This window comes from Ochotona curzoniae, unplaced genomic scaffold, assembly GCF_017591425.1.
Source record: "Ochotona curzoniae isolate NIBS_2020 unplaced genomic scaffold, NIBS_Ocur_1.0 contig_1274, whole genome shotgun sequence".
NCBI lineage: Eukaryota > Metazoa > Chordata > Mammalia > Lagomorpha > Ochotonidae > Ochotona > Ochotona curzoniae.
Genome location: NW_024465023.1, coordinates 9,443,227 through 9,502,586, shown reverse-complemented (window position 1 = coordinate 9,502,586; position 59,360 = coordinate 9,443,227). Strand labels below are relative to the sequence as shown.

Genomic DNA, 59,360 nt, shown 5'->3' with positions numbered 1-59,360 from the left:
TGCCACCCATGTGGGAGACTATGCCCGGGTCCGGGGATGGCATCCTCAGCATTTCCATAAAGAAAACAAGTATTCAGGTGCCAGTCATTCCAAGGACAGGCTGATGACTGGAAGGGGAGAGAGGAAAGGACCAGCTGCAAACCCCAGGTCCCAGGAATATGCCCCCCGGGGTCGGTTGGGGGATCATTTCCATCACTTCACATGCCCATCACCCACAGAGATTGCCACAATCCCATGCCACATCCTCTGCTCTGCAGGCTGTGATTCCCCAAGCAAGTGTTGTTCTGGCTGCCCTTTTCCAGAACTCAGTGGGCTGGCCTGTGAGATGGGACCAGGAACCCACATATCCATGCTTATAGGATGAGGGTTAGGAGCATCCACCCCACCCTGTTAATTATATGTTGTGACATGACCTTGCGACAGTTGTGGGAAGTGGAGTTAAGCTGGGGAGTCCTAGAGTGGGATGGTGCTGATCTGTGTGGGAGTGTTGCCCAGTGAAGAGAAACGAGAGGAAATAGACAACAAAAGAGACAACCTGCAAGACACTGCCCCACATGCCACTCCCATAATCTTACAACAAGGAGCCTTCGGAACCTTCATATCTTACTGATGGTAGTAGAAAATGGTACCACCCCTGAAAAACTGTCTGTTTCCTATGGAGTTCAACACACACACACACACACACACACACACCCATGACCCAGAAATTCTACTCCTAAACATTTAGCCCAAAATAAATGAAAAGGTGTCTTTCAACAGTTGTAGGACTCGGGCCCGGCGCAGTGGTTAAGGTCCTCGCCTTGTACGCCCTGGATCCCATATGGGCGCCGGTTCTAATCCTGGCGGCCCCACTTCCCTTCCAGCTCCCTGCCTGTGGCCCGGGAAAGCAGTCGAGGACGGCCCAAAGCTTTGGGACCCTGCACCCGCGTGGGAGACCCGGAAGAGGTTCCTGGCTTTGGATCGGCATAGCATTGGCCGTTGCGGTCACTTGGGGAGTGAATCATTGGACGGAAGATCTTCCTCTCTATCTCTCTTCTCTGTATATCCGCCTTTCTAATAAAAATAATAAAATAAATCTTAAAAAAAGAAACAGCTGTGGGACTGGTAGGTGCTGTGGTGTAGGAATATCTGTCTCCCTTCCATCCACCATCACTCTGCCTTTCAAATAAATTTTTAGAGTAAAATACAGTGGAGGATGTGCTTACGTTCTGTGCAAATACTCCCCATTTTAGATAGGGGACTTGAACATATGCGAATTTTGGTATTCATGGGGAGCTATGGAACTAACACCATTTGGATATGAGAGATGACCATTTCTTCTTGAAAATTGTTTTGGTGGTCTTTCCCCAACATGTGATAAAAGACAGTTTTTTGAGTATAAAAATGTATTTCTTATTTTTATTTGAGAAATAACAGATAAGAGAGTGATCTCCCATCGATAGTTCACTCCACAAATGGCCGCAATGCCCACAACTGAACTGGTCTGAAGCCAGGAGCTTCTGGGTCTCCCATGTGAGGGCAGGGTCCCAAGGACTTGAGCCATCCTTTGCTGCTTTCCCAGGCCATTACCAGAGAGCTGAATGGGCACTGAAGTAGCCAGGACACGAACTAGTACCCGTATGGGATGGTGGTGATTACAGAAGGAGGATTAGCCAGTTGAGCCATTGTGCTGGGCCCTAGAAAGGTAGATTTTTTAAAAATATATTTGTTTATTTTTATTGGAAAGGCAGATATACAGAGAGGAGGAGAGACAGAGGGGAAGATCTTCCATTCATGGATTCACTCCCCAAGCAGCCACAACGGCTGAAGCTGGGCCTATCTGAAGCAAGGAACTCTTCCGGGTCTCCCACGCGGGTGCAGGGTCCCAAAGCTTTGGGCCGTCCTTGACTGCTTTCCCAGGCCACAAGCAGGGAGCTAGATCAAAGATAAGACACAAGGACATGAACCAGAGCCCATATCGGATGCTGGCGCCATTGACAGAAACTTACCTGCTATACCTAGGTGCCAGCGCCACAGGATAAGTTTTAGTTATATATACAGCTTGTTGGATTCTCCGATCCCCTCTCCTTTTTCACCTTAAAACCTTTTTGACCAGCACTCAATCAAGAATCCTGTCTTTGGGCTCAGTACGGTAGCCTAGAGACTAAAGTCCTTATGTTCTAATCCCAGCAGCTCCACTTCCCTTCCAGCTCCCTGCTTGTGGCCCGGGAAAGCAGTGGAGGACGGCCCAGAGCCTTGGGACCCTGCACCCGCGTGGGAGACCCGGAAGAGGATCTGGGCTCCAGGCTTTGGATTGGGGCAGCTCCAGCCCTTGTGGCCACTTGGGGAGTGAATGAATGAACAGAAGATCTTCCTCTCTGTTTCTCCTCCTCTCTGCATATCTGACTTTTCAATAAAAATTAAAAATAAATCTTTAAAACAATCCTTTCATCATTCCAGAAAACTACCTTGCAACCCTTTCCAGTGGATAACACCCTCCTAACTTAAACTTGCTCTGTCACATCAGTGTGTTCTGTCTGATGTGCAACTTGATACGCATGCCATCGTACAGTAGCTGGACGTGTAGGTTCCATGCAAACACCACCATTTTTTTATTTTTGTGCTGGTTTCTCTTATTCACCGTGTTTGTAAGATTCGTGTCATCCATGTTGATCTTTCGTTTTTTAAAGACACTTGTCTGAAACAGAGAGACCGAGAGAATGAGAGAGCTTCCATCTGCTGGTCCACACCCTAAATGGCCAAAATGGACAGGATTGGGCCAGATAGGAGCCCCGAGCCAGTAGCTTCTTTTGGGTCTCTGTATATTGGTGCCGGAGACCCAAGGATTTGATTCAATTTCCACTGCTTTTCCTGATCCATTATCAGAAGCTGGATCAGAAGAGGAGCAGCTGGGACAAAAAACCACAGCTGATATGGGAGGTCCATATCATGGCTGGCAGCATTGCCTGGTATATCACAATGCCACTTTCCCATGTTGATCTTTGTGTCGGTTATTACTCCTCATGCCTGAATTGTATTTTATTTTATGAATGTACCATAATTTATTCATGCCCTTGGACATTTGGATTGGTACCAGATTTTGGCTATTATGAATACAGCTGCTATGACTATACATGCACAAGTCCTTTTTAAAATATTTATTTTGGGCCCAGTGCAGTGGCCTAGTGGCTGAAGTCCTCAAGCTGAACATGCCGGGATCCCATATGGGCGCCAGTTCTAAACCAGGCAGCTCCACTTCCCATCCAGCTCCCTTCTCGTGGCCTGAGAAAGCAGTAGAAGATGGCTTAAGGTCTTGGGACCCTGCACTGGCGTGGGAGACCTGGAAGAAGTTCCTGGCTCCTGGCGCTAGACTGGTTCAGCTCTGCCCGTTGCAACCTTTTGAGGGAGTGAACTTTCTGTCTTTCTGTCTTTCCTCTCTCTAAATCTGATCTGCCTTTCCAGTAAGAATCAATGATTTTTATTGTAAAGGCAGATTTTACAGAGAGGAGAGAGAGAGAGAGAGAGAGAGCTCTTCCGTCTACTGGTTCACACCCCACGGCCAGAGCTGAACCTATCTGAAGCCAGGAGCCTCTTCCAAGTCTCCCATGCAGGTGCAGGGTCCCAAGGCTTTGGGCTGTCCCCGACTGCTTTCCCAGGCCACAAGCAGGGAGCTGGATGGGAAGTGGGGCTGCCAGAGTACAAACTGACACCCATATGGGATCCTGGCAAGTACAAGGTTTAGGACTTTAGCCACTACACTACAGCGCTGCGTCCCAAAGAAAATAATTTTTAAAAATCTTTTATTTTGTTTTGAGAGGTGGAAATACAGACACCAATGCCCCCGTCCGCTGACTCATTCTTTAGATGCCTGAAATGCTTTGGGTTCGGCTGGAGTGGCGGACCTGGCTGGAACAGCCCAAGGCCAGGTTTTCAGAACTCAGCCCAGGTCTTCCACATGTGTGCCAGGAATACAGGTTACTTGAACTGTCATGCTGTCTCCCAGGGTCTATGGTAGCTTAACCTGGAATCAGAAGCTGTAGTGCTGTGTATTGAACCCAGGTACTTTACTGTGGGCTTTTAAAAATATGTTTTTAAAGATTCACTTTTTTTTTTATTGGAAACTCAGATATACAGAGAGGAGGAGGCAGAGAGGAATATCTTCTGTCTGATGATTCACTCCCCAAGCAGCCACAACAGCCGGAGCTGTGCCGATCTGAATCCAGGAGCCAGGAACTTTTTCCAAGTCTCCCACGTGGGTGCAGGGTCCCAGAGCTTTGAGCCATCCTCAACTGCTTTCCCAAGCTACCAGCAGAGAACTGGATGGAAAGCAGGACCAACAGGACACAAACCAGTGTCCATACGGGATCCTGGCACATGCAAGGCGAGGACTTTCAGCTGCTAGGCTACTGTGCTGGGCCCTTAATGTGTGCTTTTTAAGATAGCAAGAGAGACAGAGAAAAGAGAGAGGTCCTGTCCACTGGTTCCTTCTCCAAATTGCCTAAAATGGCTGGGGCCGATCTGGGGCAGGAGACGGAGGAAGAGCTGGGATGCAATTCAGGTGTTGCAAGTGTGTGTGGCAGGAACCCGATCACTTTGGCTGTCTCCTGCTGCCTGCCAGAGCCTGCATTAGCAGGAATCTGGAATTTCGAGCAGAGCCAAGATTGATATCCAAGCACTACGATATGGGATGCAGGCATCCCAAGTGACATTTGACCACTGAGCCAAATGCCTACCCAGCAACAGAGCTTTTGAAAATAAAAGGCCAGTGTTGTGGCACAGCAAGTTAAGCCACTGCTTCCAATGCTGGCCTCCCCCTATGAGCACCAGGTTGAATACCAGCTATTCCACTTCTGATCCAGCTTCCTGTTAACGCAACTGGAAAAACAGTGGAAGATGGTTCAAGTGTTTGGGCCCCTGCCACCCAGGATTTCCTGGCTTTTGGCTTCAGCCTGGTCCAAGCCCAACCATTGAGGCTATTTGGGGAGTGGGGGTCTTTCTTTCTGTCTCTCCTCCTCTCTGTATATCTGACTTTGTAAGGAAAATAAATCTTTTTTAAAAAATTACTTGAAAAAAAACAGAAAGAAAAAAGGGCCCAGAGTGGTAGCCTGGCAGCTAGGGACCATGCTTTGCACGCGCCAGGATCCCACATGTGTGCCGGTTCTAATCCTGGCAGCCCTGCTTTCCATCAAGCTCCCTGCTTGGGGCCTGGGAAAGCAGTTGAGTACGGCCCAAAGTCTTGAGACCCTGCACCCACATGGGAGACCTGGAAGGGGCTCCTGGCTTCAGATAGGCTCAGCTCCAGCCGTTGTGGCTGCTTGGGGAGTGAATCAATGGATGAAAGATCTTCCTTTCTGTCTCTCCTCCTCTCTGTATGTCTGACTTTCCAATATGAATACAATAAATCTTTATAAAAAAAGAATAAAATATTTTTTATTGGAAAGGCAGGTCTTCCATCTGTTGGCTCACTCCCCAAATGTCCACAACAGTCAGAGCAGAGCTGATCCAAAGCCAAGGAGCCAGGAACCTCTTCTGGGTCTCCTACATAGGTGCAGAGTCCTAAGGCTTTGGGCCGTCCTCTGCTGCTTTCCTAGGCCAAGAGCAGAAAACCAGACGGGAAGTGGAGCATCCAGGACCAGAACCGGCGCCCGTAAGGGACCCCGGCGTATACAAGGTGAGCATTTAACCACTAGGCTATATACACACTTCCTTGTCAACCCAAATGCCCTTCGCCTTCCCTGTGAGAGTCCAGATCCTGCCTCAGTTACTCTCAATTGAAGACAATCAGGTTGTCCCAAAAGAACTCAGCCCCAGCCATGGCTTTGGTTATCACCTCTCAAGCAACCCCAAACCCGCTCTCCAAGGCTGACCTCCCTAGCGCCTCTAAATGTCAGACCCAGCCATCCACTATTTCCTCTCTGATTGGAATTCTCCGACAAGCATCTCACCTGTAACAGCATTAAAACCCGACTCCTGCGCTTGACCCCCACCTGCTCTTAATGTTGTCCATAGGTAGGGAAGCCATCCTTGCAACTGCTCAGGCTGGAAGCCCCAGGGATCAGTCGTGACTCCCCAGTGCTTCCCATGCCCCCGGCCTGATCTCTCATCTTCAAAATCAATCTGGAATTGAATCCCTCTAACGGCTTTCATCACCTTGGTCAGAATTCCCATCATCACTCGGACTGGGCAAGCCTCTCTGCTGGGTTGTCTGTCTTCACCCTTTTCCTCTGAACTCACCAGAATCTTCAGTATTAAAGGTAAGCTTCTCAACCTCCTGGCTACTCCACAAGGCTCATCCATATTTAGACTACCACGGTGTTAACAATTTTCAAAGTGTATTTATTGGGCAGGGTAAAAGAATTACTTTTATTGGAAAGGCAGATTTACAGAGAAGGAGAGATCTTCCACTCACTGGCTCACTCCCCAAATGGCCAGAGCTGAGCCAATCCGAAGCCAACAGTCTGGAACCTCTTCTGAGTTTTCCATGTATACGCAGAGTCCGAAGAGTTTGGGTCATCCTCCAATGCCTTCTTAGGCAATAAGTAGGGAGCTGGAATTGAAGCAAAACAGCCAGGACTTGAACCAGCTCCCATACAGGATGTGGGCACTTGAAGGAGCCGTGGTACCAGCTCCTACAATTGTTTACTATGGCGTGAAGATTTAGGACATGTCCTATAGATTTATAGACATTATTATGATATTATGTAGTGACAATCCATATTTCAGTGTCTTGGCTTCTGAGCCAGTTCCCTCCCTACTGACGCACGTGGGAGGGCAGCGGATAATGACTCAAGTGTTTGGGTCTCCACCACTCACGTGGGAGACCAGAATGAGTTCCAGGTGCAGGCATTTATTTCTTTTTAAAGATTTATTTATTTTTATTGGAAAGTCACATACACAGAGAGGAGGAGAGACAGAGAGGAAGATCTTCCATCCGATGATTCACTTCCCAAGTGGCTGCAACAGCCAGTGCTGAGCCAATCTGAAGCCAGGAGCCAGGAACTTCCTCCAGGTCTCCCATGCAGGTGCAGGGTCCCAAGGCTTTGGGCTGTCCTCCCAAGGCCACAAGCAGGAAGCTGGATGGAAAGTGGAGCTGCCTAGATTAGAACCGGTGACCATATGGGATCCTGGCACATTCAAGGCAAGGACTTTAGCCACTAGGTCACCGTGCCAGGCCCCGGCTGCAGCCATTTAAAAGAGTGAAGCAGCAGCAGGTACAAGATCTTTTTCTGTTTTTCCTTGTCTCAGTTACTATGCATTTCAGATATGTACATAAATACATGCCTACATATATTTTTGAAAAGTTTATTTTTATTTGAAAAGTAGATTTTACAGAGAGAAGGAGAGACAGAAGGTCTTCCATTCGCTAGTTCATTTCTTCAAATGGCTGTTACCGCTACAGCTCAGAGCTAGGAGTTACCTCCAGGTATTCCACATGTGTGCAGAGTCCCAAGGGCTTGGGCCATCCTCTGCTGCATCAGAATTCGAGCTGCTGAGACAAGAACTGACACCCATATGGGATACTGGCACTGCGAGCTACAGGATTAGCTTGCTATACCACCGCACCACTCCCCAATGCATTCATACATATTTTTAAAGATTTACTTATTTGTATTGCGAAGTCAGATACACAGAGAGAAGAGACAGAGGAAGATCATCTGTCTGATGATTCACTCCCCAAGCGGCTGCAACTGCTGGAGCTGAGCCAATCCGAAGCCAGAGCCAGGAACTTCTTCCACGTCTCCCACGTGGGTGCAGGGTCCCAAAGCGTTGGGCTGCCCTCTACTGTTTTCCCAGGTTACAAGCAGGGAGCTGGATGGGAAGTGGGGCTTCCGGGATTAGAACCGGCGCCCGTGTGGGATCCTGGGCGTGCAAGGCAAGGACTTTAACCACTACGCTATCGCGCCGGGCCCAATGTATCCATATTTTTATTTATTTTTTTAAAGATTTATTTTTATTACAAAGTCATATATACAGAGAGGAGGAGAGACAGAGAGGAAGATCTTCCATCCGATGATTCACTCCCCAAGTGGCCGCAACGGCATGTGCTGCTCCAATCCAAAGCCGGGAACCAGGAACCTCTTCCGGGTCTCCCACGCGGGTGCAGGGTCCCAAAGCTTTGGGCCGTCCTTGACTGCTTTCCCAGGCCACAAGCAGGGAGCTGGATGGGAATTGGAGCTGCCGGGATTAGAGCCGGCGCCCATATAGGATCCTGGCGCATTCAAGGCGAGGACCTTAGCCACTAGGCCACGCCGCTGGGCCCTCAATGCATCCATATTTTTAAAAGTAAAGAAAAAAAAAGCAAGGATTCCCATCCTTAAGTCATGTACAACTAAACACCTTCCCTATCCTTAATTACACAATATAAATATGCACCTATGAGCATATCGATATTTATTGACATCATGCACACATTTGTTATCACATAGGAGTTGTAGTCTTTATTTCATATGCTTGTTTATATGATTTATATATATAGTCGCAGATATCTATTGTAACACATGTGTAAATGTGAGACGCTAATTTTTACTTATTTACTACGTTTACAGTCTACGGCTGACGCTGGAATGTCAGCAGCCTAGCTGGCTCCTGGGTCACATTTAAAATGTTAAATGGCCAAGCTTCCTTGGTTACCTGAGCCTCAATGTTGCCATCTGTAGGATGGATGTGTCTGACCAACCGGGGCACGTCAACGTTCCATTCTGTCTTCCCATCTCCTCAGAGCAGGGCTCTAGGACGTCCCCTATCCTGGGCTACATTTTTTTCATTCGCCGGGCGCTGATGCCCACCACGTGCACCAAGAACTAGTCAGGGAGGACTACCAACCCCAGCATGCCTCGCGCATCGGGGACGTACCACAGTCTGTGGGGGTATTTGGAAGCGAAAGCAGTGCCAGCCAGGCGGGAGTAGCGGCGCTCTCCCCTCTTGCAAGGCACGTGTGGTATGTCCCAGGCCCCGGGGCCCTCTAAGGCCCCGCGCTTCCGAGCTCCGCGCAAACTCTGGCTTCTCTAGTACAACCGGAGGTGGTTTTTTCTTCCGTTGCCCCGTGGCTTCAGCTCATCTCCAACAGGAAAAAGGAGGCTTCCGCCCGGCACAGGGGGTGAGCTGGAGCCCCGTGCCCCCAAGTTCCTGGACAGCATTTGAAGGCGGGTGCTCCCCTAACCCTCAACTTCGGGGCTCTCCTAAGGGGTGTCTGTGGAGCCTGTGGGCCCGGGGTGGCATTTCAAGGTGTCTGCTTTTGAGGGGACGTTTCTGAAATAGCGTTCGGGAAAGTCCCGGGTGGGAGTGGGAGCGAGTCTGCGTGCGGTCGGTGCTTTATGCAGGTAGTTGGGGGAGGGCGGCGGTTGGGGAGCCCCTCGGGGTCCGCGGCTGGCTCCCTCGGTCCGCGCAGCCTTGGGACCGTCGCCCAAGGGCAGACGGCAGGCTCGAGGTTCCTAGAGTTCGAGGTGGGATGTGGGCCGGGTTTGCTGGCTTTTCGGGACGGGCTGTGGTGACAGCGAGAGATGGACGGGACTAAGGCGGCGTTGTGGTGCCGAGGGTGGGCGCCTCAGGGCTTTGTGACTCTCTGGAGGAGTCCTCGTGCCGGGCCACTCGAGATTGGGAGTCTGGACACGCCGGGGCTCACGGCCCGGGAGGAGGACCCCTCCCGTTGGCGCTGCGAAACGAACAGCCTGTCAGGCTCTCGGTGAGGGGACGTCACAGCGGCGGGCCTCCTCCGGCCGCGGCTGGCTCTGTTATTCATGAGGAGGCGGAGCTGCGCTCGGAAAGCCAGGGCTTCCCTCGAGACTGATGCCCCGGACGCCGGGGCTGGAAATCATTGAAAAGGGGCTGGGTCCGCGTGCTTGAAGGGGTGTTTTGATTTTGCACGGGAAGCTGTCGTGTACTGATTGTTCGTGAGGTGAGCAGCGCCTCAAGTTCCCTATGGATTGGTGCATAATTCATGAGGGGAGTGGCTCCGTGCTCCCCCTCCCGCCCCGGCTCCATCCCTGCTCCGTCGGTGCGTAGCTTGCAGGCTGCAGGGTTTCAGTGGTGCATCTGGAGGCTGCACGACGCCGTGTGCATTGAACAGTCTAGAAGGCTCTGTCATACCAGGTTGCTGACGGAGGCTAGGAACTCAAATCCGTCCTCGCCCGTGGTGTGATGTTTGGTAAATCTGTGAGCCTTAAAAAAAAAAGGCCTCAGAATAATGACTAGCTTACACTCGTGGAGCCACTTTATTAGCCTAGTTAATCTCCACAACAAGCCTCGCAGCTAGGTTATTATTATCCCACTTCACAGATGAGAAAACTAGGGCACGGGAAGACACATTTGTCTAATGTTTTTTTTTTTTTAAAGATGTATTTATTTTTATTGGAAAGTCAGATATACAGAGAGGCGAGACAGAGAGAAAGATCTTCTGTCCGATGATTCACTCCCCAAGTAACCGCAACGGCCGGTGCTGCGCCGATCCGGAGCAAGGAACCAGGAGCTCTTCCGGGTCTCCCACGCGGGTGCCGGGTCCCAAGGCTTTGGGCCGTCCTCGACTGCTTTCCCAGGTCACAGGCAGGGAGCTGGATGGGAAGTGGAGTGGCCGGGATTAGAACCGGCACCCATATGGAATCCCGGCGCGTTCTAGGCGAGGACTTTAGCCGCTAGGCCACGCCGCCGGGCCCAACATTTGTCTAATGTTACATGGTCTGTGAGTGGCTAAGTCAGGATTAAAACTCCAATGATTCTACTTCCGGCGTCCGTGATCTTAGCAACGGAACCGTCATAATGGGTCCCCCACCCTATATAAGAGCGCTTCTCCCAGTGCTAGCCCCATACCGCTCAAGTATGTATCAAGCACCATTTTGAACTTTCTACATAGTTACTGATTGAAAAATCTGTGACAAGGTAAGTTACCGCTATCATCCCCTCTTCTAGCCGGGGGAACAGCAGCCCCCACTGACGATTCCTCTAGTAGCTGGGTATATATAGTTACGCATAACCGATTTTGTGCTTATTTAAACTTTTGGCCTGTTGTGTTTCTGTTTCTTAAGAAATTCAACAGAGCGTCGAGTCACCACTGTTCCTACTCGTTGGTTTTCATAAGCTCACATTTCATCTGTATGAGGTGGATTATTATTCCGATCTTAACGGTTCTGGAAACTGAGGAACCTGCCAAAGGCATATGTGTTTGCATTCGGATGCATTAAAGCAGCACTAGCTCCTAAGCACTTAGTTGGGAGGTGCTGCGGAGACATGGGGGATGGAGGAAGGGTCTACACTCCCCCTGGGGGCTCACGAACGGGAAGGCGTGGTTCTGTCACTTTCCATAGACTACCGTGATCCCTATTTGCTAGGCGGCGCCGTCTCGAGTGTTTCTGCTCAGCCAGCGTCATGCATAAGTCATGAAGTGGGTGGAACCTTTCTTGACCTCTCTGAATCTCTAGCTTGAGCTACTGCGGCAGTATTCATTATTCAGGAGCACAGGGAGTTAGTGCTCCCTGCGGTAGCCCAATTTAGATGCGGCAATTGGCAGGCCCGCCCCTTTTGTTCCAGCCCACTGGCCTTTCATGCATTATGCATGACTAAGAAGTAGCCTTGGTCTCCTTGGCTTCCGGGCTGCTGCAGGATCGTGCATTATTCATGAGCAGTGGGGCTGTGACTTCCTTGTTTTAACGGCTTTCTGGCTTCTGGGTGTTAGTCGGCCAGTCACTCGGCTTCATATTGCACTCATGATCGAAAGCATGGCCTTGAGGTCCTGTCTGGGTTTCTGTTGCAGCTTGATGGCAGCACTTAAATCATCCTTCGTGTTCTGTAGGGCGTGGCCTACTTACCTGTTTCCCTAACGATCGCTACAGTAGCCACCAGGGGGAGCCATTTACTTTCTTACAGAATGGGTAATAACCTGCTTCGGAGCACTATACATGATTCATGAATGGGCGCGGCCCTCTTGCATCCGGGTTTCTGGGGGAGGAACCCAAGGTTTTGTTCCGGCCTTGGGCTCAGCAGCCGCCATCTTGTGTCGGCGACTGAGGTGAAGGAGGTAGCAGTGAAGAACAGAACCACTACGGCCAGGGGAGGAGGCGGCGGCGGCGGCGATTCTAGGCGGCCGAGGCGGTGGGGAGAAGGAGGAGGGTGGCGGCCGGGCTTGGCTTCGGCTCCTTGAGGAGTTGGCGGCGGCGCGACCCGGGGAACCGGCATTGGTAAAAAACAGCCTATCTCAGTGCAGGGGCAAGGGTTTGGGAAGGCATTAGAGCGGCATGAACCAGCACTGGGCTAGGCTGACGTCGGCGCGAGCCATGATGACTTTGGGCACTGAGGGTCGGGCTGGATGTGGTGGGATGTGTGAGGGAGGTGCCGATTATGCGGTGGGGAGTTAATTTTCGGGCTAGGACCACCTTACTCCCTTGGGCTTCCAGATCTAATCAACTCCGGGATCTGCATTTAGAGACTAGCGTCCAAGATCGGTAGTCAGGGACCCATCCCTGTCTCGATCCCTGCATTTCAGATCACAATTGCTGTACCTCCCTCATTCCCAAGGGAAACGCTGTGCTCAGCCTTGCTGTTCCGAGCCCCATGCTGTGGCATGCATTAAGGATCTTTTCCCCCCAAATCTCCCTTGCCGTGCCTGCTAGCGCTTCAGTGTTGCCGCCTTGGCTTGGGAGGGGCAAACTTAGCGATCAAGACCATACGGTCTGCATTTTTGAGAACCTTCTCTTAAGCATGTTCTTTCTGCACCTCTACCCCCCCAGCCTCAGACTCCGGGCTTGCATCCTCTGAAAGGCTGTTTGCTCCCAGCCTTCCTGTCAGAGACCCTCTCCCACGTCTCCCAGTGTTAGCATCCTCCATTGGGTCCGTGTCCGTGCCCCTCCCCCCACCCCTGCCGTTTCCCCCGCCGCTTCCCCAGCGTTCCTGTTTGCAAGCTCCTGTCTGCATCCATCTTTAGACTCCTTCCATTCCTAGAGTAAACCCTTAGAGGCTTTCTCCGATTGTAGGGGGTCTTCCTCCCCCTCAAGTCCCCACCTCCCCAGGTCTCAGCACCTTCCCCAGTAGTCTCTCTCCCCTCCCTCCACCCCCAGCAGGTATTCCCAGGGGCTAGACATGGGGGGGGGGGAGGAGGAGTGACAGACCGAGGGAGATACCTAATCCTCCAGCAAAGATGTCCCGTGGCCATCTGCTCTTGAATAGCCGGGAGTGGGCTCCTGGCTCTCCCTCCTCCCTCCCCTTCCCCGAGGACTCAGCTTGCTAGCTCAGCCCCGAACTGTGCATTACTTTCAGCTGTTCTTTCTCCAGCCGAAGGCTGCAGCTTCTTCTGTTAGAGGCTTTGCAAGGCTTGGCCGTTTGGCTTCGTAGGACCCTAAATGTCAGCTGGCAGAGGTCTGCTTTCTACCCCTCTCCCCCGCCCCGACCCTGCTAGGCTCCCCTTGAGTAGCAAAAAAAAAAAAAAAACCAAAACCATTCTTGGCTTCTGCTGTCAGCTTGTGCAGAGTCCCCGTGGAGCCACGCAACGCCACGCTGACTCGTGTGGCTTTCTTCAGGTTGGCGCTCTGCACTCAGCTTCTCCCCAGTGCAAGCCGCGGTACCTAGCCCAGTGTGTGCTCTCAGAGACAACACGGGCAGGTCCTTGTGCCCCCTTGGGGCTCCTGCCTTTGAGACCTGTCCTCCGGGATCTCTCCCAGCAGCCACCTGCGCTGCCTCCTGGCGCTCCACGTCACGGGTACTTCTTCCACTGCTCAAGGATTTCTGCTGGGGAATAACCTCTCCCTGCAGGCCCCAGCAGCTGCTCCAGGTGCAGCAATCGCCCACCCAGTCTCTGTGATGGCTTCTGTGAGGTCCACCTGCTTCCCTCCTCCCTCCTTGTCGCAGCCTCTGGAAGCCTCCACCACACCTTCTGCAGCCCCTCTCCCCTCAAGATCCTTTTTCCAGAGACCCAGTTGGAGCCTGGCTTGCCCGATTCCCCCTCTCTCGTATTCCCAAGGACTTCCCCGGGAAATTTGACAGGCCCCTCTACCTTAGCACCTCTCCTGGTCCTGTGGCCCCGGAGACCTCCTTCAGACCTACTCATGGGACTCTTCCCCACCCCCGCCCCCAAGCACTGCTGCTTTGGGGATGCAGTAAGTGGGGCTTGAAGATTAGTTTGATACCGTCCCCCCACCCCCGCCCCCGTGGAGAAGTTTTGCAGGTTACTTTCAGTCCCAGTTGAAAGCTTTAGCAAGCAATTCCCAGGATATGTGTCATTACAGGAGAAGGCTGAGCAAATGGGGTAAAGGATTGATTTAGGGCTTTGTTTCCTCTTTGCATGTGGGGGGGGATCTTTGGCAGGTTTTTTTTTTTCAGGGAAGGGGGGGTTGTTTTGCTTGCTCCCAGAGCCCTTCTACCTGCCTTGCTTCAGACAGGGCTGGTCCAGACATTTAGCATTGGGATCTACTTTGGAACCATTTACCTCAAAGCTGCCACTCGTGGCAGCCCAAGGTAAAAAGTTGCAGCCGCCTCAGAGTTCCCTGGCCCCTCCTCCTGTCTCAGGGAGTGAGGAGATGATGTGTCGTAGCAGTGATGAAGCGAGATCACAAAATGAGTAACGCAGACTGTTGCAGGTGCCTCCGCGAGAGCTCGTGTCCCCAGGTCACTGAGTTCTGACCACAGATCGTGGCTTCTTGAAGCCTCCCGGCAACCCCTTAAAGGACAGTGCGTTTGTCCCAGCTGTTAGACACAGTGGGGCTCAGAGACAGTGAGCCCCTTCGCCAGATGAGAATGCCAGTAAGTGGTGTATGCGTTGCTTTTGTTTCTCTGCTAACTCACCAAGACTCTTCCTGCCCAGGTGGGTTCTTTAGCATTGCCAGTGGGCCACCCGGCAGGCTTAGAGGCTCTAGCCAGCCTTCGCCCTCCCCTCGTGTCCCTTAGCTCTTAGGGTGGGCTCTGTGCTGAGTCCCGACTCCATTCACCCAGGAGGCATTCGACAAACTCCCTACCAGTTAGCTGCATGACTGTGTGAGCGCATAGCGTGCCCTGAGCCTTGGTTGGCCCGTTTGTGGTGTGTGCGTGAGGTCATGGAGTTCACATTTACCATCAGGATCAGACCAAAGCCTTGTCCCTGTGAAGGCTTGCCAGGCAGGATGCTCCTGCTAGATGGTAGGAAGCTCTTGTCCCTGGGATGAGTGCAAGGGAAAGGCAGGTGGAATCTGAGGTCCACTTGATGGCAGGTGTCAGCAGGGACTCAGTGTATGAGGACGTGTATGACCTGGAGGCTCAGGTATAAGCAGGCAAAGGCCCCATGCTCCGAGGCAAAGGGGTCCTGGTCCTGCTCTCTGACATCTGGATTGAGTCACACACACACACACCCATACCCATCACTACCACTGCCAGATTGTTGTTCTGTATCCGGGAGCTGGCAAGGGACCTTCAGCAGGTTACCTGAGAGGATGAGGCTTAGTGCGGTGAGGGGTGAGGGCTCTGACCCCTGGCTCACCAGAGTGAAAACTGTTGCCATTAAACGCTGTTAACAGCAGGAGGTAGCCTGCCTGAGCCTCTCAGTCGGCAGATCCTGGTCTGATGTCCCAGCTTAGCCACACTCTGGGAATTTTGGTCAGGTCACCCAGCGTGTCTGGATGCATTCTGGTTTTCCCCCTGCCTTGTGAGCTGGGAGCTATTCATGGTATTCCCAACCCCGCAGGGAGGACCTTGGGACAGAGTGAGACTGTTCAAGCACTCACCAGTGGCCTTAGTCTGTTTCACGGGCTGCAAGTGTACACAAGAGGTTGAAACTTTGTGTTTTCTTGTTTTTTGTTTTTTAATCTGAGCCCTGGTTTTCCTCTCAAAGTTGGGATTGGGCCTTGTAAAACTCCCCAAGCCCCTCTGGGGAGTGGATTTTCCCTATGCACGGTGTCTCTTGACATCATGCCAGCCTGGTGGATGCCCAGGCCTCATTTTCCTCTTGCACCCTGCTCCTCTCTCTTCCCCTGCCATCCATGGGATTGAGAGAGAGGAGAATGGCTGCTTATTACTGTTTGCCTACCCCCCTGGGCCAGGCTCCATAGTCTGTGTTTTTTTTCTCAATCCCATGGGAAAGGTAAGTGGTATTCTTTCTGACACACACACATGCACACATCCCATTTTACAGATGAAGAAACTGAGGCCCATAGCTTCCAAGGAATAGCCGGCTCAAGATTTGCAGCAGGATCTCTGTCCCCTGAACCCACACCCCTTTCCTGACTTCTCCCCCAATCCGTTCTCGTTACTCCCGTCATCCCGCAGGATCGGAGGAGTCTCTGCGTCATTACGCTGAGCTGGGGAGAGGCAGCTGGCTCAGTGGTGAGCTGCGTGGATCTGCCAGCCACGCCACCTGGGTTCAGACGTCACCTCTGACGGCTGAGTGACCTTGGGCAAGTCACCTCACCCATCTGCCTGTCTCCTCTTGTGTAAAATGGGGGTACAGGTGTTTTGAAGTCTTCCCCGCCCCACCCCTGCTCGCCATTGGCATCATCAGACCAAACGGTGTGCCCATGTGCTCACATCTGCCCTCTTTCCCTCCAGATGTCCAGCTCGCCGCTGTCCAAGAAACGTCGCGTGTCCGGGCCTGATCCAAAGCCGGGTTCTAACTGCTCCCCTTCCCAATCCGTGTTGTCCCAAGTGCCCTCGGTGCCAACCAACGTGAGTGTCTGCCCTCTCCTGGGGGAAAGACTGGCAGGATGGCGCCACTGTTTGTGCCTGGCTGCTGCAGCCCTTCCTGACCCCCTGTTTCCTCTCCCTCCCCCCCAGGGAATGGCGAGGAACGGCAACGAAGCAGATATCGATGAGGGCCTTTACTCCCGGCAACTGTGAGTGGGGCCAGGGCTGGGCCCAGCAGGGTGGGCGGGAGGCTTGGTGGGCCCGCCGCTGACCTGGAGTGCCCCTTCACCTGGCAGGTATGTGTTGGGCCATGATGCAATGAAGCGGCTCCAGACATCCAGTGTACTAGTTTCAGGCCTGCGAGGCCTGGGTGTGGAGATTGCAAAGAACATCATCCTTGGTGGAGTCAAGGCTGTGACCCTCCATGACCAGGGCACTGCCCAGTGGGCTGACCTCTCCTCGCAGGTACCTCTTCCCAGCCCATTTCCCTCCTGCTGCAATAGCAGTGCCACAGGCTGCCCCAGCCGCTCACACCTGCCTCCCAACTTGATCCCTTTGCAGTTCTACCTGCGGGAGGAGGACATTGGGAAAAACCGTGCTGAGGTGTCACAGCCCCGCCTTGCCGAGCTCAACAGCTACGTGCCCGTCAGTGCCTACACTGGACCCCTTGTTGAGGATTTCCTCAGTGGCTTCCAGGTACAGCCTTCTCTGCCCTTTTCTTGGAGCCTGTCTTTGGGCTGCCGTACGTCATCACCACTTGCTTAGTGGCCTGACCCTGCATGCCAGGCTGCATGCTGTAGGAACCCAAAGGATGTGGGCAGGGTCAGATATCAATCGGACCCGGCCTTGGTGGAAAGAGGAAATGTGCATGTAGCTGGTATTGGGGGACCCCAGGGCCACTCTGCCCTGCATGGACCCTGGGCTCTTACTAATATGGTAAGAGCCTTAGTGTGTGGCTATTCATTTTCTTGTTTGTGGACTGAGCATGGAAGCCGTCCTCACCTCGCTGAGTTCTGGGGAAGGTTGAATAGCTGACACGTGCTATGAAGTATAGAGGTGTTGCTGAAAAAGTCCCATGATGCTTCGGGGTGACCCAGGGAGCCAGGGCAGGGCAGCTGAATCCTGATGGAGCAGTTGGTTCTGACCCTGCTGCCTCAGGATGGGCATATTGAGGCAGAGAGCAAAGTCTGAAAGAATGGGACTGAGCAGGCCTTGTCCTGGGAATCCGGAGCAGGTGGGTGTGGTAGGAGTGAGCTCAGACTCCGGCTGGAGCCAGTTTTACCCCGCCCGCCTCTCATGGGGCACCAGCAAGGCAAGGTTGTGGGCAGGCAGCAGTAGGTGTTTGTCAAACAAAATGAGTCAGCTGTTCTCCACACTCCATCCTCCTGGCTGCCTCTTCACCTTCCCCAGCCTTGTCTCGGGATTTGGGTTTCTCATTGCCAGGGCTCATCCTTGGGGAGTCTGACACACAGTATAGTCAGCATGTTGTGTTTGTAAGAGGACTGAAGCAGCGGAAAGTCTGGACAGCTTGACCTTGAGGCTGGCCCTTAGCCCTCCATTGTCCCCTTTCCACCCCCTAGGCTTTCCCCCATCCCAGGCCCCAAGCTTTAGTCTGAACCTCCCCATCTTGGCAGGTGGTTGTCCTCACTAACAGCCCCCTGGAGGACCAGTTGCGTGTGGGCGAGTTCTGTCACAGTCGTGGCATCAAGCTGGTAGTAGCAGACACAAGAGGCCTGTTTGGGTGAGTGCCACACCCGCCTGCCGCCTTTGTCCTTCACCTTTTCCAGGCCTAGGCCAAGATTCCCCCCACCCTGGCTCTCTGTGCCCTTGTCCCTCCCCTAGCCACCTGGGTTTTGGATTCTTTGCACTGCTGTGTCCCCCACGTGGCCTGAGTGCCAACCGATTCCTGCAGTAACTACAGCGGTGACGGACTGAGTTTGCTCAGCAAGTACTCACTGCATGTGGAGGGATACGTGGGTCCTATGGGCGGGGGAGCTGTGGGCCTGAGCCCCCGTTTTGCTCTATAGGCAACTCTTCTGTGACTTCGGAGAAGAGATGATCCTCACGGATTCCAATGGGGAACAGCCGCTTAGTGCCATGGTCTCTATGATCACCAAGGTGAGGAAATCAGGCTCTGGGGTTCCTGGCAGGGCAGCTGGGCAGTGGCTGCTCCACTTCTCTGCTCCTGGTACCCCGAGCCCACCTCTGAGGCCTACTTCTCCTTTAACTAGGACAACCCTGGTGTGGTTACCTGCCTGGATGAGGCCCGACACGGGTTTGAAAGTGGTGACTTTGTCTCCTTTTCGGAAGTACAGGGCATGACTGAGCTCAATGGAAATCAACTCATAGAGATCAAAGTCCTGGGTGAGCTGAGGCCATGGGGGAGCCATGGGGGAGTGAGCAGCTAGGCTCCTGGGCACTGGCCAGTGGGTCAAAGAGTGGGGAGGTGTGTGCCTGGGTTTCCAGGGAAGGGGGACACACACACACACATCCTGGGTGTGTGGGACCACCCACAGACAAAATTACCCAGTGTGGGCAGAGCTGATGTGGGGTGGGAGGGCTACTGTTAGCCTCAAAGCCTTTCTTAGGGGTGCTGGGTTCCTGGGAAGCTGAGCAATGGGGGACAAGGTCTCTGGCATATGACCAGGGCAGATTAGGAGCCGTCTGCATTTGAGCTGATTGGGTTAGGAAGCAGAGATGCAGGCTGACGTGGGATGTGAGTTGCATACGGGACAGATGAGATACTTTCTGATTCCCCTGTGGAACCCTGGATGGCAGAGATGGTTCTTGGGGTCTGAGCTGGGGAAAAACAAGTTGTATTTCTTAGCTTGCAGTTGTGGTAGGCTTTTAGGGAGGATGGGTAAGACTGACGGCTTCCCCATCTACCCCAGGTCCTTATACCTTTAGTATCTGCGACACCTCCAACTTTTCTGATTATATACGTGGAGGCATCGTCAGTCAAGTCAAAGTACCCAAGAAGATTGGCTTTGTGAGTGTGTTGCAGGGTGCTGGCTCGCTGCAGTTTCCCCTCTTGTGTCCCTCTCTTCTGGGTCTGATGCCCTGTCTGTCTCCAATCCCACCCCAGAAATCCCTGGCGGCTTCGCTGGCAGAGCCTGACTTTGTGGTGACGGATTTCGCCAAGTTCGCTCGCCCTGCCCAGCTCCACATTGGCTTCCAAGCCCTGCACAAGTTTTGTGCTCAGCATGGCCGACCACCCCGGCCCCGCAACGAGGTGGGTACAGGTTGGGGTGGAACCATGGCTTTAGCCTTTTAGCTCTCTCCTCTTCTCCTGGTGGTCTGACTATGACCTCTCTGTGAATTTTTTTAAATTAATTAATTAATTTTTGCAGGAGGATGCAGCACAGCTGGTGTCCCTGGCACAGGCTGTGAACGCTAAAGCTTCGTCGGCCGTGCAGCAGGATAACCTGGATACAGACCTTATCCGGAATCTGGCATATGTGGCAGCTGGGGATCTGGCACCCATCAATGCCTTCATTGGGGGCCTGGCTGCCCAGGAAGTCATGAAGGTGAGCCTGCGTGGGGAGGGAGAGGGTTGAGTGTGGACCAGGTGTTTTCCCTGGCACCACCACCTGTCCACCTGAGTGAGGCCCTAGCTAATGTCTGGTCACCTCCCCTCTCCTTCCCCATCCCCAGGCCTGCTCAGGGAAGTTTACACCCATCATGCAGTGGCTGTACTTTGATGCCCTTGAGTGTCTCCCTGAGGACAAAGAGGCCCTCACAGAGGATATGTGCCTCCCGGTAAGTGAGGAGGGCCTGTGGGGAAAGCGTCACTGGGGTCAGCTCAACGGGAGGTGGTCCCTCTCTGAACCACCACCCTTCATATTCTGCAGCGCCAAAACCGCTATGATGGACAGGTGGCTGTATTTGGGTCAGACCTGCAAGAGAAGCTGGGCAGGCAGAAGTACTTCCTGGTGAGTGAGCCCCTTGGACACTTGCTGCTTATGCGTCCCCTGGCCTCAGGCCAGCCCTGCTGGAGCCACCTCCTGTATCTCAGCAAGGAGGGCCTTTTTGTTCTTAGACCCACCTCACATCACTTTAAAGGAGAGGCTCATGTGTCTCTGTTCGCCTATCTGCTGCCTCCTTCCTCAAATGACTGTGGGTCTTGGGACTTAAAGATGTGGCACTAGAACCTCTTTCCCCTTCCCGCTGGCTCCAGGGGCAGTGAGGAGTGATGGGTGGTTTTGCTCCAACCTTCTATCACGCTGACTGGCTTGGCTGTCTCTTCTTGGCTCTTTCTCAGGTGGGTGCAGGGGCCATTGGCTGTGAGCTGCTCAAGAACTTTGCCATGATTGGCCTGGGCTGTGGGGAGAATGGAGAAATAATTGTCACAGACATGGACACCATTGAGAAATCGAATCTGAATCGACAGTTTCTGTTTCGGCCCTGGGACGTCACGGTGAGCACCATATGAACCAGGGTGGGGTTTTGTCATTTCTTTCTTTTGGCTCTACTTCCCCTCAGTTTCTCTTGCCATTCATTCAAGAAACTTCTGCCCTTCTGTTCTCCTTGACCTTTTCTCAGTGCTGGTTGTGGCAATGTGTTCAGGCCCTCCAAGACAGCTCTAAGTTTGAGTCACTAAAATTCACAGAACTCAGCATGTAATTGTATACAGACTGTAATTTGTTTTAGAAAAAGATTACTTATTTGGAAGGTGGAGTTAGAGAGAGGTCTTACATACACTGGTTCGCTCTCCAGATGGCTGCAATGGCTTGGGGCAGGGCCAGACTGAAGCCAAGAGCCTGCAACTCCAACTCCATCCACCCTAGATCTCCCATGTGGATGAGAGGTGCCCAAGCACTTGGATTGTTGTCTTCTGCTGCTTTCCCAGGTGCATTAGCAGAGAGCTGGATCGGAAGTAGAATGGCCAGGGCTTGAACCAGTGCTCCTATGGGATGCCAGTGTCACATATAGTGGCTTAACTTGCTATACCATGATAGCAGTCCCAAGGCTATTTATAGTGAATGGATACATACCAGTCCGCTATGGGAAGGGGTTCATGGAGTGAAGTCAGGTTCACTCTCCTAAGAAAGAGTCCTCTGCCAGCAGAGTTGCACAGGAGGACATGCTTAATTTTTTCCAGGAAGTGGTGTTAGGCGTTCGGCATGGGAGCCAGGAAAGGGTTCTGAACAAAGAGGGGCTTTGCAAAGATCCTGCTTGTCTGTGCGCCGTCATTCTAGTTTTTGTGATAGGATTTCTACTCCAACCCTGGGTGCGGTTAGTGGAAAGAACAATAGCTGTTGAGTAGAAAAAGAAGCAGTGTACACATCTGTTTTCCCTCTTTGCTGAATCGCAGCCCCATGTGCCACAGCCCCAGGTACATGGCCCTGTCACGGAGCTGTCTCTGGCTAAACCAGGGAGCTTCCTGAACTCGGTCTGATCTTCCCTAGCATGAGGAAACCAGTCCTCAGGAGGCCAGCTCTCTATAGACGTTTGTAGGGTGAAGGAACCAATAACTGAGTTCTGTTCCCCTATCTCTACCCGGGCCCCCCACTAGAAATTAAAGTCTGACACGGCTGCTGCAGCTGTGCATCAGATGAACCCACACATCCGGGTGATAAGCCACCAGAACCGTGTGGGTCCTGACACTGAACGCATCTATGACGACGATTTCTTCCAAACTCTGGATGGTGTGGCCAATGCCCTGGACAACGTGGATGCCCGTGAGTTGGGCGGTGGGTGAGGAGGTTGAGGACAAAACTGGGGTGTGTGTCTGTGTGCGTGTGTGTGCTAGGGAATTCTTATTATCTCTACCTATCTTACCTTTCTTTCCTGATACTGCTTTACCTGGCTCTCATGTTGTTGTCATTCCCTACCTCTCCCACAGGCATGTACATGGACCGCCGCTGTGTGTACTACCGGAAGCCGCTGCTTGAATCAGGCACCCTGGGCACCAAGGGCAATGTCCAGGTGGTGATCCCCTTCCTGACAGAGTCCTACAGCTCCAGCCAAGACCCACCTGAGAAGTCCATCCCCATCTGTACCCTGAAGAACTTCCCTAATGCCATTGAGCACACTCTGCAGGTGCGCAGCTGCGAGAGGAAGGGGACTAGGGGCAGCACCCGGATTGCCTCCCTGCCACAGTGCCTGGAGCACCCGCGTGGTGCATGCCCGAGTTTAAGCGGTGCTTTTCTTCAGACCGCCGCCACCTCGCCTCCACCCAGCTGCATGCACCACTTTTGGGGATGATTCATTATTCACTTTCATTTGTGATTTTTTTTTTCCCCCCTCTGGTTGCAGACAAGTGTGAGGAGTACAACAATGAATACCCAAGTTTAGCTGTGGTCAGGGATTTGCCATATTGTTGGCTTATATTCGTACTTTTGTTGATGTTGTCTCTCCTTTCCATTGGGGTGTGTCATGGCCATCTCAACACTTGACTCCCTGCTGCCTTTGTGTGCCTCTGCAAAAGGAAGATTTGTTCCTATGGAGCAGCTTGGCACTGTGACCTCTGGGGCCAGCTCATTGTTATATCAAGGAGGTCCCACAGCATTCCTGGCTTCTGCCCACTAGATGCATGCAGCAATGCCATAGTCTCTTGTTTGAAACAACTGAAAATGTCCCCAGGCAGGTGCCAAACATCTATTGGGAGGGAGGTGGTACAAATCATTCCCAATAGAGAACTGGTGTGTAACCAAAACAACCATACATTCATGCTGAACAAAATGTACCAGTCATTTCTCTTTTTAAAAAATTTATTTATTTCTATTGGAAAGACAGAATTACCCAGAATTGTCCATGTACTGGTTCATTCCGCAAATGGCTGCAGTGGCCAGAGCTGGACCAATCCAAAGCCAGGAACTTCCTCTGGGTCTTGCAGAGGCCCAAGGCTTTGGGCCGTCCTCGACTGCTTTCCCAGGCCACAAGCAGGGAGCTGGAAGGGAAGTGGGGCAGCCAGGACACAATTGGTACACATATAGGATGCAGTCCAGAGTCACAGAGAGAGAGGAGATACAGAAAGCTCTAACATCCACTGGTTTACTCCCTAAATGGCTACAATGGCCAGAACTGAGCCAGTCCAAAACTGGGATCTAGGAGCTTCTTCTGGCTGCCCCCATGGGTGCAGAGTCCCAAGGCCTTGGGCCATCCTCTGTTATTTTCCCAAGCCATCGGCAGGTGGAGGATTAGCCTAAAAAGTCACTGTGCCAGTGCCTCCACTTTTATTACCATCTTTTCTAGCAATTTGTCTTAAGACTCAGTCCATATTCCGCTGCATTTGGTCAAAATGAGTTAACAGTTGGCCTCTTAGGGTGACTGTGTGTGTGTGTGTGTGTGTGTGTGTAAAATGTGCATATGTGCTGGACAGTGTACATATCATTTAGCTAAAGCTTTACAAAGTAAGGTCTTAGGCGACCAAGACCTGATCCACAAAACAGAACCTAACCAAGCCGGCTTGGCATATTGAGGCAGTAAATAGGTTAAGCCATAGCTTGAGTACCTGCATACCCTAAGGAAGTGCCCGAGAGTGAATCCCTCCTCCACTTCCAATCCAGCTTCCTGTTGATGTGCCTGGGAGGCATCTGATGATGGTTCCTGCCACCTACACGGTTACCCAGATGGGTTTTCTTGATTTGGCCTGGCCCAGTTATCATTGGGACTTAGGGACTATGCCAACGTATGAGATATTTGTCTGTTCCTTTTAAATATCATTTTAATTAAAAAGAAATAGAACCCAAGAATTATTAGCTACTGACAGAATGATTCGTAGTGCAATGTTTGAGGCCAGTTTATTAAGAATGTTTAGGTAGTAGTATAGTATGAGAGTGGGAAGCAGTTGGGGAGGGGAAGGAAGAACCTATTCTATCTGGAAGCTTCCTTTGTGACCCTGTGGTTCTAGGGTGGCTGTGTGTGTGTGCAGCCACCACAGTCTCACTAGGCTGTATGGGACTTGAAATTCTTTGTACCTCCTATTCCTCCTCTGTCAAATTAGATCTGGAGCTAACAATAACATTTACCTCACAGGGTTATTGTAAAGGTTGCATTTACTGTTTAGGCTGGCATTGTTGTAACTCACTGTTACATATGTACTGTCAAAGATGGAAACAGAGCTGGGGGTGTTAGATGTCCTAAAGTCACAAAATGAAGTCCTGTATGGCAGAGCTGGAATTTGCACCTGGATCTCTACTGTCCAGACCTGTATACTCCAGACCAGCTCGCTGATGACGGCATTGACCCTCTTGGAAATTCTCAAGGACAGAGGCTCTGGCATGTGTTCTGTTGAAACTGCAGGGCCTGGATAGGGATCATTTGTGGTTTATGTTTGAATTTTTTTTTCATTTTTTAAAAAGATTTGCTTATTGGAAAACATTTATTATTTATTTATTGGCAGAGAGAAAGATCTTGCATCACTAGTTCACTCTTCAAAAAGCCGCAGTGCCCAGAGCTAGGTCACTCCAAAGCCAGGAGCTTCTTCTGGGTCTCCCACAGGGGAACAGGGGTGCAGGGACTTGGGCCATCCTCTGCTGCCTTTCCAGGCTACCAACAGAAAGCTGGATGGGAAGTGGAGCAGCCAAGACACAAACCAGCACACATGTGGGATGCTGGCACTTGCAGGGAGAGGATTAACTTGCTGTACCATCGTGCTGGCCCTGAATTTTTTTTTTTTTAATTTATTTTGTAATACCTCTCTTCCAATGTGTGTTATCAAGGCATAATGTACCTAGAGTGAGGTACACAGAAATTAAGAGAAAATTTGGGGGCCAACATTGCAACATAATAAAGTATGCTGCCAGTTACAATGCCACAATCCCATGTGGATGTTGTTTCAGTCTGCTCTGTTTTCAATCCATTTCTCTGCTAATATACCTGGGAAAGCAGATGAAGATGGCCCAAGTGCTTGGGTGCTTGTACCCACGTGGGAGACTTGGATGAGGCTCCTGGCTTCAGCCTAACCCAACTCACCCCTGGCAGCCGTCTGGGGAATCAACCAGCAGATGAAGGGTCTCGCTCTTCCTTTCTTGTCAGTCTCTGTAACTGTTCCTTTCAAGTAACTACATCTTCCCCCCCACACACCCCCAAATAAATACATCTTTAAAAGGGTTCAACATTTTTGGAGCAGTGGTTTAGGGGCTCTTGTGCAGTTGGTTACTTTGTTACTGCACTGATTGCGTCTGAAACCCCAGGTTGTTACTTGTTAGCTTTCTTTTTCCTTTTTTTTTTTTTTTTCATCCCATTTTAATCTATGCTCTGTCTGCAGTGGGCTCGGGATGAATTTGAAGGCCTCTTCAAGCAGCCAGCAGAAAATGTCAACCAGTACCTCACGTGAGTCAATCAGATGCGTTCTCGCTGTCTTCCGGGGCCTGCCACCTCTGCCTTCAGTACCAACCATGCTTTTCCATCAAGGCAGCAAATGCTTGGGCTTCCTGCTGTTCAGTGGTCACAGCTAGCTTTCTATGGGGAAGGTTGGGTTTGTCCCAGAGTGTACTTCATTCCCCCCCTCACACCTTTTGCCCTCCCTTTGCTTCCTGATAGAGACCCCAAGTTTGTGGATCGGACATTGCGGCTGGCGGGTACTCAGCCATTGGAGGTGCTGGAGGCTGTGCAGCGGAGCCTGGTGCTGCAACGACCACAGAACTGGGCAGACTGTGTGACCTGGGCCTGCCACCATTGGCACACCCAGTACTCTAACAATATCCGGCAGCTGTTGCACAACTTCCCTCCCGACCAGGTATTGCCTGCTTGCTGGCTCCCTTTAGCAGACTGTATCCCCCCTGCAGACTCATGGGTCTGCCTGAGGCGTGGGAATCTCAGAAGAGCCTTTAAACCTGGCCTATTTTTTTCTCATTCCTGCTCCTTGGAGCCAGAGACTCCATGTCTGTTTCCCTTCCCTATGGAATGGTTTGGGTCATATGTGTCCAACTCCCAGTCAGCCCTGTAGGGTTTATGGGTAAGAATTAATAGAGTCAAGAGCACAGAAATCATTGTGGGTTCGAATCCTAGCTTCACCTGAGCTTGGACAAGTTGCACAACTTATGCCTACACTTCTGCTTGCTCATCTCTGAAGTAGAAAGAATAGGGGTTGGCTGTAATGATTAGCTGTTGGGTTAGTACAATGCCTGGTCAATCTCAAGAGTCCATTAAATTGACTGTGATAAAGTGGGGGGAGGGGCCAGGACCTGATAGTGGTCCCTGGTTTTGCCTAGCTTGGGAACTTCATCGATGGATCCCTGCAATTTAGGGCTTTGGTGACTGATGCCTCTTTCTAGTGCCCTGCCAGGGATAGTGTGGTGGGGCACATCCAGGGCCAAGGCAAGGAGTCTGGTTTGATAGAGAGGCCTCCACTCTCTGGTCTTGTTCCTCAAAAGTGTCTCTGTTGCTTAGCTCACAAGTTCGGGAGCGCCCTTCTGGTCTGGGCCTAAACGTTGTCCTCACCCACTCACCTTCGATGTTAGCAACGTAAGTCTACTCCCTGGGGGTCCCCTGGGTTCAGGTGGAGGGTGGATGTCTGGGAAGGTGGAGGTGGTTGCACACTGTGGATCTGCACCACTCACAGTCCCTCCCCCACTCCCCTGTCCTCCTCCTTCCCAGCCCCTGCACCTGGATTATGTGATGGCTGCTGCCAACCTGTTTGCCCAAACCTATGGGCTGGCAGGCTCTCAGGACCGAGCTGCCGTGGCCGTACTGCTGCAGTCTGTACAGGTCCCCGAATTTACTCCCAAGTCTGGAGTCAAGATCCACGTTTCTGACCAAGAGCTGCAGAGTGCCAATGCCTCTGTTGGTGAGGGTGCCTGGCTACTTGGCCAGGAGTCGCCGCCCATGTGTGTTCCGTCCTAGCCCATCTTCCCCCACCAGTCCTCTGCTCCTGGCTCTGTGACCACCCCTCCACCTGCCGGCTGACCCACACCTTGCTTCCTTCCAGCCTGCCCTCCTGTTTTACAGGAAGAAGGTCAATTGAGTGCAAATGAACCTCCCACCTTCTCCTACCCTGGCTGCCCTCAGGAGAAAGAGCTGTTTGTTTACTCTGGGTGGACCAGCCTTGGTTTAGTTCTGCTTTTCTTTCCTGATCTTTTCATCTAGGGGGTGTGATCCACCCTCAGGTCCTCTCCTCCCTCCTTATCTGCCTTACCTCCCTTTCCACGCCTCCTGCCCTTGGGTTTCCCACTCCTCCTGTCCTTGGGTTTCCCGGTGTGTGCCTTCAGCCTGTTATGGTAGTTTACTGGTTGCTGATCTACACACAAGGGTACCTTCAAAAGTACCCTGGAAAGTAAAATGAAAAGAGAAGCATATTTTGGTGTAAAAAGTTGTGAAATCCTACTTTTTCACATTAAGCGTTTTCACACCTGTAGCCCTTTAACTCCCCTACCTTGCCCTTTTCGTCCCCCATCCATTTCCATGCTCCCATCTTCCTATGGAAATGGCGAGTCCTTCATGTTCCTCTGTGTGTGTCTTCTGGTTTTTCTCTTTGTGTATTTTCTCTCACCTCTCATGCTCATGTATACTCTCATCCCCTTCCCCTTTTTGTACCTTCTCTGCCTCCCTCTCTGTATCCCTCCTGTGTGTGCACATCTATGTTTTCTTACAACTTACTTTCCATGGATCTTTTCCATCCCCTGCTTTCCTATGGTTAGTCTGCCGTGTCTTCCCAGATCTCTGTGCCCCCTGATGTTTACATTTCCCTCTTCATTGTCTTTAGAGATTCCTCTTAATGCCCTCTGCTTCTTTCTGACTTGCCCTAATTTGCACTCTTTTTCCCGCTCCACTTTTCCCCTTTGCCCCATCGACACCCTGTCACTCCTTTGCAAATCCTGTATTGCCTTTTTGCCTTGTGCCCCACCCTGGGCTCCAGTTTCCACCTGAGACCCTGTCCCGGAGCCGACAGGCTGATGGTGTCCCCTCTCTTCATGCAGATGATAGTCGTCTAGAGGAACTTAAGGCAACGTTGCCCAGTCCCGACAAGCTCCGTGGATTCAAGATGTACCCCATTGATTTTGAGAAGGTGCTGGGTGGGGGACCCTGGGAAGGGCAAATGGGTGAGCTGAGCACGGACAGGTGGGAGAAAACAAGTGTCTGAGGGTCTGGAGCCAGCCCCCAAGCCTTGGTGGAGATCAGGCCACAGGACCTGCCTCATGGCTCTCAATGAGTAGGTGTTCCGAGCTATGACTTTGTAAGCTAGGGGAATCTAAGCAGGATATTGTGCTAGAAAATACCCATGTTCCCAGGGGGAAACTAGGAAACCTTTTTCTCATTTTCTGTCTTCCCATTCACACCAGGATGATGATAGAAACTTTCATATGGATTTCATTGTGGCTGCTTCCAACCTCCGAGCCGAAAACTATGATATTCCCCCTGCAGACAGGCACAAGGTGAGGGGAATCTAGATCTGGTGTCCCCCACGCCCTGCTCAGGCTTGACATGCCCTCATTCAGGGCCTCGTGTTGACCCTGAGCCTCCTGCAGCTACATTACCTCCCACTTTCCTGGTCCCCTCCCATCCCACAGAGCAAACTGATTGCAGGGAAGATCATCCCAGCCATTGCCACGACCACAGCAGCTGTCGTTGGCCTTGTGTGTCTGGAGCTGTACAAGGTAGTACAGGGGCACCGACACCTCGAATCCTACAAGAATGGTTTCCTTAACTTGGCCCTGCCCTTTTTCGGTTTTTCTGAACCGCTGGCTGCACCACGTCACCAGGTATGGGCTTACGGCAGCAGCCGAGTTTCTGGGTGGGGTGTGTCTGTAGGGCTGGCTCTGGTTCACATCATATGCTGTCACCAGGTGACAGTTTCTGTTGATGCATACGTACTCCTTTTGTATGTGCCTTGTCATTCATTTACTGATCAGGTTGTTTGAGTATTTGACCTGTACTAAGCACCAGTGTGATTCTGCCCGTAAGGAACTCATTAAAAATGAGATGCTTGAATGTGCCCTGGGAGAATATTTATAACTGTACAGTAATAGTAGTCAATATCTATTGGATGCTTTGTATGTTGTTCACTTGGCTTGCTTCCTTTATTCTATCAAATATTTGTGCCGCACCTTCTCTGTGCAGATGGGTAATAAAAAGTTGATAGAGCAGAGTGAGTGAGTGAGAGCATCAGGCAGGTGGGAGATGAGAAGAAAACAAGATCGCAGTGGCTTGAGAGCCTCTTAGACCTAAGGGCTTCGGTGCTCAGAGTGTGAAGGAGACCAGGAGGATTAGAACAAGAGTTGGGATCTGCTGTAACATGCATGCCGAAGTGGGGAGTGGGAGCCACACAGGCGGCTGGGCCATCTCAGCCCCATTCCTACTGTAACCTTGTCCCACAGTACTATAACCAAGAATGGACACTGTGGGATCGCTTCGAGGTTCAGGGACTGCAACCCAATGGTGAGGAGATGACTCTCAAACAATTCCTTGACTATTTTAAGGTAAGGCCCCCTTCCTCACTCATCCGCATCTGGTGAGCTAGGTCTGCAGGTGACTGGCTGGCCTCTTCATTCCCATAACCCTGCTGTCACCTGTCTTATAACTCTTCCAGACAGAGCACAAATTGGAGATCACCATGCTGTCGCAGGGTGTATCCATGCTCTATTCCTTCTTCATGCCAGCGGCGAAGCTCAAGGAACGGTTGGACCAGCCGTGAGTTGGTTGCAGGGAATGCTAGGGAGGCTTTGTGTGTGTGGGTTGGGACATTTCAACTTGCGGCTATCTGTGTTTTGTCTCTCACCTCCTGTGCCCCTCACTGCCTGCCCACCCACCCACCCACCCCTGCTTCCTGTCCTGCCATCTGCCTCTCTGACCCCACTCCCTACCCCTCCTCAGGATGACAGAGATTGTAAGCCGCGTGTCAAAGCGAAAGCTGGGCCGCCATGTGAGAGCGCTGGTGCTTGAGCTGTGCTGTAACGACGAGAGCGGCGAGGACGTCGAAGTCCCCTATGTCCGATACACCATCCGCTAACCTTCGTCTGCTCTTTTAGGCCGGCCCGACAACCTGTTCCCGATCCCTTTCAACCCCGGGTTCCCAGTTGGCCTCCGGCAGTGGCCCACCTAGCCAGGCCTGGTGTTCCTTTGTCATCCCCTACCTATCCCGAACCCTTCTTGCCACTGCTTTTTACCTTGTTTGGAACCTGAATCCTAATAAAAAAAAAAATTAACCCATACGTGGCCTGCCCTGCTGGTTCCAGGGAGGACAGAGGTTTCATGGCGCTGAGTGATTCAGAGGGTCATCCAAAACACTGAGCTCTCCTTCTCCCGGTGCCAATTTCCTGGGGATTGCTACTTCTGCCAGCCCTTTCTGCTTAGGAGGAGGTGAAGGCACTGGGGAGGCTGGAGTGAGCAGGTCCCTGGGCCCACATGACGCTGATTCTTCAGTTGGGCACCTGTCCTGCCTCCTCTATACTCTGACTTCCTCCTCAGGGAGGAGAGCTGTGGGGACAAGGCTGCCAGGTGGACTGAGACCTTATGTCCTTGTGGATATCCATTCGTAGCAGGTCCTGGTTGCCGGCATTGGATATGCCTGTGATGCTGTTTAGTGTCCCTTCTTGGTGGGGGTGAGGTGGAGGGGAGGCTTCTGCTAACTCCCAGTGCCTTGAGGCATCCCCGGCAGTTTTTCTTAACAGTATTCAGCTGAGCACATTGTTAGAGGAAAGGCCCTTTGCTGCCTCAATTGGGCCTCTTGGCTCCTGGACTGTGTGTACTTACTGCATTTGCGACTGGATCCTCAGGCTTTTTGCCATGAATAAGAGAGCTGGTTAAGGGGGTTGTGGGGATGTGCATCAGCTATAGTGGGAGACATACCCCATCACCCATGAGAACTGGAGAGCTGCCCTTGCCCAGCCTTGGCTTAGGCTCAGCACCCGAGGCAGTTCACAGTACCGATCTGGCTGGCCACTTCGATATCTTTTCCTTCCTCCCTGGCTTCTAGCACCCAAGGATGTTAGGTGTACCTCTGCTTCTTAACCTAGCAAGACAGCAGTTTCTGGTCCTACCCCTCAGTGCCCCTTACTCCACTCACTCCTGAGATTCAGGATTATTCAGGATTTATTACTTCCTTGGCCTGTTCTGCTTGGGTAACGTCATCCTACCATAGTTCCAACATATTCCATACCAGGACATGGAGGACGAAAGCCCCCTCTGGTTCCTGTTTAGTAATGATACCAGCTGTCTTAGGTGTAGACATTGTACCTCCACAGCACTTTTCCATTATTGTTGTTCCATAGCTCTGCCCACTGACTCCACCATTACAGCCACCGAGGCTTGCCCAGACTTTTCTGTGCCCCCTTTCTCCTCTATTCCAACACTCACAGATACTCTAGATAACTTCCTCACTGGGTCCTCTTTTTCCTCACTGTGTTCTCTTTTTGTTTCACCACCACAGCACTCAGACGGCACCTTTCACTTAAAACAAAAAAACAAAAAGATTTAATGGGGCCTACTGCAATGACTCAATTGGTCAGTCCTCCTGCAAGTGCCAGCATCCCCTGTTCTTGTCCTGGCTGCTCCACTTCCCATCCAGCTCCCTGCTTGTGGCCTGGAAAAGCAGTAGAGGACAGCCCAAAGCCTTGGGACCCTGCACCCATGTGGGAGACGTGGAAGATGCTCCTGGGTTCGGATCAGCTTCGTTCCAACCATTGCTGTCATTTGGGGAGTGAACCAGCGGATGGAAGATCTTTGTCTCTCTGTATAAATTTGCCTTTCCAATAAAAGAATAAATTGTAGAGATTTACTTACCTAACTTGAAGGAGCTACAGATGAGAGAGATCTATATAGCTGGTTCACTCCCCATATGGCCACTATGACCAGAGCTCGGCCAGTCCGAACCCAACAGCCAGGAACTTCCTATGGGTCTCCCATGTGAGTGCAGGGTCCTGATGCTTTGACCCCCCACCTGTTGCTCCCTTTCAAGGCCAGCAGCAGGGAGCTGGACCAAGAAGTTGGGCGACTAAGGCCAGAACCAGTTCCCATGTGGGATACATGTACCATCAGAGGATTTTTCTGCTACACCACCATGCTGCCCTTCTCTTCCCCCCACACTCCTCCATTTCACTGTATTTGTAGCCTGATAGCCACTTCCATGAAAGCCAGCTTCTGAGTCATCCATGTCCTGGTTGTGTCTCAGTATCTGCCTCCTCATAACCTTTCCCAGGGACAGTGTTCTGTGTTTGTCTACAATTGCAGCACTGGCCAAATAGCCCAGGGCTCAGCAGGCAGTGGCTGGTTACAAGACTGAGCCCTCTGCATCCAGCAGGTGCAGAGCACAAGGTGGCATGAGGTCTCTTGTCTCTTGAACTGTGTATTCCAACCAACATTCAGCGAGAGTTAGATACTAGGCATTGTTAGAGACACCTGAGACACAGCATGGGGAGAAAAAAATCTTGTCCTATCTGTTTATGTAGGCTAAGATCCAGAGTAGGCAATCAACATGGTAAATTGTGCATTAGGAGTGCATCAGTTCAGAGGGCGAAGAAGAGAACCAGGTCTAAGGGACCTGGTCTATCTAATGGCCATACAGGTAGGAACTTTTTTTTAAGATTTATTTTTTATTTTTATTGTAAAGTCAGATATACAGAGAGGAGAAGAGACAAAGATCTGTCTGATGATTCACTCCCTAAGTGACCGCAACGGCCAGTGCCGTGCCGATCCAAAGCCAGGAGCCAGGAACCTCTTCCGGGTCTCCCACGCGGGTGCAGGCTCCCAAGGCTTTGAGCCGTCCTCGACTGCTTTCCCAGGCCACAGGCAGGGAGCTGGAAGGGAAGTGGAGCTGCCAGGACAAGAACCGGTGCCCACATGGGATCCTGGCGCATTCAAGGTGAGGACTTCAGCCGCTGGGCCCACAGGTAGGAACTTTACATGGGGTGTTTAGGGAAGACTTCCTGAAGCAGCAGGTGGCATTGATGTGGGGGAACTGAAAGAGGTGAGGAAACATGGCATGTGGGTATAGGGCAGGGGCATTCCAGGCAAGTGCTGAGGTCTCCGCGTCTGGATTCTGTTTGACTTAGGAAGAGTTAGGAGGAAGTTAGGATGGCTGGAGTGAAAGAAAGGTAGGAGGCAAGTCATACATGCACCTGATAGCACAACCCGTGGGAAGGACTTCGTCAAATGTTTCCATACTATGCAGCTTACTGAAAAGTCTTAGTGGTTAGAGCAAGGCTGTCAGAAAGGGAAGCCCAGAAGAGGCAGGGAGATGACTATTCTGGAGCCTAAGGATTGTCTCAGAAGGCTGCCACCGTGTCAGCTGAAGTTGGGCACGTGGTGGGAGTTTCCTAGCGAGGAGAGGAGAGATGGACTAGGTGCGTCTGGAAGTGCCTGGCACACAGCCGGCGCCCAACAAATAAAAAACCGCAGAGGAGAACCGTGGGGGCAGGGCTGTTGCGGACCAGAAGGGGTAGAAGAGCCGCGCCAGAAAAGTCATCAGCGTCAATGCAAATACTGAGGGGAGGGGCGAAGGAGAGGCCCCGCCCCATTCAAAGTTTCAAGCCTGCGCAGTAACGGAGCCCACCTCTGTAAGGGGGCTGCCTCTTTCCTGTCATTTGAACTTGGACTTTGCTCTGAGAGACCTGTTAAAGAGCTGAGGGAGCGAATAGAGGCGGAACAAAGTCCACTGAACGCTTTTGACTAATCATCTGGGGGACTCTGTGATCGGTAGTGAGAGAAGGGCGTAGAACAAAAAGGACGCCCCCTGCCCTGCCCTGAGGGTGAAAACCAATCAGAAACTTGCAGGCAGTGGGCACTGGGGCCAAAAAGCTCAGTCACGCCCTTCATTCTTGCTCTGCCTCACTACAGGCAGTCAACGCCATTGGGTGAGGGACAGCCTCAAAGGGCGGGGCTGCCAGCGTTCACAGTGGAGAGGGAGCTAGCGGTGGAGGCAGCAGCAGGGCGGGGCTAGCCTGTCCTGCCTAAGGTGCTAGGCAATCATTATCCAGGCCGCCTGTCCTAGAAAAGTCATCTTCTCAGGAACCTTTAAAATTCTAGCCTCCCGGAGCACCTCAAGGGACCAAAACTGACAACCTCATTTGTCTTTCATCTAGCAAAACTCCCCGTTTACCACCATGGGGTGTACCAAATGAGACCGAATAGGGGGAACGAGTGGTGACTGGCACGCCTGGTTACTGGCTGTTGCTGACCTCGGCGCGAGCCGACTTCTGGCAAGATCCGAACCTAGTACTAAGCAATCTCTACACTTGTCCCTCTGGCGCTGGCGCCGTTCCCGGGCTCACGCCACATTCCTCTGTGGGTGCGCGATGGCCGCACCTCCTCCCGCTACAGACGAGCCTTTTGGTACATGCAGTCCGAGGTGAGTCCCCTCCTCTCCGCTTCGCCCTGTGCAGCGCGTGCGTGCGCATGCGTGGAGCGCGGCGCGCGCGGCGGTTGGGCCGTTGCCTGTTCGGCCCTGGGATCCGCGTCTCTGTGAGCAGTCGGCTCTGACCCGGGAGTCGCCGTGAGCACTCGGATTCGAGTCGGTGCCGAGGAGCCCGGGGGCATTGCCCACAGCGGCCAAGCTCATGGCCGGCTGAGCGGGACGCCGCCTCCGCCTCAGCCACCGCCGCCGCCGCCGCCGCCTCCTCCTCCTCAGCCGGCGGCGGCCCGGGCCCAGCAGCCATGGCCGAAGACTACTGGGACGGGCGCCTGCGGCGAACAGGAGGAGAAGGAGGTCGTGCGGCCTGTGGCCAGGCCGCCGCCCCAGGCGCCGCCGCGCCGGCCCCGCGGCTCTGAGGTTTCTCGCGCGCCCCCGCCGGTGAGCGCGTCCCCGAAACGAGACGTGGGGTGGGGGCTGCGCCTCATGGAACCAATGCGACCCCGGGCTGTGCCCAAGGGTTTGGCCTGTAGCGTTGGCAGGGGTTCCCTCCCCTCAACGAATTTCCCAGAATGCACTAAGACAGGGGGTCATCTGGGGCCTCCCTGACCTTGGCCCCGCCCTGGGGCCGCCCTGGCAGCTAGGGATGTGGAGTGCTGTGAGAACTATAGGGGTGGTCTAAGGACCAGAGAGTTTGGAAATGGTGGCAGAGTGGTGAAAGGCTGGAGCTTTGCTAATGGGGACTTGACCTCTGCAGGGGTGCAAGCATGTGCTAAAAATGCCTTAGGGCTGGGTAAGGTCTGAAGCCTGCTGTGTGTTCCTGGAAGAGGGATGCAGGATGGCAAGCGCCCACGGGGTCTCTGATAACAGGGCTAGGGTATCAGGGGACAGTTGTGAGACTTGCTAGTGGAGGCCACATTCGTAGAAAGCTGCAGTGTGTCATGATGAGTAGGAATGGTGGAAGTCCCCAAAAGTGTGCTAGTGGAACTCGGGCACTGATGCCCCCCTTCCGCCAGTCTTCTGTCAGTATGTGGTAATGTTTGCTTCTCCCTGGGGTGTACTCATAAAGGACAGGCCTTGGAGAGACCCAAGTGCAGAGTAGCTGATGGGGGACTGGGTGGTCACAGCTGCGGAGGGTGCGTACCTGTGGTATTGAAAGGTGTGGATAGCATAAGGTACAATCTGTGCTAATGGGGGCAGAGTGGCAGATGGATCTACTGAGTGGGTCATGAAGACCTGACCCTGTACCATCAGATATCAGAATTGTGTGTGTTTCCAGAAGTTCATGGAAGGCTTATCTTTTCATGAACTTTTGCAGGCCCAGGTAGATGTGGGGGTGGGAGCAGTGGAGAAGGAACTGTGTTAGCACTGTGAGGGGCTTAGTGCACTGCGGATCAGGGTCCTTGAGAGTGTCTGTGAAGAGTAGAGAATGCAGGATTTAGCTAAAAAGATGCAAGGAATTAATGAAGTTCTAGTGACTGCTAGTGTCAGTTTAGAGCTTAGAGGCTCTTAAAAAAAAAGACTTACTTGAAAGGCATTTACAGAGGGAGAGATGGAGAGATCTTCCATCTGCTGGTTCATTCTCCAAATGGCTGCAGCGGCCTGGCCAGGTCAGGCTGAAGTCAAGAACTTCTCCCAGGGGTGTCATGTGGAACACCCTCTGCACCTCTCCCAGGCACAGTCACAGGGAGCTGGGTGAGAAACGGAGCAGCCAGAAATTGAACCAGTACCCATGTGGGATATGGGTGTCCCAGGTGGCCGCTTCACCCTGCTGTGTCACAGCTCTGGCCCTTCTTAGAGGCACTTAATATGTTATGTCAGCAGAGGGAGAGCCAGAACAGTATGAGTTCTGGAATGTGTTGTAAGCATCATAACATCTTGAAGACTGTATTTGTGTCCGTGGAGAACTATAATGTGTGGAGGCTCAAGGGATTGCTGATACGAGATAGAGCTTTGGAGGGGCCCCTAGTGTGTAAAAATGAGGAGCAGGGTTATGAAGGGACCCAAGTGTGAACCAACAGGGGTTAATGAGTATGAATGAGCAGAGGCAAAAATAGAGGATGGGACTGTGTGGTGGTCTGGATGTGCTAAAGCAGATTAGAGCCCGGGAGAGCTAAAGAATGTGCTAATGAAGGTCAAGGTTGAAAGAAGAACTTTGTGCACTAATCAGGGTCAAGCTGTTACAGAATGGTATGTTTGTGCGTCCCTGAGGAATAGGGCTGAGTAACTACAGAGCAGCACTGTGTGAGGCCCAGCATGTGATAATAGGGGTCAAGGTAAAGGTTCTGCCTGTGATAGGGTCCTGGGAGGAACGGAATGTGTGGCAGTGACTAGGGCTAACCGGACACAACCAGCTCATTTCGTGCTAATGGGATGCAGAGCAGTCTGAAGGCGCAGTGAGTACTCCTGCAGGTCAGTTGTGGAGCACCCCAGGTGTGATGATATTAAGGAGCAGAATCATGTGGGAGGAGCGCTTTGTTCATTGGGGGGCATCAGCGGGCAGGCCAGAAAAGTACCCAACCATGCTGTGGCAAGCAGTTCTTGGAAGGGGCTTAGAGTATGCTACCGTAGAGCTTTGCATGCCTACGGGAACAGGAAGTAAGCTGGAAGCTCATGGATGCTACAAGCAGTTAGGGTATGGCGAGGCCTTTTGGAGGGTCTGCTGTGTGCCGACGAGGTCAGGACAGAAGGAGAGAAGTGTGCAGTGAGAAGTGCAGGTGGTGGAGTGTGTTCTCAATGGTCTGTGCGGTGAGAGGTGGTGAGAAGGGACCAAGAAAGACATGTAGCCTTTTTGGGGGGGTTGAAATTGTATGTCTGCTTTCTTTCTCCCTTCTTATTCTGAAATACAAAAAACTCAGACAACTGAAAAGAAAATATCTGAAAGCTTTTGTTTAGGTTATCTCTGTGCCTCGAAGCTGTCCAGGGTGCACGCCCCTTATTGGGAGTGTTGCTTGGTAGATATTGTGTATCCCAGTCATCCTAAAATCCACCCCCCCCCAACTGAACTTTGCAACACGTTTAGCAAACCTTGGCGTTTCTGCTTGGAATCCTTGGTCCTAGCTCTCTCCCCGTGGTCCTCTCAGCCCTACTCAGTTTCCCCAGCCCTTCTTCCAGTCCCTACCACACAGGGAAAAGCAGCAGGGTTGCTGGGTGCTCCTCTGCCTTAGGCCCAGAATTGGTTTGTTATCTTGGACTCTGTGTAGATGGGCCCCCTCCTCACCCTCCGGGTAAGTCCTTCTGTGCCTTGAGGCAGAAGGGAGGGTGTTGAATTCAACCAGGCTGGAGAAGTGGTGGGAACTGTTTAGCTAAGCACCTGGTTTCAGGGTAACAGCTGACCCGTTTCTCTGCTCAAATCCAGTCCCAGCTACCTCCTATCTAGCTCTACTTCCCTTGGACCAGGGCCATCTTAAGTCCTACTGTGAGTGCAGATGGTTCCTGGGCCAGGTCTTTCCCCCTCCTTGCTGGCCCAGTGCCTCAGAGGAAGTAGCAGAGAGCCAGCCCAAGCCCTGGGGGTGGCCCTAAGTCCTTTCGCAACCCATTTAGGTCATCTTCCCATGGATGGCTGAGGTTTTGTACCACCCTTGTTTGGCCTTGTTCAGGAGTAGTAGACATGACCTCAGCAGAGATGGCCCCTGGGCCCTCAGCTGCCTGCTTGAACCATTTCTGCCAGGCACGCTTTGGAGCCTCTGCTGCGTCAGTCACTATTCTAGGTCCTCAGGACATAACTGTGACCTAAACACAAAGACATCTCGATCCTGGCAGAGCTGGCCATCTAGTCGTACCAGTGAAGAGACAAGCAGTTAAGAATAAAGAAACCCACCAGGAAATGTACTGCTTCTAAGGAGAAAGTCAGTTCTGAGGAGATACTTGGTAGGATAAGCAAACTCAAGGTGGTTGAGAATTTTTTTTTTAATATTTATTTTGTACCACTGTAGTGGCTCAACAGGTTAATCCTTGCCTGCTAGCACTGGCATCCCATAAGGGCGCTGGTTCCAGTCTTGGCCATTCCACTTTCCATCCAGCTCCCTGCTTGTGACCTGGAAAAACAGTAGAGGAAGGCCCAAAGTCTTGGGACCCTGCACCGGTGTGGGAGACCCCGAAGAAGCTCCTGGCTCCTGGCTTTGGATTGGCTCAACTTCAGCTGTGGTGGCCATTTGGGAAGTTAATCAGTAGATAGAATTTATCTCTTTCTCTCCTTTTAAATCTGCCTTTCAAATAAAAACACTTTTTTAAAGATTTATTTCATTTTTATTTGAAAGGCAGATTTACAGAAAAGGAGGAAGAGAGAGAGAAAAGAGAGATCCTCCATTTGCTGGCTAAATCCCCAAATGGCTGCAACAGTTGGAGCTGGGCCAGTCCGAAGTCAGGAACCGAGAGCATTCTCTCAATCTCCCATGTGGGTTTAGGAGCCCAAGGGCTTAGACCATCTTTTGCTACTTCCACAGGCACGTTGGTAAGGAAGGGGATTGGAAGTGGAGCAGCTGGGACTCGAACCGGCGCCCACATGGAATGCCAGCACCACAAACAAAGGTACAACCTACTTTGTCATGGTGCTGGCCCCAAGATGGTGGAGATTGTACATAGTTATTCATGGAAACTGTGTAAGAAACTTGTGATTAGATCAATACATCTGAAAGGTTCAGGAGTGAATTATTTTAAAATCTGAGGGAAAGTTTTCCAGGTACCAGGAACAGCCAGTGCAGTGGCCCTGAAATGAGACTACTGGGTTTGGTTACAGAACAATCAGAAATGGTCAGGGAGTAGTGAGGTAGCAGGACAAGTGGTCACATTGAGGACTGAGCCATTTGCTTTGAGTGATAAGGGGACTCTAGTACAGTTTATATGGTTTATGAAAATCTGGATTGGGTCTACAGGTGCCTACTAGGCCAAACATTTCTAACGGCCCTGAGGACAGCTGGGCTACATTGAAATGGAAGTGGGTAGTCTAAGTCCAGTGGTTGGATCTGAGTAAATGCCTCCCTGCTCCCCCTACATGGGCAGACAGTGGTTGGGCCCATTAGGCTTCATTGACAGTGGTTGCTGGGGGAGCCAGGAGGTCCTTCTGGCCACAAGAGAGCAGTCTGCCTTGGCAGCTGGGGTGATGTGGGGCTGGTGCCAGCGGAATATGGTGCTTTATGGGCCTGCCCAGGGCCATGGGTCCATGGTTCTTGGCCAGCCCCATTTACCAGCCAGACCTGAGTCCACTACTGCCGCTGCACCCGACAATACCAACTGTGGAGCCCCCTGCTCTGACAATGAGGCTGCCACCCCAGATAACATCAGTCAATCTGGTGGGCCCCTGCCTTCAGCTAGCCACCCAAGTCTAAGTACTCAGGTGAGCCCTTCAGGAGCAGGGACCAGGACTTGCCTGTGGGATGATGGGCACTGACAAGGGTCCCTGGCCATACCGGTTTCCCAGGACTGCTGAGTGGTGCCATGGGTCTTTGGTGGTTGGGTGGTCACTGACTTAAGTTCATGTTGGTGTTCCCCAATAGGTTTTTGTGGGTTCAGGGGCCTCCCAGTGGGCAAGCAAATACTAATGGAGAAGCCTTGCACCCTGCTCAGGTCGCCATGGATCGGATGAAGAAGATCAAACGGCAGCTGTCAATGACACTCCGAGGGGGCCGAGGCATAGACAAGACCAATGGTGCCCCAGAACAGATAGGCCTAGATGAAAGTGGTGGTGGTGGTGGCAGTGACCTTGGGGAGGCCCCCACACGTACTGCCCCTGGAGAACCTCGCTCTGGACGGGGCCCACTCAGCTCTGCACCAGGTGTGTCTGCAAACTAGCCCTTGTCTCCTGCACCCCAGGCTGGTTACCAGCAGCTGCCTTCCAGCCCAGTTCCTCTTAATCTTGTATCATTCCTGCTTTCTTCCCTTTCCCTGACCTCCCCTTGAGCTGTCCTTTCTATTTCTCTTCCCATTCTCTCTCAGCATTCTGTCTGTCCATCTATGTTCCTGTCCTTGGCTTTGTGCCAGGCCCCAAGGGAGGAAGTCTGTGGCCTGTTGCAGCTGCGCTAGGGGCTTAGTCTGTTATTCTGCACCCTGAGCGGCCTCCTCAGGCCTCCTAGCACCTCCCTATGCAGGGCACTTGCCTTCCAGAGAGTTTGACCACCTCTGCTACTACCTGCCCACTAGCCCTGGGCTGGCTGCATTTTCAACTCACCCTAGAATGGGGCATTGCACTGTGTGACTCTTGTCCCTCTGCCTGTGCCATTCCCCATTCAGTGTGTCCTGGACCTACTGAAGATCCCTTTGGCCCTGCCACTTTCTTCCTGAGGGACTGCAGGCTGCACCAGGGACCATGTGTGCTCACATATGATGAGAGAAAGTATTGCATGGGAGAGGGCATTCCTGGACATCCTGATTCCTCACCCTCTCTGGTGTACCCCCCCCTTCCAATCCACCAGAGATCGTGCATGAGGACTTGAAGATGGGGTCTGATGGGGAAAGTGACCAGGCTTCAGCCACGTCCTCGGATGAGGTGCAGTCTCCAGTGCGTGTGCGCTTGCGCAACCACCCTCCACGCAAGATCTCCACAGAGGTGCTTAGCTCACTGTCCAGGTGATGGGGGAACTGGAAAAGAGGAATGGAAGTAGGAAAGTGGAGACCATGGTCCCTTTCTCTCCCATCTTGCTTTCAGGATATCAACAAGCGCCTATCGCTACCAGCCGATATCCGGCTGCCTGAGGGCTACCTTGAGAAACTGACCCTCAATAGCCCCATCTTTGACAAGCCCCTCAGCCGCCGTCTCCGCCGTGTCAGTCTGGTGAGCGCCTTCTGTTCCTGATCTCTTCCCTTCTGTTCTTCCTGTCCCCTCCCCTGAGCCTGCTTTAGTCTGCCTACTTTATCCCACAGTCCGAGATTGGCTTTGGGAAATTGGAGACCTACATCAAGCTGGACAAGCTGGGTGAGGTGAGAGACAGCCAGGAGATCCTTGGAGAGGATGAGGGTCAGCAGGAGCTCCCAATATCCTCACCACGCTTTTCCTGGTACACTTGTTCGTACCCCAGGGTACCTATGCCACCGTCTACAAAGGCAAAAGCAAACTCACGGACAACCTTGTGGCACTGAAGGAGATCAGGCTGGAACATGAAGAGGGAGCACCCTGCACGGCCATCCGGGAAGGTTTGGAGTTCTGGGCCACCTGCCCCAGGCTTCCCAGGCTCTCATGATACATCTTCCTTATTCCATGACGTAAACAGAGATGGAGTTCTGGGACTTCCCCTTCCAACACACAGGCCTTTATGAGAATGCCCATCAACCATATAGCTGAGTAATAATCAGGGTCCCCAGGAATCCATTTGTGCTTGCAGGAAAGGTGAATGAATTGCAAACCAGGGTGCTGGCTTTGGTTCTAACAGCACCCTCGATACTCCTCACCAATTCACTTGCTCCAAAAGTTGATAGTCACAGTGTCACATGAAATGAATTTGCATTGCAAATTGAGTATGCAAACTCAGTTTCACACAGTGCTGCAGGCCTATGTACTGAACACTAGAGCAGGACCCCTTCCCAGAAACCAAAAATTGGTTGTGAAAATCCCTGAACCTTATTTCCCATCTGGAACGTGAAGACACATGTTTCTGCCTTAGGGTGGGTCAATTGATGGCTGAGAGCCATTACCCTGGAGTGCTCAGGAAAAGAAGGAAAGCCTGGGCTCATCCTCTGTGTCCAGTCCTTGTCCTCACCTCTCCTGGGGGTGGGCCCCTGACTCCTCCATCCCACTCCTCTGCTCTCTGCAGTGTCCCTGCTCAAGGATCTCAAACATGCCAATATCGTCACACTTCATGACATCATCCACACGGATAAGTCCCTCACGCTTGTCTTTGAGTATCTGGTAAGGTTGGGTGGCAGTGGGACTTGCAGGGGAGTAGAGAGACAGCTAAGAGTGACAGAATGTGACCCTTGTTCCTGTCCTACCTTTTATGTCCTCAGGACAAGGACCTGAAGCAGTACCTGGATGACTGTGGGAACATCATCAACATGCACAACGTGAAAGTGGGTGTGGGGCTAGAAGCAGGGGCACCAGGGCCCCCCCATTGCACCCCACAAATCTTCAAGAAATGGACTTTCCCCATTTGGCTTTTTTTAATTGTTGTTATTGGGAGCCCTTGGAGGGTACTTGGGACCCTATCCCTTTTTGTGTGACAAAGTTCTGGGATGGGAGCGATGCTTGCTGGGGGTCAGGCTGGTAGATAACTCTTTGACCTTTGCCTGCTATTGCTGGGTCCTCAGCTGTTCCTGTTCCAGCTGCTCCGTGGCCTGGCCTACTGCCACCGGCAGAAGGTGCTACACCGAGACCTCAAGCCTCAGAATCTGCTCATCAATGAGAGGGGAGAGCTCAAGCTAGCTGACTTCGGTACTGCCAGCCTCTTGCTTCTTCCCTTTGATTCCTAGCCTTACTCTGTTAGCCTCTTCATTCCCCATGACTGCCTAGTCTCATTTCTCTTGAGCCTCACCATACTTTGCCTAAGCTGCCCTTGTTCCCAACTATACTCTTCCCCAGAGTTTGCCAGCAACCTTCTCATTTCGGATGCCGCTTCTCTCTGCCTCCTAGGCCTGGCCCGAGCCAAGTCAATTCCAACGAAGACATACTCCAATGAAGTAGTGACACTGTGGTACCGGCCCCCTGACATCCTGCTCGGGTCTACAGACTACTCTACTCAGATTGACATGTGGTGAGGACAGGTGGAAGTGTGGCTGGGGCCATGCATTGGAGGAGTTGTCTTGGTCACAACAGCCACCCAGCTTATTACCTCTCCCATTCACTGTCTTCCACGCTCAGGGGTGTGGGCTGCATCTTCTATGAAATGGCCACAGGCCGGCCCCTCTTTCCGGGCTCCACAGTAGAGGAACAGCTGCACTTCATCTTTCGCATCTTGGGTGAGGAGACATGAACCCTAGGAGTTGTGAGGGCATTCAGGAAGGACCTGCAAGATGTTTTGGGTGACACTTTTTCCCTGCCAGGAACCCCAACTGAGGAGACATGGCCAGGCATCCTGTCCAATGAGGAATTCAAGACATACAACTACCCCAAGTACCGTGCTGAGGCCCTTTTGAGCCATGCACCCCGGTGAGGCTGGTGGCTGGCTGGGTGGGTGCTGGGGCCAGAATACTCAGTCAGTATAAAGCAGGTCCCCTTGTCCTTGTTGCAGACTTGACAGTGATGGGGCTGACCTCCTCAACAAGCTGCTGCAGGTGAGACAACCTTCCTGGGCCAGACATGGTGGGTAGGAGATTCCTGAGGTGAGAAATTGGACTCCCAAGGTCAGGATCTGAGGCCAGCAGGAAGAGGGGCCTGCTGGTTGAAAATGCTAATATTTCCCCTCTGCAATTCAGTTTGAGGGTCGAAATCGGATCTCCGCAGATGATGCCATGAAACATCCATTATTCCTCAGTCTAGGGGAGCGGATCCACAAACTTCCTGACAGTGAGTAGCATCGGGATGGACTAGCTGGTGCAGGGACCATGGGGTATAGGGCTGCTAGGGACAGTTAGGTGCACTGTGTAGGGTTCTGTCTGCCACTTCTATGGGAAGGGCAGACTCACTCTGGGTGACAGGTTGTGTTTATGATGAGCATACCATTCCTTGATTTTCAGTTTTTTTCCTCTCATGAAAGTTTTCAAATGATACATGCAGATAGATTGAACATCCTGAAGCAGACATGTCCTTTGTGAAGTAGACTTGAGGCTCCTTCAGAAAGCTCATGTATGAGCTTGTTGTTACCTTAACTGAAATACCTAAGAGGAGTTTCGTGAGAAGGCAGAGGTTTATTTTAGCTTACATTTTCGAGATTTCACGGCTCAAAATCTGGCACCTCCAATAATCTGGCCTAATTAAGGGAGTGTGAGTACACGGTCACAGGATAATCAAGAAACAGAAAACTGGATGAACTCAGCTTAAATAACCCACCATCTCACATTAGGCAGGCCTCCAGTAACCTAAATACTTCCCAGCATGCCCACCTCTCAGACACCATAGTAAGATCAAGTCTCTACCTTTAATCCATCAACCCTCAGCAAAAGACACTTTGCAGTTGAAGCACAGGCATGAGTTTGGGGAGCTAAATCCTACTCAATCCATAATGGAAAAAAAGAAACAAAGTTTGCCATAAGTGAGGCTGCAGGGGTGCTGGTTCTAGATGGTGCTTGGCTCATCCACCATTTCTGTGTCTCCTTCACCCATAGCTACTTCCATATTTGCACTAAAGGAGATCCAGCTACAAAAAGAAGCCAATCTTCGGTCTTCGTCAATGCCTGACTCGGGTAGGTATGATGCCCTCTCTTCCCTGTCTTACCTATCTACCTGCTTGCCTACCAACAGCCATCCGCTCTGCTTCCCCCTGCAGGCAGGCCAGCTTTCCACGTGGTGGACACCGAGTTCTAAGCCGATTCTAAGCCACAGACTGAGGCCCCAGCAGGCAGCAGCTGGAGGGATGCCACACCCCTCACAGGGCAGCCCCCAACCGCATCCTCCCTGCTTGCTGCCTGCCCTACCTGCCTGAGCCATGCCTACCTGCCCACTTGTCCCTTGCTGCCTGTGCGAACATCCGACCATTGGCCTGTCAATCCACCCATTGGCCTGTCTCCTGGGTGCTAACAAAGCTCTCATCACTCCTATGCCTGGTCTGTCTGTCTGTCTTTTTCTTTGTCTTGGTAGTTACCGGCGGACAGCATGGCCGTGCCAGCCTCCCACACTGAGGCCAGGCCTCTCTCTCCTCGTCGTACCCTCCCCCAGGACCACTACCCCACGGCCAGCCAGGGGTCCGGAACTAGCCCAGGCTGGGGATCTCGATTCAGACAAGATGGTGGCAATGCCTTGGGTCTGAGTGTCCCCTGCCTGCTTTCCTGCTACCACACCTGCCTCATGTTATGTGGGCCTTTTTTTGGTTTGTTTCATTCATTGTTATTTTTTTTTTTATTATTTTAAATGAGGTTTTCATTTTTTTAAATGCAATATCTCTGTATACAGACTGGCTGGGCCCCACCCCCTGTGTGTGGCCCTCCCACAGTATTTTGTGCAATGAAGCCCCGCTCCCAGCCTCTCAGGCAGGGACATAGCCCCTATTCACAACCCTGACCTTCATCAGACCCTGGGATTGGCTATAGGAAAGCATGCCTCGGCAAAACGCCTTCCTACCCCTGCCTGCCATCCCCAGCTGCAGGGGGATGGGGAGTACTGGAGACTCTGCAAGATGGACAAGGTGGAGGGACCCACTCTTCTCCAGTCCTGTAGCTGGGGCCTCCTTCCTTCTCAGGGTCTCCCCCACCCAGCCCTTCTTCCCCCTTCCCACTTGGTGCTGTTGAGTAGGGGCCCTGCCAGGAACTGACCAACTCAGCAAGGAGCCATAATGTATGTATGTGCACAAGCAGGGACAGAGGGGGCATGTAGAAGTGTGTGCCCACTTGGTGCCCCATAACTCCTGATTGGGGGTGAGGCAGGGCAGGGACAGTCTTTGGGGTCAGTCCCCTTGGGTGGTTACCTCCCTTTGTTCCACCCTAAGCCCTGGGGCCCTCAAATGGGGTGGGGGGTCGGGGGTGGGAGCCCTCCTCATGGGGTTTGGGGGGTTGGGTTCCTGAATGCACCATAATCGCTGTATGAACTATTAAAAAGTCTAAAGTGTAAAGCCTGACTGCAAGTCTTGTGGGGGTGGGGGCAAAGCTGAAGTGATTGAGGAGACCTTGGAGGACTTCACATTGGCACTCAGTGGATAGGAGTGCACTGGAATTGGGCCGGGGATATGACATGGCTGAAAAAGGCATCTGATGACTGCACATGTATTGGCACACAGAGCCGAGGCAGACAGGGCATGCTAGAGGAGCTGACAGGCAGAACGGGAGGTGAACCCAGAAACATGGGGCAGCTTGGGAGACATTGGAAGGCTGATGGAAGCAGGGGTTGGGGGATGTGATCAAGAGGTCCACTGTGGTCACATGTCCAACTGGGCACTGGAGAGGGAATATATGAGAGTAGGTTCTGGATACCTGAGTCGATTGAGCGGTCAGTCCTTTAATACATAGGACTAGATTGATAGAGCTGGAAGGTTTTTTTGTGAAAGGCAAGGATGAGGTGACCCTGGGAAGGATGTGGTGGTTTGAAAGGCAGTGGGGACAGTTGAGGCTTTGATTTTCTTTGTCTTCTGAATTGAGCAAAGCCGAGGATAGACTAAAGGTGTGCTGGGTGGTACCAGGCAAATTCACAGAGGCAAGCCTAAGTGATTGTGTACTGAAATCCAGCAGTGGTGGTTTGTGCTTATATTACTCTGCCCTGTTTTTGTTCTGTTTTAATATATTTTTGTTTATTTGAAGGGCAGACTTACAGATTCTTCCATCTACTGGTTCACTTCCCAGATGGTCACAGTGGGCAAGGCTGAAACCAGGAATTTGAAGCTGCTCTTTGGTCTCCCACAATGGGTGCAGGGACACAGGTTCTTAGGCCATCTTCCAGTGCTTTCCCAGGCATTTTAGCTGGAAGCTAGCTCAGAAGTGGAGCAGCTTGGACTTAAACTGGTGGCCATATGGGATGCCACCTTCACAGGAGGAGGCTTAATTTGCTATACCTCAACACTGGTCCCTCTGTTATGTTCTTGTAAGCAGTTTCATGATAGCTTCTGACTCCAAAGTGCTATGGCTTCCATGTCCCAAGAAATGTGAAAGCAAACTGGGGAAACAGGACATCCTTCCCACTTATTTTCTTGTAATGGGCCTGAACTTCCACAAGCTCCTTGGCCGACTTCCCTTGGGTAGAATCAGCACAGCCATATCTGGCAGGAAGGGTAGCTAGGAAAAACAAAGACCTTGCAAAAGGGGACATCACGAGGTTGCCCTTAAAAGGACTCAGTGGCTAAATCCTCATCTTGCACATGCTGAGATCCCATATGGGACCTGGTTCATGTCCCAACTGCTCCGCTTCCCATCCTGCTCCCTGCTTGTGGCCTGGGAAAGCAGTGGAGGACGGCCCAAAGCCTTGGGACCCTGCACCCATGTGGGAGACCCTGAAGAAGCTCCTGGCTCCTGGCTTCGGATTGACTCAGCTCTGGCCATTGTGGCTACTTGGGGAGTGAACCAGTGGACAGAAGATTTTTCTGTCTCTCCCTCTGTGTAAGTCTGTCTTTCCAATAAAACTAGATCTTTTTGAAAAACTGACTGGAAATCATCCAATTGCTCTAAGTTGAAAGAAGCTATCATCTGTGAGATGAAACAAGTCAAGTCTAGGGCAAAAAACTATTTATTGGATTTACCTGGCTGCCCAGGTAAATGAAGACTGGGGAGCCTGCTGAAGGGCAATGAGAAGCATCAATTCAGATTGACAAGATTCAGCAGGGCTTCAAGAGCAGCTATTATAGGGCGAAAGCAAACAAACTTGTCATAATAAATTAATGAGGCTCGTTTAAATTTCAAAAAAGCAGCTATTATGTGCCAGACCCAAGTCATGCCACTTTGGTGACACCCAAGTGAAAGCTCTTCCTTAAAGCTTACACACCTGAGTTGTGATACCCCCTTCCTCCATCTGGGTCAGATCTGGCTAGGGGCTGGAATCACAGCAGTAGACATACTGTGTCACAAAGGCTAGCTGAAAATAAGGGGTAAATAAGATCCTGTGGGGAAGTGGAGGTGGGTCATGCTGAGAGGTGTGAGTGTGCATGGGCCTAGGGGATAGGCAAGGTTTGTTTCTGCTTGTGGGGAATGAGTGGTGACAGTGAGGGAAGTCATAAACAGCCCCACAATCATGAGGCTGCCTTGGGGAGATTACAGCACATCTAGATGGAGACAGCCAATAGGCACGGAGGTGCTAGGAGCTACCGAGGAAGATATCAAAGGTACTGCAACCCAAACAATGGTTCTCAATTGGGGACAGTTCTCCCCCACACCTGCACTCTCTCCCCTGGGAGACAACTGGTGGTAGAATTCAGGGGTAAGACTAAACATCTCAGTTCCCCCACAACAAATAAATAACAGTGTGGAGGTTAAAAACTTGTCAATTCTCAAACTTTTGCTGTCATGATCCTCTTACACTCTAAAAAGTGGAAGAGGCCCAAAGAATTTTCTTCTACCTGTATCAGGTAGCCTCTAGATAATTCTACAATAAACACACCAGAGAATGAAATTAACAAAGTATTGTGAAAATAGTTTGGACTTTTTGAATCCCCAGTGAATGTTTCCTGGACCAATAGACAACCTGGCACCACAGAGAATCCCTGGCCTGGTGTTTAAAGTCACTGGAAGCAGGGTTCAACTGCTGGAACAGCACACAACACTACCACTTACTATCCACCGCGCACTGCACTACCACTTACTATCCTGGAAGCAGTGAGGTAGCATTTCTGGTCCTCAGCTTCCCGCATAGTTGGCCCTGGGCAACAAGGATACTATGTACTCCCCGAGGTTACTATTTAAGTGCAATAAAGCACTTCAACTGGTTAGATTATTACTGATCATTGCTGTGACTCCAATGGAACAGTCAGGGCCTGGGGCTAATGTGTCTGGAACATGCTACAGTCTGTTAGTCTAGTGCATACGTTTCTTTCAGGAAGAGATGCAATGACCCACAGGCTTGAGCTGCTGTTTGGACATGCAGAACTCTAGCACAAAGTTTTCACAGATGAGAACAGCAGTTTAATGAAGGAAGGGCATTGTAGTGTAGAGATAACAGAAACATTGCTCCGAGGGCAAAGGTCCGTAGTCTTCAGCAAAGTACACAGCTGGGAAGACTGGGGACCTTTGTTTGCAGCACCCCACCTTGTCCTCACCTACCCCTGGAACCTTGACTTCGGTCTTCCAAACAACCTTTTACCCTAACTCAACATGGCGTTAGAGTCCCACGACCCATTAGTTGTCTTGGTTCCCAACTCGATGCTTTACCCTGCCTATTGGTCGTCCTCTGCCTAATGCCCGCCCAGCCCCCCAGCTCGTCCGAGAGTGGGGGTCCACTTCCAAGATGGCAGTAGCCCCCTGGTTACTAGGGGGGCTCTGCTTCCGTTTCCGGTCTCCGAATCCGGAAGTGGCAATCGAGGGTCTTCCTATCTTCAGTTGCGTCGGCAGTGAGAGGACGAACGGCGATGGCGGCGGTCGCAGCGGGCCGAGCTGCGGCCGCAAAGGCGGCCGAGGACAGACAGCCTCAGTCCGAGGCACTGCCAGGCCTCGACAGCCAACGACAGCAGATAGAAAACGGCGAGAATGGGCGACGGCGTCCTCTGCGAACTGGCGAAAGCTGGTGAGATTGGCGGCCGCGGAGCCCGTGTTAGAGGGGGACGGCGGGGGCGTTAAGGACCGCGGAGGATTTGCTAAGCCCAGGTCCGCGGAGAAGTGCTGGAGGGGGCGGGGGAAGGGCTGCTGGGCCCGCTGGAGAGAGGGGCGGGGCCGTACTGGAGGTGAATGGCTCTGGCTGGGAAAGGGGAGGGGCCTAACGACTTAGCCTAACGACTGAGAACAAAATAGGACTGCTTGTGGGGGCGGGACCTGAAAGGAGCAGTCCTGGGAGGTGGGACCGCACCAGCGTGTCCCGTTAGGAGCTTGGGAAGAAGGTGGACCTGGCAACATCATGCTGGGGGCGTGGTCTGCCCTGTCTATGGGGGCGGGAAGTTTTGGGGACGTCAGCAGGATCGGTGCCCACGGCTGCCGACCGTTGGGAACGGCTGCCGACCGTTGGGAACGAACCGGAGCTCGTGACGGAGGGTTCGGGGGGCGTGGCCTGAGTCCTGGGACAGACTGGAGAGGAGGGGGTGCCAATCAGGCAGAAAATGGCGACTGCAAATGAGTAAAGTTTGTGACGCGTCGAGCTTTTTGACTCAGGAGGAGGAGCTCTTTCTCCTAGGAAGGGAGGAGGTGCAGGTGATTAGCCTGGGAGGGGCCTTGATATGCAGTTAAGTTTTCTATTTTAGTGCTTTTACACCCAGGATAGTTATTGAAATCACTGCATATCTTGGTAAATCCGGTTTTATCGATTACTTTGTTAATCAGTTCCTTTCTGAAATTTACTGGTTTGGGTTTTTTTTTTTCCAACTGAATTGCGTCTCGCCTTTCAAATTTTGAAATCTGTAAAACGTAAAAGATTATAGCATAAAGTATTTAGGACATATTACTTGTCCAGGATCCTACCAAAATAAACTACCTGTATTCTTCAGAAATATGATTGTAAAGAAGATGCAAGGAAAGTTACAGATTGAAAGAATTGCTTTTGTTTAACAAGTTCCAGTATAATTAAATGCAACATGTGCTCCTCAGTTGGCTCCTTGAGTATTTATTCCCTTATAAAATGATTTTTCATGTTTTACTATAAAAGAAGAAAAGCAACAAGATGAAATGTAGCTGAAGTTCATGGGTTACACTTTAGTGTTGTTACTTTGTGGTAATTGTGTTTCTCATTGAAGTTCCTTGTTTTTAGCAAATGCATACTGAAAAAATGTACAGGTAAACAACAAGCCTCGTGCAAGCAGCTTATTTCCATGGAATATGCAAAAATGCACATGAAAGGGTTATCAAAGACTTTGATGAAGCATATAAAATCAAATAAGAATCAGGTTCAGGAGACCTGTTGTAAAATGCGGTGATTCATGTTAATAATGATGTATTGTGTTTTTCAAAACTGCTGGCCCATTTTAAATGTCCTCACCCCAGGGGAGAGGGTATTAATTAGTATATCATGCAATGGATATGTTAACTGGCTTTAGTCATCCCACAGGTGTCAAAACACCTTGTATATCACAAATATGCAGGATGTTTTCGTATTTTAAAACCAAAATCCGTTTTGTTGGCAAAGAGAGCAGGAGACCACTTTAAAAAAAAATAAATTATCCCCAAGGGCATATAAAGAAGCAATACTTGATAAAATGGGTAAAACGTTAGATTTGGAAAATCTGGATGCAGGGCTTACAAGGAATTCTTTGTGTATATATATTCCATTTTGTGAGTATTACAAAGTTTAAAAATATATAAATAAATAACTTCACCACCAGGCTAACTAAGATTCCAAACCGTACCTTAAGAAATCCTCCTGGCCACCGCCCAGAGGGAGGAACACTCCTCTCCCCATCCCTGGAAAGTGCTCCGGGTCAGCTGCATCTTTTGCTCCAGTCTTTTACCACCTGTGTGTGCATTCCTAAATAATGGTTATTGTTCAAGCTTTTCCTTTACACCTATGGAATGTGCATGTGTATGAAGTTATACTTTGTATGTAACACATATGACATGGCCGTGAGCCCTTGTGTCAAGCATGTGCAGCACTCAGGGTGTTTGCCGTGGCTGCTTTTTCAGGGTGGTGGCTGACTATATCTGTCTCTTTACCATGGGTCTTAAGTCGTTTTGAGATGTGTAGCATGTTCATTTCTTACAGTGTTCTGCCACCTGCCCAGTGTAAATACTAAATGCTTATAATCACTTCCAGAGCTTTAAGAGGCTGGGACACTGCTTGCCTTCTGTCGCCTCTGCCATCTCTCCGGTGACGCACTCCTTTCCTCTTTCTCCATCAGGGTCGGCCATATTGGACCCCTGCTGTTCCTTCACCACTTGAAACCTTAGATGCTTTCCTAATGCCCTTTTCCTGCTCTGCTCTGCCCTGCTTTTTCTGTTCTTTAGTTACGGAAGCAGTGAAGTGTGCATTCCTGTTGCTGGGGAGATAAATTGAAATTCCCCAGTCAGGAATTTAAAACCAAGCTCAATGTTTCTCCACCATTACGTCATCACTGTCCAGCAAGGAAAAGCCTCAGTCCATTCTGAAAACAAGTGATAAGCAGGATGTGTGTAGGCCACCTGGAAAAGTTTACAAGGGCCTCGGGGCTTTGTTTCTTGTACCCTTCCTGTCATCAGAGCCTTGTCAGGACTGTGTCACTGGCAGATAAGACATGCGATCCTGCCATTCTTGGCAGCAGCCTGTAGAGTTACCCCACCAGTACCAGATTTCCTTTTGTAGTGATGACAGTGTTTTGGAGCTAGGTAGAGGTTGTGGTCACACACCATTGTGAATGTTCTACAACTTGATTTTACCGAAAACACCGAGAAGCAAAATTGTGAGTGTTCTAAATGCCCCTAAATTGTTCAGCTCCAACTGGCTAAATTTATGTTATGTAAATCTCACCTCATTAAAGAAAGTCATCACCCCAATGCTAGTTCAGCTCTTGTGGGCATCATGACTTTTTTGTTGTTGTTGCTAAACACTCTTTAATTGGTTAAAGGCTGATCTGCTTAGATGAGAGTGAAGTATCTTGAGGCTAATTTGCTGCACATTTTACAGGCATTTGCTACAGTGCTCAGGAACTTCGTGTTTAAAAAGCATTTTGGAGTCACAGACAACCCCCAAGTAATGGGACCTTGTATGAGTAGTGATAGTTGCATTCTCCATCTTGTCAGCTGGCAGGGCTGGGTGAGGATGGTGAATTAAATTTGCTTGTTTGAATTGATTCAGTTTCTAGGAAGAGTTACATTTTAAGAATCAGCTCAAATCTGTAACAGAATAACCTGAGAAGTTATTCTGAGTTTTGAGTCTATCTGAGGGTGAACACTGTGCAGTCAGGAGGAGCTAGGGAGTGTCTAGCAGGTCTTTGCAGGGTGGGTGCAGACTTGGCCAGCAGAGGTAAGCGGTCCTGGGGCCCTTGAGCAGGTAAAGGCAGGCAGCGTGGTTGGGTTCAGAGCCTTGCAGCAATGGATGAATGGGTAGTGGTGGTGGAAGGGAAAGCAACATTGTGGTTTAGGAAGTGAACCCTGGAAATGTTGTCAGATATTTATGTTAGCGGATCTCATTGTAATTGGCCTAGCAAGATAGGCTTCTTCTTTTTTTTTTTTTTAAGTTTGAGAAATGAAAGCTTTTATATACATTTTGAACTGATTGAAGCTTAGAACCTGTCAAAGAAATGTGATCATTTTTACTGCCTTTCTTTCATGGGTAAAGGCACAGTTTTAGGAGTGTATGTAATAGTGTGGGTATTTGGTGGGGGGCGCGGCAAGGCAAGAGAGATCTTTTATCTGCTGGCTCATGCCCTGTGAATGATCCTGAAACCAACAGTAGCACCTTTGTCAGGATTGCCACCTGGCCTGACTGTGAGACATCCTGATCTCAAAGCTACTGTGTCTCCAGGTTTGTGATTTGTTCAGTTTTTAAGTGTCTTTGCATTGATGTTAATTCTTGCTAAAAGGCTAAAAAACAAATAAAGCAGTGCCTCCCTGTGCTTTGAAGGTAATATAAACCATAGATTAGCATTATGGAATGAATTATTGTGGAGGCAAAACCAATGATAAGGGAGAGGGTGAAATTGTGTGAAGGATAGGGTTGATGGCAGGTTGAGCCAGGGTTGTTTTCCACATGTGAGCATAAGATTTATTTATTTTTATTGGAAAGGTCAGATTTATGGAGAGGAGGAGAGACAGAAGGATTGATCCTCTGACCACTGGTGCACTGCCCAAATGGCTGTAACAGCCAAAACAGCTGATTTGAAGCCAGGAGTTTCCTCCAGGTCTCCTATGTGAGTGCAGGGTCCCAAGGCTTTGGACTGTCCTTGACTGCTTTCCCAGGCCACAAGCAGGGAGCTGGATGGGAAGTGGGGCTGCTGGGATTAGAACAGGCACCCATATGGGATCCTGGTGTATTCAAGGCAAGGACTTTAGCCGCTAGGCTACTGTGCTGGCCCATGCTACTATTTGTAGTGTGATGGCTGTGAGTGGTATAAGGAATCCTCCCTCCTGTCCTTGCTAATCGTGTAACACCCTGTTCCCTGTCTGGCCCAGGTTCCTTGTGGAGCAGCGCTGGTATAAACAGTGGGAGCTGTATGTGCAGGGAGGCGATCAGAACTCGTGTACCTTTCCTGGCAGTATCAACAATGCCATTCTCTTTGAAGGTATGAGGTCTCTCCCCCGTGCCCTCACCAACTTAGCCCAGGAGTTCTTGTCCCCTCTGTCCCTACAAATGACCAGAGAAGCTCATTCTGCAAGCTAGGTTATGAATCAAATGACCAAAAGAGATTCATTGGTTTCTTTTCTTGGTTCTCTTTCTGCTTCTTCTTCATCAGATCAGATAAGCTGGCGTCTGAAGAAAGGCTTGGTAGAAGGCAAGGATTATGTGCTGCTGCCAGCAGCTGCTTGGAATAACATGGTCAGCTGGTATGGCCTAGAGCATGGCCAGCCACCCATTGAGCGAAAGGTATAGTGGTTGGAGGGGGGCGGATACTGCTGAGGGGTAGAGTCCCTGGGAGGTTGGGTGCAAGGATGGACTTGCCAGATATAGGATGGCTCCAGACCTGTGTGTATGCATGTCCGTATTTTCTGTGTAGTTCTACCAGTGTATGCTCACAACTCACGGCACAGGTGTCTGTGTGTGTGAGCTGGTTGAGATCCTTTCACAGATAGCATGTGTCTTGGTATGGTACTGTTGAAAACCAGCGAGTTTGCTCCTTCAATCCCACATCCTTGCGCCCGTGTCTGTGTGCATCCTGTGTGAACATGCCCGTGTGTGGACCGCTGCCTTCACAGGTTGTAGAGCTATCCAACATGAGGAAGGTGGAGGTGTACCCGGTAGAGCTGCTGCTCGTCCGACACAATGATATGAGCACAACTCGCACTGTTAAATTCAGCCACATGGACTCTGTCGGTGAGTCCAGGGGTCATGGAATGAGTTGGTGTTCCTGAGAATTGCAGCTCAGTGGCATGAGTGTGCGTGGAAGGAGACCATGGCACACTGGAACATACACTGATCAGATTTCAGAGGACTGAGAAGCATTGGCTAGGTCAGGTAGAGTGATTTGGTGTTGGGGGAGAAGTTCTGCTCGGGGTACATTGTGAGTGCTGGCTGTGGCTCAGTCACTGGAAGATTGATGGGGACACAGGTACAAGGTTTGTAAGGATGGGTCAGGGATGCTAAAATGGGTCAATCACTCTGAGTCCAGAGAAGATCTTGAATGTGTTCCCTCTGCCTGCCCAGACCATGTCCTGCTCACGGCTCGGGAACAATTCCTGGTGGAACCGCAGAGAGACACACGGCTGTGGGCCAAGAACTCGGATGGCACTCTTGATCGCCTGTGCGACCCACACATCACAGTGTTTGACGCTGCCCTCGAGTCTGGGCAGGTGAGAGTCGGGAGGACTTTGCTGCTCAGGAAGGCTGGTGGTGTCCAGTTGCGGGAAGTGAGAGCAAGGTGCCCCTCAGGCCCTCCATCAATGCTTTTTTTTCCCCCTCCTTGCTGCTTTTCTCATCCAGTTAATCATCATGGAGACCCGAAACAAAGATGGCACTTGGCCCAGCGCACAGCTGCATGTCATGTAAGCCTCCTGGCAGGGGGAGTATGGTCCAGAGTAGGGGTACCCTGTGGTAAGCCAAATGATTGTGCCCTCATGCGGTAGGCCTTCAGAAAACAAGTTTCTCCTTCAACTCAGGAACATGTCGGAAGAAGATGAGGACTTCCAGGGCCAACCGGGAATCTGTGGTCTCACCAATCTGGGCAACACATGCTTCATGAACTCAGCCCTGCAGGTTGGACCATGAGAGCAGGATCTGTCACAGCCACAGGGGTGGGCTCCAGGAGCTGGGGACAGAGAAGAGACTGGGGGAACACAGGACACGGGATTGGTTTGGAAGCCAGGGCCTCACAGGGCAGCATGCTCATATGTATTCCTGAGATAGGAACTCCCTCTGCTTTCCCTCCACCCCTTCCCTGGGCTCCTCTTTGCTGCCCCTCTCTCTTCTCGGCAAATGCTAACATCTTCTTTACCCTGATTTCCCTTTCCCTCCCCTCTTCCTTTCCTCTGTCCTCTCTGTGGCTGCCTTCTCTCTCTCCACTGCCCCTTTGCCCTGGCCCTGCTCCCTACAGTGCCTCAGCAACGTGCCACAGCTCACGGAGTACTTCCTCAACAACCGCTATGTACACGAGCTCAACTTCCGCAACCCGCTAGGCATGAAGGGTGAACTCGCAGAGGCCTACGCAGACCTGGTGAAGCAGGCATGGTCCGGCCACCACCGCTCCATTGTGCCCCACGTGTTCAAGGTGTGATGTCACCCCAGGGTGCCCTCACCCCCACCCTGTACTTCTCTTGCCTCTGCCAACTAACGGCCTCTCTTCTCACCCTCTTCTGCTCTGCCTACCATAGAACAAAGTGGGTCACTTTGCCTCCCAGTTTCTGGGCTACCAACAGCACGACTCCCAGGAGCTGCTGTCATTCCTCTTGGATGGGCTGCACGAGGACCTGAACCGGGTCAAGAAGAAGGAGTATGTGGAGCTGCGCGATGCTGCTGGGCGGCCAGATCAGGTGGGGTGCTCTGGAAAGGTCCCTTGCAGTCAGCGTGGCTTCTGCCTCGTTTGGTGGCCTCCCCTGGGATTTCTAGTGCCCAACCGATTCCTGTGACTCCTCCTGCCTCAGTCTCAGCCCTTTTACCCACCCACAGTCAACCCTAACCCAAGGTCTTACCCTAGATAAACCAAACCCCAGCTCTTAGAGCAAACCAAGTGTTCATATAGCCTCTGGTTGGGATGCTTCTTCTGTACTTTGGCAGTGGCCTCCTCTTTCATCTTGGGCGAATCCCAAACTGTAGTTTCCACCTGTCCTGGGCAACTCCCCTCCCCCAACCCATCATGACACTTCCAACAGGAGGTCGCTCAGGAGGCCTGGTACAACCACAAACGTCGGAATGATTCTGTGATTGTGGATACTTTCCACGGACTCTTCAAGTCCACGCTGGTGTGCCCTGATTGTGGCCACGTGTCTGTGACCTTTGACCCGTTCTGCTACCTCAGCGTCCCACTTCCTGTCAGCCACAAGAGGGTCATGGAGGTCTTCTTTATCCCCATGGATCCCCGCCGCAAGCCTGAACAGGTATGGGTGGTGTGATAAAGGACAGTGAGTTGGACTTTGGTACTCTGCCCAGCCTCGGGCTCCCTGGATCCGTTTATCTCAAACCCTTCTGATCTTTCATGATACTCTTTCTCCCTTCAGCACCGCATTGTGGTCCCCAAAAAAGGCAATATCTCGGATCTGTGTGTGGCTTTATCTAAACACACCGGTATTGCACCAGACAGGGTGAGACTCTTAACAGGAAGCCCTGAGGGGGGTGAGATTCAGGGGCAAGGAGGCACAAGGGTCCGGGGAACACCTTGCAGGCTGACCAGTATCCTCTCATCCCATTCCCAGATGATGGTGGCTGATGTCTTCAGCCACCGCTTCTATAAGCTGTACCAGCTGGAGGACCCTCTAAGTACCATCTTGGACCGTGATGATATCTTCGTGTGAGTCAAGGGGCCCCAGGGAGATGGTGCTTTCTCGGACTAGATCTACTTCATTTTTAACGGTGCACACTAGCTAAACGGCCTTCTTCTTTCTTCTGCCTCGTTCACCTGGCCCCATGCACAGGTTTTTGGCTGGGCCAGGGGTCTTGGGCTATCAGCAACTTGAGTGCTGAATACCTTAATATGAGCTGTCCCTGGGAGTTCTTCCTCATTACAGGAGAGAAGCTGCTATTTTGTTCTTTAGTCACTCAGCACCCAGTAGGCCCCTTCTGTGTTCCAGACCCTGAGCTAAACTCCTTAATCTGTCAAAGGCTTCACAACAGGGGGGTTTGAAATATAGAACACTAAGATGCTTTCTGAACATGGGAACATTCAGAACAATTTGCAAGTCTTTGGGTAACTAAAAACATAGGAAAATATGAGCAGAAAAGTGTGTGTGTGTGTGTGTGTGTGTGTATGCACATTTAAGATTTGAAAGGTAAGCAGCAGAGAGAAGGAGAAGTTTCCATCTGTTGGTCCAGTCCGGAAATGGTCACGATGGCCAGGAGCCTGAGGCTCCATCCAGGTCTTCTCACATGGGCGGTAGGGGCCTGAGCTTGTTCTGGTGCTCTGCTAGGCACAGTAGTAGGGAGCTGTTTCCCAAGTAGAGCAGCTGCAACTCAGACCAGCACCCCAATACAAGATGTTAACATTTCAAATTAGCAATGTTACACTTGCTTAACTGGGTACACCACAAACCTTTTGTCACAGAAAAATGTTTGTTAACCCCTTACAGTGCTATACCAGAATACATTGTAAAACAGCATATAAATCATGTGTTATGGTTAAGTTGTCTTTATAGTTGGTGAAGCACAAAACAGGGATTTGTTTTTTTTCAGACTGTGATAGGGGAGGTGGGTAGAGCAACCTCAACAGAATCGGGGCTCTTTGGGCTGCTGTGATTGGGCATGACCCTCCACAGATACGAGGTGACAGGTCGGATTGAGGCAGCCGAGGGCTCAAGAGAGGACATTGTGGTTCCTGTCTATATGCGGGAGCGCACCCCGGCCCGAGACTACAACAACTCCTACTATGGTCTGATGCTTTTTGGCCACCCACTCCTGGTGTCAGTGCCCCGGGACCGGTTCTCCTGGGAAGGCCTGTATAACATCCTGATGTACCGGCTCTCGTAAGTGTCCCCTTCCGGGGGGGATGGGGGGTAGGGTGGGACCTGAACCTGGGCACTTAGCTGCTTCCCAATACCTCCCACAAGCACTTCTTATTATCTCTCAGCCACAGAATTTGGAGGGCTTTTGCCTTCTTGAGACCTCTGGCTTCAATGCTAGCCTGTCTTAGGTTCTAGAGACAGAGAGGTGAACAGGCCAGGCAGAGTGCAGAAA

The 59,360-nt window shown here is 51.5% G+C and overlaps 3 protein-coding genes across 12 annotated transcripts in view; all 3 read left to right on the top strand.

Moving 5' to 3' along the window:
• Nucleotides 1-8,979: 8,979 nt before the first annotated feature.
• Nucleotides 8,980-30,644, top strand: UBA1 (ubiquitin like modifier activating enzyme 1). 7 transcript variants are annotated; one of them, XM_040999397.1, is made up of 27 exons: nt 11,988-12,146; nt 16,195-16,322; nt 16,474-16,590; nt 16,699-16,757; nt 16,845-17,013; nt 17,110-17,244; nt 18,183-18,289; nt 18,576-18,666; nt 18,780-18,912; nt 19,440-19,537; nt 19,634-19,780; nt 19,899-20,075; nt 20,203-20,307; nt 20,400-20,480; nt 20,810-20,965; nt 22,064-22,229; nt 22,394-22,590; nt 25,763-25,827; nt 26,038-26,233; nt 26,887-26,961; nt 27,094-27,283; nt 28,413-28,501; nt 28,776-28,868; nt 29,004-29,195; nt 29,811-29,912; nt 30,023-30,123; nt 30,307-30,644. In XM_040999397.1, exons 3-27 carry the CDS (start codon nt 16,474-16,476, stop codon nt 30,440-30,442), a joined length of 3,177 nt encoding a protein of 1,058 aa, XP_040855331.1. In that variant the 5' UTR covers nt 11,988-12,146; nt 16,195-16,322; the 3' UTR covers nt 30,443-30,644. The 7 variants fall into 7 exon arrangements, with proteins under 7 accessions (XP_040855333.1, XP_040855334.1, XP_040855331.1 ...); XM_040999396.1 differs by lacking the exon at nt 11,988-12,146 and adding an exon at nt 13,903-14,700; XM_040999399.1 differs by lacking the exons at nt 11,988-12,146; nt 16,195-16,322 and adding an exon at nt 8,980-9,076.
• Nucleotides 30,645-34,344: 3,700 nt separating this feature from the next.
• CDK16 (cyclin dependent kinase 16) lies at nt 34,345-46,403 on the top strand. 4 transcript variants are annotated; one of them, XM_040999390.1, is made up of 16 exons: nt 34,345-34,777; nt 40,343-40,550; nt 41,188-41,321; nt 41,421-41,546; nt 41,636-41,692; nt 41,791-41,905; nt 42,523-42,617; nt 42,716-42,778; nt 43,016-43,139; nt 43,338-43,458; nt 43,566-43,663; nt 43,748-43,853; nt 43,936-43,978; nt 44,120-44,210; nt 44,969-45,046; nt 45,130-45,400. In XM_040999390.1, the coding sequence occupies exons 1-16, from the start codon at nt 34,766-34,768 to the stop codon at nt 45,165-45,167; spliced, it is 1,509 nt and encodes a 502-aa protein (XP_040855324.1). In that variant the 5' UTR covers nt 34,345-34,765; the 3' UTR covers nt 45,168-45,400. The 4 variants fall into 4 exon arrangements, with proteins under 4 accessions (XP_040855324.1, XP_040855325.1, XP_040855327.1 ...); XM_040999391.1 differs by lacking the exons at nt 34,345-34,777; nt 45,130-45,400 and adding exons at nt 34,840-35,218; nt 45,441-46,403; XM_040999393.1 differs by lacking the exon at nt 34,345-34,777 and adding an exon at nt 34,896-35,218.
• Nucleotides 46,404-49,814: 3,411 nt separating this feature from the next.
• USP11 (ubiquitin specific peptidase 11) overlaps nt 49,815-59,360 on the top strand; it is a 13,085-nt gene continuing 3,539 nt past the window's right edge. Inside the window, exons 1-13 of the mRNA XM_040999382.1 lie at nt 49,815-49,994; nt 54,497-54,606; nt 54,778-54,908; nt 55,238-55,355; nt 55,686-55,831; nt 55,962-56,023; nt 56,138-56,234; nt 56,572-56,745; nt 56,849-57,007; nt 57,347-57,571; nt 57,692-57,775; nt 57,887-57,981; nt 58,943-59,149. Coding sequence (XP_040855316.1) covers nt 49,840-49,994; nt 54,497-54,606; nt 54,778-54,908; nt 55,238-55,355; nt 55,686-55,831; nt 55,962-56,023; nt 56,138-56,234; nt 56,572-56,745; nt 56,849-57,007; nt 57,347-57,571; nt 57,692-57,775; nt 57,887-57,981; nt 58,943-59,149 — 1,763 coding nt within the window. The 5' untranslated portion in view covers nt 49,815-49,839. The remainder of the gene's footprint in view (nt 49,995-54,496; nt 54,607-54,777; nt 54,909-55,237; nt 55,356-55,685; nt 55,832-55,961; nt 56,024-56,137; nt 56,235-56,571; nt 56,746-56,848; nt 57,008-57,346; nt 57,572-57,691; nt 57,776-57,886; nt 57,982-58,942; nt 59,150-59,360) is intronic.

Bases quoted from the DNA above. Each gene is read 5' to 3' on its own strand.
- UBA1 (XM_040999394.1), top strand. The intron at 19,781-19,898 runs GTGGGTACAGGT...TAATTTTTGCAG, and splicing joins CACCCCGGCCCCGCAACGAG to GAGGATGCAGCACAGCTGGT. The intron at 20,308-20,399 runs GTAAGTGAGGAG...CATATTCTGCAG, and splicing joins CAGAGGATATGTGCCTCCCG to CGCCAAAACCGCTATGATGG.
- CDK16 (XM_040999389.1), top strand. From the start codon at position 39,879: ATGTGGGGCTGGTGCCAGCGGAATATGGTGCTTTATGGGCCTGCCCAG. The intron at 43,140-43,337 runs GTACTGCCAGCC...TCTGCCTCCTAG, and splicing joins GCTCAAGCTAGCTGACTTCG to GCCTGGCCCGAGCCAAGTCA. The intron at 43,979-44,119 runs GTGAGACAACCT...TCTGCAATTCAG, and splicing joins TCCTCAACAAGCTGCTGCAG to TTTGAGGGTCGAAATCGGAT.